A 72089-nucleotide genomic window follows, 5' to 3' on the forward strand; every position below is an offset into this window, starting at 1 on the left:
TTACTCAGCTTTTGCAGAATTCTCACAATTGCCAGGATTTACTAAATTTCCGGTCTATATTGAACCGGACTATTATTTAGATTCTACTCGCACTGTGTATACTTCTACAATGTAAGGCTTATCCAGCCATCACTGAAAGTCGACCGTATGCAAACGGTCGCGTTAATTATGATCCAGCGGCCAAAACGTAATACACTGCATAATATGGAAAATGCAGTTTTATCCGGAACGGGGTCGGCAGGTGGCCATGTCGTAGACTGCCGAAGCACACGTGGGACAATCCCTCAGGCACACACAGGTGGCGGGACTCAGTAAGGTGTTGTCGGGGCAGCCCTGTATTTGCGGGTTGATAGCCGCCAGTCTCGACACCGAGATTCCGTTCGCCCGCGCGATATCGCTGCACTGGTCGCCTTTTCCGGTTCGAGTGACTTTCACACAAGATTCCGTTCCAGCCGCGACTGTTGAGTGCGATTTAAATTATTGGGATTCATCTAGTCGATTATTTGCGTGAGCACTTTACTCGTTATTTTAGCCAGAAAAGCCAAAAATAGTGACTTTTTCATGCCAAAGCCAAAAATATTTACTTATGATACAGGCCGAAAATATTGACTTACGATATTTGTACAAACCACAGAGCACATAATAATAATATTATATATATGTTAAGAACGCGCAAAAGACACTCCGGCATAGATATTGAATATTATTCAATATCTGTGCCGGTGTGCCTTTTGTGCGTTCTTGACATAAGACCCGACTTACAGCTAGCCGCGACGATGAGCGTACTTAGTATGACCGATTCGTCAGTAGAGCAGTCCCTGCCTTGAAGCCGAAACATGGATGCTATCCAAGACTTGGTATATACGGTAAGGCGGAATAACTGGTACACAGCATCAAACTGTCGTAAACTAAGACAACAGCTGCGCGACCGATCGTCGCAGGACATTCAGATCGTCGCCATTGATAACTTGCAGTGGGAGCTATACGTTCTCAGGCAGTAGGCGGCAGGACATTAGGCTTTGCGGAGATTTCGTTGAACAACGATCCGGTTTTGTGGCGCAGGGTCGTATGTGACGATAGTTCGCCTCCTTTAATGTTCGCCATCATCCACATTAGTTCGCCGCCATTAATCCATTAATGGTTAATCGTCCTCAATTTTCCGACTACTGGTACCAAAAGTCGTGCGAGCAAATGCCATGTGACGAAACGGTTGCGCATTTGTTTGTCCCAGAACGAAGTGTCACCGATCGGGAATAACGTGCAACGAAATATCTGCCACTGAATGTCTCGCAGCCCTTCCCGGTCTCAGATAAAAGTTAGTGAAAATTAAAAAAAAAACAAGGACAAGAAAATTCAGAATACGTTCACAACAACGGCGAAAATTTTAAACGTCGGTAAAAGTAAAGTTGGCCACGGCTGCTTTCAAATAAATACTCTACGTACAGAGCAAGCAGAAAAACAGCTGACCAAAAAGATAGGATTATATTCCGAATAACCATTGGTTTTTTGGACGATTAGCGCTCTTCTGCAAATATCCATCGAAGAATGTTTTAAGTTACATTTGTTAGCGCGTAAAATGTCGTTTCACGAAGATGAACATACTTCCACAAGTAATAGTTCGAAAAAATGCTCGTCGGAATGGCGCACTCATAATGGTATACAGGATCGGATTTATCGCTGAGTTGAGATAAATGAGGGTCTTGGCAAAGAACGAGTACCATTCGTTGAGCCATGGCGTGGCCGCAAAAGTGTTGTACATTAGCAAACCACGGAATGGCAACCAGGCAATGGCAAATATCAATACGGTCACAAAAAGCATCCGCACTACCTAAATAATCCCATGCAATGTCACAGTTTCGGGAGCCATGTGCCATAAACCAACAGGGTGCTTACTCCGGCCGTTGCTGAAATGTTTCATCATTCATTGCCACATGCTTACCTGTCTACGTGCCCTGATTTGTCTGCGCTCAAATTTTGATTCGGTTCCAGTGGATGCAGAGCTGTAACATCTGCCGCTGGTTATACTGCTGGCGGTGTTAGGGAAAACAGACCTCAGTTGCTCTTCCTCATCGTTCTGCCGTATTGTTGGCTTCCTTGCGAATTTCAAGTCTTCCGCTAAACTTAAGGATCCCCTAATCACCGCTTCACGCTTCCGCAAAGCTTCGCCGATCTTGACAAAGATTACCGCTGCCGCTAACAGCGGAATGAAATAAAATAATAACAAATCCGCCCCGAAGATCGTCATGTAGTACGCTTGCGTTAAGCGAAAATCGCAGATCTCCCGGTCTGTGCCTTCGATGGCTTTCACGACGGTCAAACCCAGCCACGGTGAGCAGTAAACGGCTGCGATGATCCATAAGTAGATGATGATCCTACGCGTTCTTTCCACGGTACACACTTTTCGGGCTAACAGTGGGCGACAAATGGCAAGGAAGCGCTCGAAAGTCATCATGGACATACTACAAAATAATTTATATGTATGTTTATAATGTTAGTCATTATATATGTACTTCTTACGGAGGCTTAAGGCTGTCGGTATACCATCGTTATTGGCTATGTAACTACTATGTAACTCATTACAGTTAACATGTAAACAAAATTCAATATCCGGAATTCAGGACATCCTTATTCGATCAAAATTATGAGAGCAAGCCGGAAAACCATTTTCGTACTCTTGGAATAACAAAAAACACATATTTAAGATTAACAATTTGATCATCATTTTTACATAGATTAATTATTATTAACATTTACGTACTGTATCCTGTACAGCATTATCTACCTACAATAAAATCCGAAAACAAAACGCTGTCCCCAGTACAGCTCAGCGATTGTCCTGAAATCGCAAGACTGCTAATCCACATCGCCTGGCTCCGACAGTAAACTGCGACTTAAAACAAGGCGCCGTCACGAAATATTGTGGCAAACTCTTTTCATTATCCGCTGCTGTCGCAAACAACTGTCCGTTTACCCACTGGTAGGATCAAATCCTTTATGCCGTATACCGGTACACGCGACTTGCATGATACCGATACCGATACTTGCATGCGGCAGTGACGGATGTGGTTTTCCGTTGGATCTTGTGTACCTCTTTTGTAGTCTTTACCTTTCGTACAACTAGGAGTTAGAGAACCGGTGGAACATCCACCAGCAGCTGGCGACATCCAGCGGCATTAGCACTAGAAGGCAGTTTAGTAATTTTTGCACGCTTTCGGTTCCGCAGTGTATTACAACAGTATGTCTTTCTATCTGCGTAATTACTGTATAATTTGCATAGACGTAGCACTCGCCATGTATCTCACTGTTCTCACGCTACACGGCTGGGGTGCTTACAAATTTTTTTATGCGCCCTGTAACTGATATAGGCCGGGCGGAACTTTTACCATGCGTTGGAAATGTCATGCCGTCGATTAGAAACGACTAATAAAAAGACTAGAATTCTGATTTTGGTCTAAGGATGCACAGTGCAGAAGCTGCACAGATAAACCCACAAACGGTAAAGTGTTTGATGGTATTGTGCCTGCAAAAACTAACGGCAAAAATAATAAGGACAAGCCGAAAAGGCCATTGAAAAGGTATTTTTGATCGGGTAATTAGAACGGCAAATGTTTCGTGGTGGTAAAGGCAATGGCGTAGGAGAATTTGAAAAAGGCAAGCTGTAAAGGCAAAGGCAAACGGGCGGCAAAGGCAAACTTGGCCAGCCCGGCTTGACTACTGCTTTTTGAGCAGCAGTTTATTTAAGAAAAGTTCAACGTCCGTTACAGTTCACTTGGCATACAGAGTATACGCACAAAAACACAAACGCGTAAACGCAGAAAGCTTGAACGCTCGCCTGAAAGCTTTAAGCAATAAAATCAGTTTGCATAGATGTATTGTACCGAGTTTAAATACCGTGGAAAAGGTTATGAACTGAAAAATGGATAACCGTTAGGAAAAACGTTGGTTGCTGTTAATATAACTGTACCACGCACGATTGGGCAGCGATGAACACCCGGCAAGAATTTATCTGCTTTTACTATATGGCGAAAAACGGATAACTGAATGTTATTCAACCCAGTCGTGCATGACATGTTTGCTGCACCTACTTAGAGAGTAAGGATGATTACACATGTAGCAAAAAGAAAGAATGTTGATAAAAGCCGAGACACGCTTTAAACATAGCCCAGGCCATTAATTATTTCCTGCTCGCAACTGCAAAATAAACCTATCGAGCTCGGAATTGCTGCGCTTTTTGCAAGCATTACAAACGTTCATCTGTCGCTTTATATTTCTATGCACGGGCTATTAAGTGCATTAAGCATCGGATACTATGAATTACCGGTGTTTGTAATTACTTCTGATATCTGTGAAAGGAACGGCGTAGGATAATTACCTGCCGACCCCGGAATTGATCCCGAAAAAATTGAGGAAGACGAATACGGAACAGCCCACTTGACCAAGAAACCACTGATTTTCAAAATGGTACCCAACAATGGCTTCCGGAATGGCCGTTAAACACACCAGTAGATCGGAATAGGCCATGGACACCTACGGAGACCATACCGCGTCATCCAATGATTCCAACCCAACAATGTCGTTATATAATGCTAGGGATATAATCTTGAATATATGTTGCGCATTGTTAAATTCCGTACATTTCCCCGGCAGCCGGACTGATATTGTGAATAATATAGGATAGTTTAGTGCGAATCCTGAATCCGGCGCAGTCTTAATGACTGAACCTTTAAAATATCAGAGTATTACGGCAGATAAATACGCACTAAGTGCGCATGTTTTTAAAAATTATTATCCGCTGGGTGTGCATAAGCAGATTTTTTGTGTTGAGATAGGTTACGAATTTCCATTTTAAAAAACTGGCACTAATGTTTATAGAATCGCTTATACGTAACACCTTTTCGGCATCTACCGTAAAAGCGTGCTTTGCAGCAAACGCCGTTAGAAAAAGCTGAGCAACCCGTAAACTTGGCGCAAACTGTGTTATGTTTAATAATTAAACACTACGAATTGCAATACGTACGCAGCAGTGCTAACGGGCAACGGGTACCAGCACATACAAATTTTATTATTGTAACAGAATTTGACAGTATATTTTCCTAAGAAAATCTAGTACGCTCAGCCGTTTAAATATTGTACCTTCCAGTAATTTCTTCATGCAGTCGAATCAAGTCCAACCGCTGCGCCAACCTTTTCTCTCAGGTGAACTTTATTTCGTAAAATACAGGGTCATCACAGATCAAAGATAGTTGGTCACAATTCACAGCAACAAAACCTCATTTATTGCTGCTGCTCCTTCCGTTGTTCCGGACGCAAGCGGCGTTACCTCCCTAAATTTCCAGCGATAACCGTTGGCGCAGGAATCCATGAGAACGAGGTCTTCTCTTGCCTTATCGGCTCTTTGTTTCTCGGGGCAACGCGCGGCTGCCATTTTATCGCGGAAGTTACAGTTGATTTACACAAAGAATGCCGTATACTGATTTCCATCAGCACTTGCTGAGCTAGAGTGCAGCATCAAATTCAATCCGTCGTGCAACCGGCTACAGTCACGACACACCGGCAGTGGTGTCAAATCAATGACTGTCACGTGCGCGATAAACTGCTGCGGCGCGACGGTCAGAGGAACCAAATGCCGGTAAGACGAACTAGAAAAAGCGCTCAAGGAGCGCAAAAGGAGCTGCCGCCCCTGTTCCTGCAGACGCCGACAGTCCTGCGGCTGCTGCCTGTAGAATGCGTATAGTAGGGGAGTAACAATCTGTTCAAACTGTTTCCCTATACGGCTGCCGTCCCACGCCTGGAGTGGAACGTTACGGCAATTTGGCAAATTTGACGCGGCACTTAAGCACCTTGTTCGATGATAACGCCACGCTGCAGCCGGGTACTGTATATAGTCCCACTGACTCCCACTCCCACATACATAATTATACGGAAACGGTTAAGATTGAATAGTTTTCTCGCTTATATACGGTCAGGCTACACAAATAGTATTAAAGACGAAAAATATTAATATTTAATGAAAGGATTATTAATAAAACAAAAAAATTTTGAACAAGAAGGAATTAATACTGCTTAAAAATCTGTACATTTTGGGGTGTTTAAGCTAACCATAAGTGACGAAGCAAAAAAACATACATAATAATAATATAACCATCTTATTGCAGGGTCAAAGGTCACTGCGAATCGTAGTGGATGAGAGAGTTTTGCGCGAGCCGTGCCGACAGACCGATGGACAAGCATGACGTCATATACAGCCGCTAGCTTAAAAAGAACGAACATGTAATGGGAAATTAGCGAGCTGGGCGTAAGAAATCGGTGTTGTGACGGCAAACGAGCGAGGCGAGCGACAAATTTTCAGCTGATACAGTAACTCACTGGAGGACAATTTGAGTCTATGTAGTCTGAAGTAAAACAGTTAACGCCTTCGGCCTGGCCTGGAACACGCCTTCCGCTTGGCCAAAAACTGCGATACAGGGAGCCACCGACCAGTGCATTATGCATTCAGAGTGGTGGCTTTTACACAATTATCAGCATCAGTTTTCCAACTACGTACTTCGTTACCCAACAACAGGCAAAATATGTATCAACAGGGCACAGCAAGCTGAAGCAGACAATATTTACTCATTCCAAAAGGTATTAATTAGTTTGGTTTAGCTTGTGAAGCCCTTTGCTGTTTATTATGACAAAAATTTGCAGCAGCTGAAACTACTGTATAAAACTTACCAAATAGGTGTACATCGGATGTTTGAAGAGTTTTGACTTGTGTGTCACCACGATAAGCATAGCATTACCACACACTCCCAACATGAAAATAGCTACGTGTGTCACGGTGGCAGTAATGCGGAACGACAAGGACAACCCCTTGGCCGGCTCCATTAATGGAAGCACGTCAGCAGAAAAGTTGGAAAATATGTCCATATTATCTGCCAGAAAACGCAATAACTGAGATTCGTTGGCGTACGAAATGTTAGACAGCTGGCGGTAAATTCGTAAGAGCGCGTCAAGCTCATCTTCAGTTAACACTGAAGTCAAAGCCAGCGTGTGGTTAGCCAGGTGAGCCGGGTACACAGGTGAAAAACCGAGGATAATTAACGATAATAAACAATGACGTCCGCTACAGTGCCTTATTGCCGTTAAAACCCTCATTGTAGCAAAGAATGGTCAACTTCACAGGCGTTCCACGAGGTGCTGACAGACTGCTCAACTACAGCCGCGCTGGATGTACGGAAAAACTGAGATATGTGAAGAAGTTATTTGTTCTAGCAGCAAGCATACATGCACGTAAGGTAACTGTCGCATTGTTTGAGACGCGCAACTGAGCAGACGAGCCCCCAAGGCGGCAGATAGATCAAGCCAATCCGTAACGTAAGACAAAAGAAAGGCAGTTTACTTCTCCGAAGTACAAAGCAGTGCATCCAGTTGACTTATTGATTTTATGTGAAGTACTTGCTCATCTGAAACGTGCTTCTCGGTCTACTGCGAAATTATATTGCGCAAGTGTAAGTATATTTAATTTGCGCTCTCTTTCTGCGATACAGGGCTGCATCTCGCACTTATGACGGAAACTAATGTCACCGCGTGACCACTGTACACTTCCTTTGATGTAATGAAAGCACAGGGGATTTGAGATTCATGTTATGAGCGCGGATTTTTCCGTCACGATGCCATGGATGTGTGGTTTTCCTGCCTCGTATAAACACACCGGCCTTCCGGCCTTAAATTAATATGGGCCTCGGAAGTCCTCGTTGCTGCTATTTTTGTGAGCTTTCATTAAAATATATAAGTTCATCGAGCACCCTTTTCAGCATCATGTGAAGCACATACGTCTGCGTAATTAATAGCTTCACACACGCTTCCATTTTCAACCGGAATTGTAATATCCATGTAAATATGCCTGCTTAGTCGTCAATCTGTCAAAATGCCTCTAGGCCGAAACCTGCCACGCCTACGGGTGTGGCACTGTCGGTAGTTGCATGTTTCAAAGATATACTTGGGAAAACTGAAAATACGCGCTACAGTGCGACTGCAAAAGCTGTTGGTGTTTTCAAAAACCTTTATGGGTGTTTTCAGTGTTTTTCTTTAGCCGTTGCTTTGCGCATACGAAAGGTGGACATTTCATGTTTCCTTAAAGGTGACGAGCAGACCGGATGTGCGCTGGACGCGAATTAAAATATTTGGCAAAATATGGCCGTGTGTTGCGCTAAAATACACCGTGGTACGAACTGATGATAAAAATGTAATAACGTTGCTTTATAACATACGAGAAGTGCACATGCTGCAGTTTTAGCGTGCCTCCGCAAGCAGTTAGCCACTTCAGGGAACGAATATAAAAATCTTTGACAATATTCTGATTTCGCATGCTGTGTGTTTTATGGTCTATCTGCGAGGAATGTCCGAAAACGAAAGGGATTTTAACGGCAAGCAGAAGAAAAGTCAGGGTTGGGAGTTCACCAGCCATCAGCGGAAGGCCACAGACAAAGACATTGAGATATACCCTGTTATATCGGGTTGAAATGCGGTACGGTGATCTTGCACCCATAAGAAAGAAGCCAAAATAAAAATACAGACTGTAGAAATATTCGACATCTTGGGGCAGTCTCAAAAGCTTCGCTTCGTTTGATGGATTACTGAAATGCAGTTAAGTGTGGCTGAATGTCCGGAGTGGCATGAACGGCTCGGAAAAGCGGGTATCTGTGTGCAACGGTTAACTGCCGTTTTCCAACCGAATGGCCTATTTCTTTAAACAGCGTATAGGTATCATGTTGATTTTCTATTTTGCGGAAGCAACCGTAGGTACGTTCAATTGTCAACCTTGAATAATAATTTTCTTTAAATAAGCAGCAATAACCATTAAGAGCGGAATAGGGCTCACTTAACGCCCCCTCCCACCCCCATCCCTGCACCTCAGAGCCAAAGACCCTTCACAATGCCAGACAGTCCGTAGAAATGTATTCTCCGCTATGGAGCGCATCCTGTCTCGAAAAACGTGAGAATTTCCTACTACAGTCGTTCAGAAAGCAGCTACATTGCGGCACACATCAGACTGATATACAGCGCTGAAGAAAATAGTCATTATTGAACTTTTCCCACGTGTGTTCGGCATTTATGGGACATTAAGGACAAGTGACTTTTGGACACGAGGACGACGGTCTTGGGCGCGGGGAAGCCGTTGAAGCCGCTGGCCAGCTCGTTGGTGTAGGCGCCCATATTGCGGAATTCCAGCCAGTCACCGGTGTGCGCTTCCGGCATGGAATAGTCGCTGACCAGCTTATCCAGACTGTCGCATGTCGGTCCGCACAGTGTCACCTTTACCTTTTCAGGCTCACTGACGAGCTGGTGCGACGGATGAACGCAGATGTTCGGCTGCAAGTGGAAGGTGGCGATGTCGCGGCAGGCGCCGTACAGACCGTCGCTAAGGATGTACGTATCTTGTGCCTGGCCGTCGGCTTCCTGCAATAAAACTTTTTAATAATTTTTGATATCTTCTTTCATCATTTTTGTAATCCTGAAACACAGTTTTGCTTATTCATGTTCAAAATTTTCGTAAACTTTTTTGCGGTTATTTTATACTTTATTTCATTACTTTTACTTTTTTAAATCTTTTTCATTGTACATTTTAATACGTTTTTGAGTGTCTGCTTGTGCATTTTTAACTTTTTAAATAGAAGCATGCTTAATGCTTTTCTACTGATTTGTTCTCCCTTTCATGAAGCGTTTAAGCATTTTTTTTCAGACTTATGTATTTGGTTAATATCTGTGCGGGCTCAAGAAATATCAACGTACGGATTTGTGGCCAATGACGGAAGTGAATAAGGACTGGGCGGTGGTTACCAAGAACTGTCCCGGCTCCGCTATAATTTCCACTCCGCTTTCCGGTGGAAAATGTTCATCCAACGCTCTATTGATGGGCGCACAAAACTATAAAAATATTTTTAACATTATAAATCTAACAGGTAACAATATAACAACTAAATAAAAATCGCTTGCATTTCAAAATGTTAATTTTAGAATTAAGAACAACACTAAGATTAAAAAATATTAACTAGTAATAAAATTAATGTAAAATATTACTTTAAATAGTTTGTTTTACTTCTCTATCTAAATCATTTTCTTGACGTGCCATACTTCCGGGAACGACATGGCAACCTTGGTGAGAACCCCCGGAAACCCTCCGCCCATATCCAAAACCCGCAGCGGCTTCCCGGCCTGCTGCGCGAAATCAAATACCTTCCGGCTCTCGGCGATGGCCTGGACGTAGGCGCCGGGATCACTGCTGCCACAGCCCACATGAAACGCGACGCCCACCACTTCCAGCTCCAATTGCCAGGCGGAGGCGATCAACCGCAGTGCGGTGGCGGTGTCTACCCCAAAGCGGCCACCCATGGGGATGGCCGCGTGCGGGTCCCCGTAGCGCAAGCGTACCATCAGCTGGATACCGGGGAACAGTCGGTGTAGTTTGTGCAACTCGTCGTCGCTGTCGAAGACGGTGAGATGGAGGGCGTGGTGGTGGGCGTGGAGCAGGTGGGAGGCGGCTTTGCAGGTGTTGGAGTAGACCAGGCGGTCGGCCGGGACACCGGTGGATAAGGCTTTGTGCATCTCCGCTTTGCTGGCCACGTCGAAGCCACAGCCGGCCGCCGCGACGACGCGGAGGATCGCCGCGCTCGAGTTGCATTTTACCGCTGTTGAAACCAAAAAAACAACAATGGATATAGTAGTGATCCGAATTTTTCTGAAGTTTACTAACTACCGTACTGGAGATTACTAATTTTGATGAATATAATGCAGGATAGATATGGTGATCATGTTTAAATAAAAAAATCAAAGGCCCTAGAGACAATCAAAAATTTTTAATTTAATAAGTAAGCAAACTGGCAACTTTTAATGGCAACTTGGCGTGAAAGACCTGTATAAATTTTTGTCATCCTAGCTTTGTAACGTAAAAATGTTCTGCGACTATGAAAACGAGCTAAAAACATCCATAATGGACTTGAATTTTGAGTAAAAAAGAAGAAGAATTATTTTTACTTCTATAGCTAAGCAGGAAATTACCGTAGAATAATCCGACGCGCGGCATGCAGCGCTTCCACTGGTCGATCTTCTCCAGCACTTCATCCAGATCCAGCACGTAAAACGAATCATCTAGCCGGTGCTGAACGCGCTCACGCAGAACGTGCTCGATAATATCCTGTTTCTTCACGCCTTCTTCCACCACGACCACCTCCATACTACACAGGCACATGTCACGTTTTCTGCACCGTTCTGTCACTTAGCTGCACCGTTAGGTATACTCATTAACTAGGCGAGTATGCAACAACAGTTGTACAGTACACTATAATGCAAGTCACTGCAAGTATAATGCCGCTTGACGCGGTCGGCCGGGGCCCCGGCCTGTCAGCATCATCATTGTCGCCGGTGGAACGATGCTGACAGTAACGGCGTAATTACCAGGCGCAGCTGTTTGCCCATTTAAGCAGCCATTATTTAAGGACATCAACGGCAGGTGGCTACCAGCTCGGTTCCTTTGCGGAAAGGCGAACCGCAAAGGAAGTTATATATTAATTGTAGGTTCCGCAGTGATTATTAATTTTACTGCAGATTAGTGCACTAGACAGAAAAAATTGCCTACAAGATGAGCTATGCTTGTTTTCAGGGATTGTTGTTAGAAAACGGCTAGCCACTTCGTGTTTATTGGGCTTCTGTTAACTTATTTACCAACACCCACGTGTGATAATTAAGCGGCAGCAGCCGCTCACTTGGCCTTTTTCGTGGACGGTGCATGACGGGCATGTATGAGTCACACATTAGCCGATACCTCCGCTTAATGGAGAGTTTATTTTCCATTTTACAATAACGCAGGGATAAATGATAATCAACACGCGGCGTACTTCACGGTGCCGGGCTAATCAACCGTGTCATCCATGGAATGCTATCGCTGCTGCGCTGTGAAGTTCACTTCACGTTGGTAAACGTGTCAACTGTCAAGAATGCGATGTTTGCGTTAATTATAACAACAAGAAATCTAAGTCTGAGAAGCTTAGAGGGAAAACGTTCGATTTTCTGTCTATACGCATGATACTGTTGCGCTTGCATCGAGCGCATTTGTACCCGTTTTTATCCGACCGGTACTGTTAACTGCCTGCAAGCATTTCAGTTGCCGAATCAGCTTCACACCGCGTCGCTGCTCGGTAAGTACTAGTTTCCAGTGAGTATGGTGATTTCCTGAAATGAGTGAATCATAATGCTCGAAATTTTATTTGTTTGTTCGTCCTTCGGCATTTGTTATCAACACACCGCAGAGTGAGAACGGTAAACGCGCTAGATGTTTCGCCGGGCTACGGTGGGCGCCTGCTGACCTTGAATAATCATATGCAGGATTTACAGCATTATCAGCCAATGGAAAGCAGAAGGAAAGCATGCCTCAGTAACCTTGCCACAAGATACAGATTTGAACTGAATCGATAAGATGCCGATTTTATTACACAACCTACAGCATTATCCTGCAATGGAGAGCAAAAAGAAAGTGGGGCACAACTGTCTGAATTATAACAGTAAAGTATGCATAAAATGCCTCAGTCAGGGCACATGTGTGGAAAGACGCTGTTTGTTGGTTATTCGTGCTAGCGCGTTACTATCGTCATCTAATTTATTTTCTGGTGTGATCTTAGTAATCTGAACGAAGTGAAGCCTAACTGGTTTTGACTATGTACCATCATATAATTATGTCTGTATAACATGACTATAATTACTTATTACATTACTTATCTAATATTTACCTGCTACAATACCTATAACTCGTACATTACGCATGCTAGTACTGTACATAGTAAGGGCTTCCCCGCACCCGGCGATCTGGAACAGCAAATATTCCGGGTCTTTGCCGGAATGTCGGCGCACCATCGCCTCTTGGCATCGGTTTGTTGGTTTGCCTAGAACATGGAATGGTGTAAAAACGGGATAGTTTTGCGGTTTACGGCAACCAAAATGACGGGGCGCCCACTTACATGATGCACAGACATGTCGATGGTATTTTAATTTATATATATTTAAATACAAGAAACAGCTTCGGCTTCGCGTTTCTTTTGGTCACCGGCCACTTTATTTGATTTCGGATGGATATGTATATATATTTTGTTAGTACGAGTATAACATCTACTCTACGTATATTTTGTCGAAACATAAGTGCTTCGAAACAGCGAAATAACACAGATTTCATATAAAATTGATTCCTGATTCTGTCAACCTGGACAGCATTCCTTTTGGTTGTAATTTCTGTTTTATCGCTCTACCCGACAACAAACTCGAGGTCTGAACTCACAGTGCGAGTGCACCGGACACTGTCACTAGCTGGGCTTGGTGACTCCATTATTCCACAGGCTATCTTCAATGGAGAGTGGTGCGTGTTCGGTGTTGTTTGTCCGGTAAAAAATACAACCTTTATTGCGATTTCGTCCCTACATACATACTCATACCTTATAACATCAGACTACGGTGGGCTCCTATACTTGCAGCTGCGGACAGGCCGAGATGTGTCTTTTTCTTTATGTTTAGCCTTACAAATTATGTATCCAATTTATATGACTATATAGGTATGTATTGCTTTGTAGTTACAATACAAATTAACGAGAATAAGAAATCTCCCCGGCTAACCAAAAACCCGCTACCTATCTACGACTACTTACAGGTTAATTATTTGAGAAAATTTTCTTTGAGAATAAAAATACATTTCGGGAAAAAAGGAAATTTAAGTGTCAAAAGACAATCGGCCTGCCTTAACCGGTGCTGCGCAGCCATTTCAGATACGAAGGAAAAGAAACATAATCGCAATAAGGTAAATTGTAACAGATCATCGAAGTCACAGCAACAATCATCATACACCATGAGAATCAAACAGCATCATTATCGGCCGTGCTGAGGACGACCGGCAAAGAAGAGAGGAGTAACGGCTAACGTACGGATGACGTGAACAGGCTACTCGGACCTGGGACAATCCAGTCCTTATTGGACTTATTTAAAAAAATAATGTAACTGCAACTGAGCGCAATAATTGCCAGGTTTTTAAACAGGGGTTTAGTCTGACAGATTTTCGAACGGAGTCGGATGGTGTTGGCAGTTCGCTCAATGCTGGACATAGCAGTGCGGGCGACCGTTCCCCTTAATCCAACAACGAGGTGGTGGTAATCGGTCTGCCAGCCGGCACTAGTTAGTTCAGTGACCAAGGAAGCATACCGGGCGTGCTTCCTGGATTCGGCATTAGCAAATCCGTTCACGGTTTCAAAGGGAATGGTCAGTTTTGCTAACACAATGCGCTTTTCGGCGCGGTTGATGCAACACAAATCAGGACAAAGAGAGGTAGGAAGAACATCAATTGGAATAGTATTAACATGGTTCTTATACTTATCAGAGCCTAAATCACTTATAATTTCCCATTTACTATTATCAGCCACACCGGTTAGGAAATCGAAAATAGCTGACAAGACACTGTTATGGCGACAAGTATAGCGATGGCTGTTTAAAGAGACTGGGCAGTAGTTAACAATGTGACTGAGAGTTCCCTTGTCAGCCCCGCATAACTCGCATTTCCCTCAGACAGTTTTGCCCCGCTTAAATAAATTAGTAAAGGAAGGGGAGATATTAAGCGCCGCTTCGACAATAAAAGTAACAACTTTTTCAGGTAGATCATACAAGGCCGATTTCCAGAAAGTATCAGCTATCTGTGCTTTTGTTACTTCGTGCCAAGCTCCCTGTTGGACTAGCGACTCTAGCCTGTTTTCTTTTGCTGTCGAAATGTGCTGCTTGACTTTCTTGCTAACAAACTTTCTGATGGCTGCCTTGTTTGCTCTTCGCTCCCTCCCGGTGACTACCGAAGTCTGAACGATGTCCACAATTCCACAATCATTTCCACAAGCCGAATTCAGGTTGTCCTTTTCCACCTGCGCTACAACAACGTCGTTCGAGGAAAGTGCATCCGCGATGAATGTGGCACGCCCTTGTACATAAACTGATTTTATCGATTTAAAATCGAACCCATCCGGAATGTAGAGAATATCGCAATTAGCAGACCCATTTAAATTTAGCCACTTTTTGAAATATTTATTAGCAATAGCTTCGAGTTCATTCACAGTCGAAAGAGAAAGGTCATGCATTGTCAAGGCAAAGCGCATGCATGCCACAACATAGTCATTAAAATACGGACCTTATAAGTGGCACGGAGATTAAGCCGATCTACTTTTTCAGTTAAAGAATTAAACGCAGATTTGATTAAAATGCCACTCGACGACGACTGGTTTTTTTCAAAAATATGGACACCGAGAAACTTCATAGGATCTTCCGATATATTAGTCACATTTTGTCCAATAATTTCAAACGCAGTTTCACAAGAAATTCCTCTGATAAGTGAAAAGCAGCGGCATTTTTCAACGTTTAAATTAAGGCCAATCGAACTCATACAGATGTTGATTTCGCGAAGCAGCCGGCTCATACTCGATTTATTATTGGTAACAATGGTTAAATCGTCTGCAAATGCAGGATCAATAATTTTCTCTTCTGTTATGCATCGAACGCAATCCCGCATTTTTTATTTTCCTTTAAAAATTCAAGAATACAATTAAAAGCAATAAGGAACAATGCACAGCTCATAGTGTCCCCCTGAAACAAACCTACATTAAACGGAATATTTTTCGAAAATTTATCATTCTAGTTAATTTTAATTGACAGGCCGGTATAGTAATTATCAATATATTTAACAATGTATTCAGGAATATTATATCGACGTAAAACTGCCAAGAGGACCTCCTTTCGAACAGAAGGATATGCATTTGCGACGTTTAGCCAGGCCACATGCATTGCTTGTCTTTTCGCTCTCTGCTGCTCAATTAACTTCTAACAGTTGCATAGAATGTTCCCCGCATCCGTTAGTAGCTTCAATGAAACCCTTCTGCACATCCGTGTTAATCAGTTTATTTTTAAAACAGTACGACATTAATCGATTAGAAATGACAGAGTGAATAACCTTTGCAATACAGCTAGTCAAAGTAATAGGTCGATAGTTTCCCGGCATATTATATTCGCCTATCAGCAGGGCGCAATCCGAGGGAAACCGAGAAACGGCTGAAAAAGGCGCCGATGGGGGAATCGAACCCCGGCTACGTCGTTAGATCCGCGTAGGCAGTACCACTGCACCACGGCGCAATTTTTTGAAATCATTTGAAAGATTTTGTCGCTGTATGTGAGCCGGCAAGATATCTGTATTATCGAAGCCGGTGTTGCAGGTCTTATTCTTTAATTTATTTATTCATGAAAAATTAAGAGGAGAAAGATTCTGGGGGTTGCAGATATTCTTAAAATAGTTTTCAATATCGATCATTTTCATAGCATTAGAAGAAGCCGAAGAAGATTTTATCTATACATCAATAAAATTCCACATACGCTTTGTGAACCAGCTATCATTTTCTTTCCGCTCGGCATTGTAACGTAGCTGTGAAATTTTAGAGGAAAGAGTTTTTCTAATTAATTTTAAGCTATGCAACCGTTCCGCATAAGAGAGGGAAAAATCACGATCGACGACTTTCATTCTTCGCTTCTTTCGTTTCAGTTTATTAATTTCGGTAGAAACAGCTAGCCTTTCCCTGATTAATTCTGCCGGAACTGCTTACTTAGAATTTTTACTGAAAAATTTACCGGTAGATTGTTCGCAATGTAGCACAGTTAGAGCATATACAGCTAGCCCCCAAGAAAATATTTCCATGATTTCATGAGATGCCCATAAGCCGAGATTACAAGCAGAAATCAGTTGATTACAAAAATCTCCCAAAAAGAGTGAAAACGAACCGGTGCGGACTGATGTAACTTATGCCATTTAGGAGGTAAAATTTTCATACGGGAAGTATTAGCAGATATAATATTATTTAAATCGATTCGTACGGTACCGAATACCACGTCATGCAGATGTTGCGTTAGCCGATCTTCTTGCCGGATTGGACGGGAGTGACTTTGGGTGGAAGTAGTCATGGTAAAGATCAATCCGATGATGTTGTTAGTGACTAAGATAAAGGTTCCGTATTTTGGTAGATGGAGTACGGCAGTTCTCAAAAAGAAAACGCCAGATTTAAAAGGTTACCGCTGTATAAGGTGGATTTTTATACAGCAACTCGGTCAGCCAGCTCAGAGCAGCATTCGCGAATGAGCAGCATTCGCGAGTGAGCAGCATTCGCGAGTGAGTGTGTAGGTTAGCTCAACTACTGCTCACCTAGCGGTCTCTGTGCAATGGACAGCAGTGATGACTTTTTTTGAGACCGTCAAGGTGAAGAACGTGTCCTTTAAGAAAGATGTTAACCTAACCGACTCTGTACACTGGACAGTAATGGTAGCTCGGAAATTATTCACCTTACGGGCTTTGTGCACTGAACAGTGATTGTAGCTTGGTGACGTGTGCACTGTTCACCAAACGAGCTCTGTGCATTGGACAGTAATGGCAGCTCGGTCACTCGTTCGCCTAAAGGGCTCTGTGGACTGGACGGTAGTGAGAGCTTGGTCACTTCCACTCAACAATCGCTGCACAAATGCACTTTTATGGAAATCTTTTAATTGCGAACGATTTTCAACCGAAGCGTAGCGAAGGTCCTCTCTACTCTATATTGATAGCTGCTGCTGTAAGGCATTCCCGACGGTTTTCCCTTGTCAAGAAAATAACTTATTTATTGACCCCGCGGTTCACATTAAACATTATGATGATTTTGGGAATAGTTGGGATCTGCAAACGCTCAACGGAATCCGTACCCACTTCGCTTACCTACCGCAATCGGGGATGAATTCTCCCGTTGTCGCTAAGCCGAACAACAACAACACCCAGTCGATCCTCAGTGTCTGGAACAGCCCGCGTGTCGAGCGTTTGCACCGGCTGAATTCACTGGAGGACGGTTTTACATCTGAGGATTCAGACGATAATTGGGTACCCCCCATAACGCTTATCCTTAGGGATCCTACGCGACGGGGTCTTGGGCGGAAGAGCGACACCGCCACCAGCACGTCCACCGGCAGAAGCTATGAAAAAAGGAACAAAGCGAGGAAGACGGTCCGCTTCGCAGATGATGTGGGGCTGGATCTTACCAGTACTTTGGAATTCGCTGAAGTGGAGGATTACGGCTACTGGGGACCGGAAGCGAAACCGCACGCTGACATGTTCGGCCTGTCTGCCAAACCACAGAATGCGAATAATCTGGTGGTGGAACTATCTGAATGGCAGGTTAATTTCAGCCATCCGGCAGCTGATTACATGGGCTTTTGGGAAAAACTGGATAACAATGTTGTAGCCCTGGAGAATGTGATAATAAAGCAGAAGTCAGAGATTTTTTTGGGACCGTCAAGGTGAAGAACGTGTCCTTTAAGAAAGATGTTATTGTACGCTGCACCTTTAACGTCTGGCAGACGTACTCGGATTTTCCCTGCCAACTACTGTAGCAGTAACACGGACCTCTACGATACGTTTAGTTTTGAGATTGCAATTCCAGAAGATGCCGAGCAGAGTCATGTGATTGAATTCTGTGTGGCACTGCGGGCAGATGGTAAGGAGTATTGGGATAACAACAAGGGAAAAAATTATCAACTGACTGCAGGACATATGAACCACGAAGACACACTGGAAAAGCGCACGGATGCGTGCAGAATACATTTGCCCTGCAAATCTTGGGACGAATTTGCGCAATAAATTTTGGTTTTTTAGTGAACAAAACATTTTCTGCCGTATTTGGGTCTCTGTCGCGTACAGTTTAAGTGGTACCTAACTAATCTAAGTGATTTTATTAGTTGTATTGACTTCTAATTACAGACTCGTACTTGCATAGCGAGCAGGCATGGGCTGATGTAAAGTTGTTAACGACCAGCTGTCATTAATTGTCACCGCTGAACGGGTAAAATTGAGAAAATCGTAGTGAAATTTTTCGCTGGTACGACTTTTTGGGAAAACTGCATTAACTTTAATAACTATGAGTGGAAAATTTCACCGTTGGAAATCGGTGAAATCGGCAGAATACCGGTGTCCGAACTAATAGTATAGTTGACATAAATTTTGGTGGTAACGCTCACTTCTGGGTCGGTGGTTAAGTTCTCTGGGGGGCAGTCAGCCAACGACTGGAAATTTTGAATTTTCACCTGGTTCGAATTTCGGTTAGCGTCTGAACCGCATAGCGCGCAGCCAAGAAACCATTACTTAAAAATTTCGCGAGAATGGAATAATTTTGATACGGAAATGGAAAGTACGTATATGCCCGCTACTAGTGTCTATGGGAAATCGTGTAGTACCTGCACTGGCTGCACAGGGTAAAATTTAGGCCTTGTCCCGAATTCGAAACGAATCTCGCTATGGTACGATTGCCCAACTGCACGAGGTGGCTGTATCAGCCTGTATGTAGTGGCCACGCCTGCAGATACGGTACGCGAAGCCACCTCGCAAGGTGGAGTTGCTGTATCGCAACGAGATTCGCTTCGAATTCGGGACGAGCCCTTAAATACATATATCAGAACACGGAAATGTTACTTCTGTGGTAAGTGCTTTGCCTTTTTAAACGCGGGTGGACAAAGATTTTGACTGCTTTTTAATGTTAAATTTCAACTATGAAGTAGTGCATCCGCGCTTGCATTTTCTGTTATTTTAATGGCTGTTGCAACTTTATAGTGCTCGTAACAATGATGTTTCATCTGTCTAATGCCCATAGTATTAAGTTCGGTGTTAGAATGCATTTCCCGGGCGTGCATGCTCCAGATTATTGGGACGAAGAAAAACATTTTCACTTTTCTAATACGTAAAATACCGTGCATAAGAAACAAATGAAAGTGAAACGCACGAAAACAGCAGAAAAGCATAAAACACAAGAGTACAGAGTACATCAGAAAGTTAAGCGAAACGTTGTTGTTTCGTTGTTTTTTTTTAACATGACTGCGCGATATGATTTCTAATATAACATACATAATCATTCAGTCTGGGCGGAAGAAAGGAACTAGCTGGTTAAATTAAGATACATACAATAATATGAAATCAGGAATTCCATCCCTTCAACCTAGATCCAATCGACTAACGTTTCAAACATTGAAAAACTTTGTCTACTGCAGTTTAAAGAATGTTGATTTCTGCCCGGCGCCATTTGACGTGGCGTTATTTCAACAGGAAGCAAGTGATCACTCTTATAATTCGCTGTATCTGTAGAAGTACGCTCTACTGCTTTGAACAGCTCGGTACTATTTGTACCCATCTACCGTATCTACTAACATCTTTCGACAACATGACCTTTACTTGTTTTTATGACGATGCCATGCGGCATTACGATTCGCAGTAGTTTTCTTCCTTCATAAATAATAAAAAGACGCAGGAATGACCTTTGCAGTTTCAGTGAGGTTGGTTTGCAACTTTGATGTAACCGGTCAGTACTTTGACGCTCCAAGATTTGTACTGAAATATAGGCCAATACTGCGTGTGGGTTTCCCTGGGGCATTGGCCAACCGATTCCATATCCCGGAAACAGCCATTACGCACCATATACAGACTGTACAGATCAGATGCTTACTGGCGGAAATTTGCGATTCCCCGATGACTAATTCAGAGACTGGCATTTATCGCACCACTAGAATAGGGTGCAGGTGGTCTTAAGCGCTTACACGGTTTACCGATCATGCTGTCGACGAAAAGTCCATCAGGGCGCAAGTAATTTAGTAAATCCAAATTATCTGCAATTACCCAGGCCTTACCGCTCTGATACTACAATTATTTCGCAACGCCAGCTGGCATCCATATGCTGCAGTTGAACCCCTAAGATTTTACTCCATTAGGCATTTCCTTTAACCATGGCAGCATATTTCGTCGGCAAATGCGTCACTTTCAGCGTAGTTGCAACCTGCATCTACGGTATCAGTATGAGTTTTCGAAAGCTGCACCATCCGTCGTCAGACACCTCGGCCATCGTGTACCCTCATCTGGCCATTATTCCGTGCAATTTCGTGCGATGGATGAGGATGTTTGGCTTATTCCCTTATCCGACATCCTTTCTCACCCATAACCAACGAGTGAAATCATCACGATTCCGTGTCGAGCGGTTGTGTTGGCCGGTGTGGACGGCGGTATTCTGGTTTACGCTCATGCTGTTTTTCTTAATGCAGGAATACGATTACTTCAAGCGTGTCTCCTCATTATTGGTGGATCTAGAGTTCTTCACACTGATCGCGTTTGACTTCAAATCGGTGATGGTTTTACAGGGTCCATACATGGTAACGTGCATGCTGTTTATCAGCAGCCGCATTCCGGAGATTACGAACGACGCGCAGATGACGCTAAGGCGCTTATTAAAGAAACGCGATATCATTCACTCCCGCCGGTATTCAATCTTGATAATCACGCTAACCGCCGTCTCCATAGGTGTCTGTGTGATCAGGAAATTATTGGGCATAATCGCGCTTACCCGCGCCAAGTACTACGAGCCCGGCGTCACGTCGCCCTATTTTTTCAGCAGCAAAACCGTTCATCCAGAAGTCCACTATGCGACTCATCTTATAGGCATATTTTTAACCGTAACTTGCGAACTTCTTCCGTCAGCCCTCATAATAATTTTTATGGTTCACTTCCATTCCGGTTTTGAACGACTCAACCGTCGACTGATGGATTGGTGCCGTGGCGAGTTGGAAGTGGATGCGCTCCGGCTGCGCCAGCTCTTCCATTTGCACAACAAACTGACCGTGATGGTCACCCAGTTGGGGCGGGCGTTTGGGCCGGTGGTGTTGGTGGGATGTTTGAAGGACATTTTCACGTGGGCGGCGTTGAGTGGCACATTGCTGCAAGTCCCTAAAAGAGAGTAGAAGGACACGGAACGGTTTGCCCAGGCCCTTACGTACATAAATAACATGGAGGTGTGCACGATAACCTATACGGCTGTGGGATTGTGTAATATGGTCGTGCGGATGGTGGTCTTTTTGGCCGTGTATGATCAGGTCTGTATCTTTTCTCTTATTTTCAGGCTACAAAAAAGCAGCTATTAAAAACCTATTAGATGTTCTTAATGCCAAGAGCGTATATCAAAATGTTTCCCACAAAAACAAACCACATGACTGACTTTTCTTTTTACTCAGTTTACAAATAGGTACTACTTATATTACTGAGTACGGACATAACGATCGCTGCTTTACAGTACATAATGCAAAACCACGGACGTTAACAGCAAAAACTCTTTCTTTGTAAATAACTTGCGCAAATACCATGAAAAACTTACGCCTGACAGTCTTAGTCACAAGAAATTTTGTAGCGTTTGCAAAGCGCGGCTAACTAATTAATTATTTTGTAGGCTTAGGCCTCACGGACGCTCTTGACACGGATCGCAGCGGAGAGTAACGACACGGCTGTCCTAATGGAAAGCCATCGCCTAACGGCGCATATTAGTACTCGTGACGGTGCGCTGTCAATCTGCGGCTTGCTTCACCTCACCAAGGAGTATATTGTTGCAGTAAGACAAGCTAGTGGTACCAAGCATTTGAAAGAACAAGTATGAGAAAAACTGTAATTTTCAATACTATTAAATAATATGTAATGAGAAATAATACATATGGAGTTCATTTGGAGATTAGTTCTGTAGCCTGTTTTTGTAAAATGGAACTGAATCATACAGTAGCCTGATTTATGTTTAACTCGAAAAACCTACATAAAATCTTAAATGCGTTATCATTTATCAACAATACGTTTTGGTATTAACACAGGTTGTGGGTTTGCAGTTTGGTTGTTTGGCCGTGACTTATCTATTGGTGATCTATCAGACACGAAATTCCCGCTATGATAATGAAAGCATGAAGGAAATCCTCAAGCGGCAGGAAATTTTGTTGAATGCTCTGTGGAACGCGACCTCGCGGCGCTGTTAGCAAATACATTAAAGTGATTAAACCACCACAAAATAAAAGGAAATAATGGTAAGTACTAGTACTGTCGTATTGCAATCAAAACCTTTAGTGGATTGTATCTGTCAGCGGATTACGCCGGGTCACGGAGAAAGCAGAAGTGAATTCTAGAAGCAAACCGACTAACAAATAAACTGACAATTTAAAGCCACTTATATACCATCGTACGCAAATCATTTACATTAGAAGCGAGAAGCCACACGAAAAAAGCTGGGCGCTGCAGTGCGATGAGAGCGCAAAGCATCCCAGCAAGTGGAAACAAGCGGCATGACAACTTTGTCCTAACAATGAGCAGTCCCCATTCACTTTTCCTTTTTTAGAAATATACGTACTGCTGGTCAGCTCAGATGGCTTTTGCAAACTACAGTCTCGGACAGACGGTAGACGCAAGCGCATCGATGAAATTTGTGATCGGTAAATGCTAGTAAATCGCTTCTTTTTGTGCAATGTATATTTGTTTTATGTAACTGAATTTGCGCTCAGCGCACCGGAAGCCAAATTTTATACCTGACATTTGAACAGCTCTGTTATCTGGCTATCCAAAGGAAACTCAGTATTTGTTATCAACTAGTACAAGCCAATGCCATTTACATTTAAGCTTTTAAAAAACCCCATGATTAGAATACTTATCCCATCCTCGTATCGCAAATATCGTACATTAAGTACGACAGGTACATGAGGGACACTGGAAAGTAGATACATGGCTTACATCGCGATTGCTGCTCACTCGCGATTGCTGCTCTGAGCTGGCTGACCGAGTTGCTGTGTAAATGACCATCGCGTTATACAGCGGTTTTCCCATAAAACTGGCGTTTTCCTCGTGAAAACTGCCGTATTCCAGTCCATATAATTACGGAACCCTTATTTTTGTCACCAACAACAACACCCTGAATAATATTTGCCACCATGGGCGATTCCTTTCGGACCGCACCTTTTCCCACCCGGCAAGAAGAACGGCTTAAGCAGTATGTACAGGACGTGATCTACGGTTCCGCTAAAATTGATATTAATTTAATTATTTCTACTAATACTTCTCGCTCGAAAATTCTTCCACCTAATATGTCTAAACTCCATCAGTCCGCACCGGTTCGCTACCAATCTTTCCTTAACGATTTCTATAATCAACTTCAGTCTGCATGTGATCTTGGAATATGGGCTCCGCATGAAATTTTGGAAATTTTCCCATGGGGTATATCTCAGTATGCGTTAACAATTCTACAGTGCCAGCAGTCTAAAGGAAAATATTTTAGTAAGAATACCAGAAATGCGATTCCGGCAGCTTTAATTAGGGAAAGGGAAATGGTATCGTCGGAGATCAAGAAGCTTAAAAGGAATCAGCGTAGGAAGAGGGCTAGTCATAGGGAAGTTTTAGTTGATTATGCCGAACGTCTGCGTAGCTTAAAAGCTATTAGAAAAACCCTGTCGGCAAAAATTTCTCAGCTTCATTTAACAGCCGAACGTAAAGAAAACGATAGTTGGTTTAACAAAAAAATGTGGAATTTTATCGATGCCAAATTAAAGGCCGGATGCAACGCTCCTGCGGACGCTCTTAAAATGTGTGATATTGAAAATTACTTTGAAAGTGTTTGTAATCCTAAAAATCTTGACCCGCTTAATCTTGCCTAGATAAACAAGCTTAAACAAAAAGAAATTAATTCCGATTTTGATAAATCTGAAATTTTGCCGTGTGACATTAAAACGATTCTGTCACAGAAATATTCCACTGCTGGATCCGGGTTAGACGGCATTAATTATTCGTTTTTGAAACAATACCCGGTTGTGCATGCCTTTTTAGCTAATATGTTTAACAGGATTTTGAAATCCGGTATTGCGTGCAGCTCTTGGAAGACAGGTAAGACAGTTCTTTTGTTCAAAAAGGTGATTTTTCCTCTCCAGCTAATTATCGACCAATCACTCTTACCAGTTGTATTGGCAAGCTTTTTCACTCTGTAATATCTAAGCGGATAATGTTGTATTGTATTAAAAATGGCATTATTGATACCAGTGTACAGAAGGGACTTATCGAAGCAACGAACGGATGCGGCGAACATTCTCTTAAATTATGGGTGGTCAAAATCTTCTGTGTAATCGATGCGTGTCGGGTAAAGGCCAGAACAAGTAAACCCAACCCGATGAATCAGCCAAAAAACTGTCAACAAATGATAAGACGAGTATGTTTGCGTGCCAGGAAGGAAACTGACCACCGAAGTGGAAACAACACAGTTACGTTTAATTCCAAATGCGGCGCCACACGAGCTAGCCTGCATCATGCGACGGCATAAGCAAGACATCGCTGCGCCAGCCATAATGCAGGTGTTCTTTATCTGCGAGGAGTTCAAAAATTAATTACACGTGTATAAACTTGTAACTGTTGTGATTTCTGCAATGGCCCCACCATCTAAACGGCAAAAATTTCTTAATTTATGCGGCAAAAGGATTATCAGTTTAAAGATCGAAGAGTTAATCAGTGATGAATCGGAGTAAGCCTTATTAGAAAGCGATTCCTACAGCATCAGCGATAGTGATTCTGATATTCCGCTTGAGTCAGAAGACGAGGATGTTGAGCTCATGTTGAAATTTAAAGTGTGTCTTCAAAGCCGTCGGTATTTAAGCCGGCAAAAAATTCCTAAAAGCAGGTTTTTTTGGAACATGTTTTACCGGCTTTAGACGATGACAGTTTGCGCCAGGAACTGTGAATGTCCAGAGATGCTTTTTTTAAAATTGCATCTTTAATCGAAAATCACTCCATATTTAATACCGTATCTGACAATCCACAAGCAAGAGCAACTCGTTGTCGCTTTGCACCGTTTCAGCACTAATGCTGCCTCCAAAGGTATGGCACGGTGTGGGTATGGTGTCAAGGAAATTTGGAATTAGCGCCGGGACACGGTATATGTGCTCTATTATAATATACTGGTAATTCCGTAATTAATTAAACAAGCGACATATCAGTCCATAATATATAATACTTATGGGACACAAATATAAATATAAACCAAGAAAAGCACTTTGTCCATCTTCGTTGCGTAATTCCACTTTCTTTGTGATCCTTTTCAAAACTGCATTTTACTTTACTGTAGCTTGTAAGCATATTACTGCGGTCTGTAACAAAATCTTCCCAACGCATTTAATGTAGCTCCTTCAAGCACGGTATTAATAAATTAAAATGTTAATAAAATGTGTGAAAACTACAGCTCTTTTAGTTTTTTCGTTTGTCAAAATCTCAAATTCGAGCAATTATGCGGGCCACGGCAGTGGGTTTCTCTCCGTCGCTTTTAGAACCAATCCCTGCCTCGTGATGTTTACCAAATTTAAATGACTTCCATCTACCAAAATCAGCTGCTCTGCCGCCATTTAACTAAAACTTGGTCTTCATGTTTCGACCAGTTTATGTATTTTCTTCAGACCGAACTGTGATCACCGTAGGAACAGGGTAGGAACAGGCACAGGTTCAGGTACTGATGGCTCGGAGACGAAGAGCAGATCATGATTAGTTCAGAAACAAGACGGAGTTACAGACTACCGTACTTATGGTTAGGTGCTAAACAAAACTATTTCAAACATAACAGCACTAGTATGCGAAAGAAACATCACGGAAAACGTGAGGAACCTGCTGATAAGCCTCCTGATCTTAACACATTTCTGTACGATGTACGTTCAAATAAGCTGCTTATTTGAGTTGCCATCTCAAAAAAACTACTCTGGAGTAGTTTCTTTATTTTGCTTATTCTGGGCGGGATATGCAAGTTCTGCATATTTGCGTCACGCAAAATGGACCAACTGCCGTAAAGGGGAGGTCGTTGTGACGTGAACAAAAGTGCTTATCTGGGTTTGCATATTTATATTTGTGTCCCATAATTATACAAATCCGGTGTACACAGTTGTTGGCAAGACGTTTAAAGCAGAGTTCTGCTGGCTGACATATGTGTGTAAGTCTGGGTAAGTAATGGTTGCGCTTCGATATCGAAGCGCAACGCTTACATGGAAGAGTAAGCTGATAACCCATCCCAAAATTCTTGTTTACGAATGAGCACGTTTGCTTGTTTACGCGCCGTTGACTCACGCTTTTTACCCAACTGCCGCGCAAACTGCCGCGTAAAGAATACACAGAGATTTTGACCACCCATATTGTTGAAACTGATTGAACAGCAGCGCACAAAAGGATGCACTATGCACGTTGCATGGTTGGATGTCGCTAATGCGTACGGGTCGGTCAGAAAAGAGGTTTTGCTAGCTGCGTTGCGCCGGTACAATATTCCAGATTATATAATTAATTATATTGACAATTATTATACTCGGTTAACGATTAAAATTTTCCATAATGAGTCATTTTCTAAAAATATACCGTTCAACATTGGTGTTTTTCAAGGCGATACAATGAGTTGCGCTTTGTTCTTGGTTGTTTTTAACGCGGTTTTGGAATTTTTGAAAGAAAACAAAAATTGTGGCGTTGCTTTTGATTCGTTGCCAAATGAGAAAATCGTGGATTTAGCTTTTGCGGATGACCTTACTTTAATTACGAATAATAAAACGAGTATGAGCCGACTACTGCGTGATGTGAACAACCGTATGAACTGGATTGGGTTTAAGCTGCAGCCGGCTAAATGTCGGTGTTTTTCACTTTCCAGAGGCGTTTCTGTTGCAACCGACTTTGCGATTAACGGGGAAAAAATCGAGAATATTAGTTCTGACCCTATGAAATTTCTAGGTGTTCATGTTTTTAATAAAAACCAGCGGGCTAACAGTGGTAATTTAGTTATTAAATCGCTTGATTCTTTATTAACGCGTGTGGATAATCTTAACTTACGGAGTGCGTTTAAAGTGAAAATTTATAAATGTTATGTTGTTTCGTGTATGCGGTTTGTACTCGCCATGCACGATTTGTCACCGCCTACAGTTAATGCCTTAGAATCGACGGTCAATAAATATTTGAAAAAATGGATAAAGGTAAATCCGTCTGCTAATTGCGATTTTTTCTAAGTTTCTGATGGATGTGATCTTAAGTCTCTAAAGTCTGTGTATGCCCAAGCGCACGCTGGTTTTATTGCCGATGCTCTTTGCTCTTCTGACGATGTTGTTGTGCAGCTGGCCAGTGAGAATATACAGGCGGCATGTGCTAATGAGACTGCAATTGTGGACATTGTCCAGTCCTCTGTCGCTGCCGGCAGACAATGTGGAGCTAGCAAAGCGGCAATTCGTAAGGTCGTTAATAAGAAAGTGAGTCAGCACGCGTCAGCGCTAAAAGAAGACCGGCTACAATCACTGGTACAGCAGGGAGCGTGGAGGGAAGTTGTAAAGGCACAAATTGCCGATACTTTTTGGAAAAGTTGTTTGTTTGATCTCCCTGAGAAGGTGATTCGCTTTATGATAGAGGCTGCGCTTAACATTTCTCCTCCGTTCACTAATCTATTAAAGTGGGGCAAGACCGTATCTGCTGCATGTGATTTGTGTGGAGCGACTAAAGGCACTCTTTGTCATATTCTTAATTGCTGTCCGATTTCACTTAATAGCCATCGTTACACCTGGCGTCATAATAGCATTCTGAAAGCTGTTTACGATTTCATGACCGGTGTGGCTGATCATAGAAAATGGGAAATTCTTTCTGATCTAAATCAGTCTAGCTACGATAACCACACTAGCACAATTCCTGTTAATGTTCTCTCTACCTCTCTGTGTCCGGACTTGTGTTGCATTATCCGCGCGGAGAAGCGCATTATTTTGGCAGAGGTGACTGTACCGTTCGATACGATCAACGGGTTTAACAATGCGGAAGCCAGAAAGCGAACTCGTTACGCGTCCCTCGTAAACGAACTTACGGGTGAAGGCTGGCACACCGACTACTACCACCTAGCCGTTGGATCATGAGGGATGATAGCCCGCCAAGCCATACACAATATCCTTAGTATGGCGACACTGATGCGAGCTCCTTCGAAAGTGATCGAGACTAAATCTCTGTTTTCTAACCTGGCTAAAATTTCGATTAACTGCAGCTATGTTATCTTTTTAAATAAGTCTAACAAAGATTGGACCGTTCCTTCTCCTGATCAACTGTTCACTGTCAGTACTCGCTGAGCCGTTCTGTTTTGCCGGTCGACCTCGGCACGGTCGCAAACGATGCCGTTTTTGCCTCAGATTGGTGTGTTGGTGAATGACTGTTCCGTTACATTTTACCTTTATTGCGATGAATGTAATTAATCTATGTAATATCACATTGTACAGTTGCATACTGAAGAGGCCAGTTTAACGTTGCTATGAATAAGTTTCCCTGACTTTCCTTTTTTCCCGAGTTTCTATTCAGTATTATAAAATGAAAATTTTTGAAAATTACATCTAATCGTTAAATGTACTGTATGTTAGATAGGTAGCGGGTTTTGGACAGCCAGGGAAACTTAAACTTAAGCTTTAATTGAATTTATTTCGAATGACATAAGTGACATAAGCATATGATCGTATATTGGCCTCTCCCCACTTGCAACTATAAGACCATTTGAATGATGTAAAAAGATGCAGACTTGCGCGCCTGCTGAAGTTAGAAGTATGGTTTCAATCGCAATAAAGGCTGTATTTTTTTTCATTGAAGTTAGCGTTTAGTCGCTAACTTCTTTTAACGACGTGAGAGAAACGCCGGCACGGCTGTTCTCTCATTCTGCGGCTCACGAACAATAGCCTTTGTTCGTATCACCTATCGCCTTCCGTTGATGGCTTGGAATGTGAAGTTACTTACCTGTTGCATTTACCTGCGTCAGCCAGCCTGGCTAATTCTTCGAAAGCTGCCTGCCTGTTCTCTATCGCTCAGCGGAGGATGGCCTAGTTATGTTGACTGCATTCGAGAAGATGGTTACTGGTTGTGTGCCACGATCTGTGTCTGGCATTTTGTTTTTGCACGCGGACTGGAATTTAGAAGTTGTTCAGTGATTGTTGAGTGTGCTTTTTGCCGTGCTATCACAGTTTACCCGCCATCCCACCCTGACGCTTGCTTCTGATGTCTTCCAAGATTTATTTTCGTTATGTAGCAAACTTTCTCCGCAGCGCTGTACAAAATTCTGATTAAAGGTCTGACTTCACTCGCGCAGCTCTCTCGCTATGGTACGCGCAGAACCGCACCGGAAGGCAGTCTCAACCCCTGGCCACGAATCAGGTGGTGGTCCCAACTCCCTAGATGGGAGTCACCTGGCCACGTATCAGGTGTCGCCAACCTCCCTGGCCACGAATCAGGGAGGACACCTGGCCACGCATCAGGTGTCTGCGATGGCATACACGCGCATCCGCATACGCATACACTCCTTCCCGGTGGCGGTGCATGTTCTGACGATACCACGAGAATCCGCGGCCGAGCTGAGGCTGGCCATTTGCCCCAAACCATTTGTCGGCGTTTCTCGAACATAGGCGTTAATATGTAATGTATTGTGAGCAGTGTAATGTGGTTCAGTGGTAGCATTAGGACATTGTAGTGGATTTGTACAATATTCACTTAACTACAGTCTGTACTTGTAGTGTCTTTAGCATTGTACAGTTTTTCACAAAACCAGTCAAAATATTTTGCCGCAGTGGCTATTTTGCCGCAGTGTTTGCGGCTAAATAGCCAGTTGGCTATTTTGCCGCACTAGGGTGGGCGAAATAGCTTGTTGGCTATTTTACCGCACACTGCGTTAAAATAGCTGCTCAGCTATTTTGCCGCACTATGGTCGGCAAAATAGTAAGTTGGCTATTTTGCCACACCGTTATTGCAGCCTGTCTCGCCGCGCACTTCCAGTGCACTCTGTACGCTTAAGTGCCGGAATTTCTGTAAAACAGCGTCAAGAGGACCAGATGTTCTCCCAGGGTTTTCCGGTTGTTCTCCGGTAAAGCCGCCTTACTCTCCGGTGACGTGGATATCCGAACTGGTGAATTTGGGTTACTCACCGTTAACTTGCGTTGCATAGTCGTCCCCTGGGACCGTGTAGTCGTTTTGGCTGATATCCGGCTTAAGTTGGGTTCCATGTCACCCTGCCACCAACTGCCGGCTGGTGGGGGTGACACCAAGCCGTCCCAGTTTCGCGAAGCCGCGGCACTAGTTGGCGCCTAGTGCATTATTCCGTCTCTCAAGAAATCAGTTATTTGTGGCACCAGATAGGCACCTATTGGGCGTTCAAGACCGGATTAAGGTTTCACTGGGTTCACCGTATTCTCGCCCAAAAAGCAAGCTGATCCCGGGCTGAGCTTCAACTGGCTCGGAGGAAGCTCTGTTCTGGGCGTCCTTATAATTGTCAGTTGGGCTAATCGGGTAGGTTAGTTCCTGGTCCTCAGGTTTCGTCCGTCGGGTCTGAACTGGTTTGCTATTCCACTCGGTGAATGGTGCGACCGTTTTCCCCAGTTTAACCGTATGTACCGACTGTTGGCTGCCTCTGGTATCGGGACAGAGGCTACCATCGGATTGGGCGCATCTAGAGTCCGGTCAGCGGATTGTTCCATCAGGACTTTGCATGGTGGCCTACGTTTCTCTGCAACAAATCCGTAATGCTGGTGACCGATGGGACCGCTTGGGTGATGGCGTGCTCAGTGAAATGGGTAACTGCTCCGTTGCCGTTGCGCTTGGGCGTAAGCCTCTTTGCATTCAGCGATTGCCACTGCCGTTGACGGGTCACCTTTCCTAGGCCCGTGGGAGGCAACAATGCCCGCGGTTTATGCAGACGATTCATTAACGGCTTTACCGAGAGAACCTTCCGCGGTTTCGACTAGCATTATATCCGCAGTACACATGGTGAACGGCCTACAAGGCATTACTGCGTCCTGGGAACTCGTAGCGCATTGTTTATCTGAACCACGAGATCCGGTTGCCCGGTTTTTGGAGCTTTTCGGTATAGTCGGCCCGGCGTCGCCATTGGCACCGGCCGATTAGACGACGTTGTAGACGGTAGTCGACCCGCGAGTCACGGTGACGTTGTTGGCGCCGATCGATCTGGTGGCGTTATTGACGGCAGACGCTCCGGAAGCTTTACTGCATTCGGGTAAAAACGATCTCATTTTCGCTGCAGTTGAGATATTCTTATCACGCTGAGACCCACTGAAGCCTGTTTGGACTACCCTAGTGGAACTAATGCCGGTGTGGTTGCTTCGTCCGGTAAAAGAAACTTGTCATGGGTGGCCACTGACCATATCCGGAGCGAGGCGACGGCGTTGTCGTCGTCGTCTGTCGGTTTAACGGTATCCTGCGTTCAGGTTGCCCGGCTGCGTTATTGTATCCGGATGACTCGGTTTTTTGCAGACCGTCCTAGGTTCTCTTGTCGGGTCGCATTTTGCCGGCGCAACTATTGTCCTTATAAGCCGATCTTGCTATGGTTAGTTTCCGACTTCTACGTTTAGCACGGTCCCGTTCTGGGCTTTTAGTGTGACAAGAGTTTTGTTGCCGGGCGGAAAGTCATTGGCGTAATGTTGGGCACATGTATCAGGTCCCGTGACTGTTTTCAAAGATTTCTTCCGCTCCCTCTTTTGACGGTTTTCTGATGCACCGGGTTATCTTTCCGGTGCTTTGGTTGGTTGCAGGAGGTCAGTTGAGCCACCAGTGCTCACTGACCATATAGGTTTCCTGTCGAGTAAACCGGTGGCAATCCACCACCGTTGGTGGGGGGAGAGGAAACCGGTCCAGTGTCTGAGGGCTGCTGAGCTATTAGCTGTTGCATTTGGCCGGAGATGGTTTGGTATCGCCCCTGGCCATGGTAATATTACTACCTACCACCGTCCCGTAGTCTCCCTCCGTTGGCTCCATTTTCGGTTCCTTGTGGGAAGATGGGGGCAAATCGTGATATATCGCACCTCGTGGACGCGGTGGTCCAACCAAGGCTACGCGGTTCGGGTTTGCTGCATCGGTTGGGCCACCGACATCATGACTCTGATGCCAGTTCCTGTACCATCCCCCGGTTCGAGTTACAAGCCAGGTCGACGGTGGCGTACGCGCATGTATTGCTGAGGTGGTTCCCCACATGAAGTACCCGTAGGGTATCCCATTTTGGATTACCCAGTGCCTGAACAGGTTTCTTTTGCCTGCTTCTGGGTTTCGTTGGTTAAATCCTGGTTTAACCCCGGCGGGTTCTGACCATTCTGGCCAGGGTTTTTTCCCTGACCCCGGTTATTACTGCCGCCATTTCCGCTGCTGCATCCTTCGTTGTGGAATCCGTTATCTAGAGTACCGACTGAGGCCTCCATTACCGCCGTAGTATGCAGTGGGTTTCGGGTCTGCACGGGCGGAATCCCTATTGCGGACAGAGTGCATAGCCTGCCCCATCATTGGGCAGCTGGCGCATTCGGCCGATGGCTTTCCCAGTCGGCACGTCGCACTTCGCCTTTCAGGCGCTTAACTGCCGGGTGTGCTTCAGGAAGCCTGCCGTTGTTTCCGGCATCCCAATGTCCAAGTCCCATTGTAATGCCTGTTCGGTTACGTTACTCTAAGTGATCCTAAGCCAGCTGTTCTCAGAGACCGCCACGTAGTTATATGTTCACCATGACACCGAAATATTGCTCCGGCGTTTCTTGCCCGAAGCGGTAGATGTGCTTCGCATCCGATCACTTCGACCGCGTTACATATCGGCACAGCCGGGAACGGCACAGCCGGGAACGGCACAGCCGGGAACGGCACAGCCGGGAACGGCACAGCCGGGAACGGCACAGCCGGGAACGGCACAGCCGGGAACGGCACAGCCGGGAACGGCACAGCCGGGAACGGCACAGCCGGGAACGGCACAGCCGGGAACGGCACAGCCGGGAACGGCACAGCCGGGAACAACACAGGAACAACACAGTAAGAACAGCAACAGCACAACCGGGAACAACAGCAGGAACAACACGGAACAACACAACCGGAACAACACAAGCCGGGAACAACTGCCGGGAACAACACAACCGGAACAACACAGCCGGAACAACACAATGGAACAACACAATGGAACAACACAACCAGAACGGCACTGCCGGAACAACACCGAACAACACCCGGAACAACACAGCCGGGAACAACACAGCCGGGAACAACACAGAACAACACAAGAACAACACAATAGGAACAACACAGCCGGAACAACACAGCCGAACAACACAGCCGGAACAACACAGCCGGAACAACAGCCAGGAACAACACAGCCACAACACAGCCGGAACAACACAGCCGGGAAACGCACAGGGGAACGGCACAGCCGGGAACGGCTCAGCCGGGAACGGCACAGCCGGGAACGGCACAGCCGGGAACGGCACAGCCGGGAACGGCACAGCCGGGAACGGCACAGCCGGGAACGGCACAGCCGGGAACGGCGCGACCGGTCGTTTTGGGCGGTTACAGGTGGTTTGCTGGACGTTCAACTATTTACAGCCACCAGCACTTGCTGGACGTTCAAGTATTTTGTGACCTTGCCCCGGCTGCCGGACGTCTGTTTTGCAATCTGGACTGACGCCATCTGGCCGCTCCTGTCACTGCTGCACCCTGCTGCGCTCATCGCGGCTATTCCAGTTGCCGCCCAGGGAGGCTTCCGTCGTTGTACCCGTCCGTCATCTCCGTTCCCCAGTGTCGTGCCAGGCCAGGCTGATTCGTGCCCACTAGATTTCTGAAGTTCTGTCCGGCTACATTCCATCCTCTTGATCGGATAAATTTTGGCTAAGCTAACCTCCGCGAAACTGCTGCGGCCCCTACTTTGCGGTTGGCTGAAGTTTCCTCCATAGCCGTAGTTCCCGTCGTATCCTCCAGTGTACCTACTTGCCCCGGCGGGGTCGGTTGGGGCTCTCCGTACTGTTCCGGGGATGCAGACGCAGGGGCAAAAGGTGTCCAGTTTACGGCAAATGCATGCCCGGGCGACGCGAATCCTTATGTCGCCTGCATTGTCCAGCACAAACATCACCTTCTGGTCGGCAAATCGAGTCGTCAATTTGGCCGTCCAGACACATCGAATGGCCAACCGTCTATCAGTTTATTTGCCGTTGGTTCCTAGTATTAGTCCGCCACATGCCCGGTTGGAGCCTGTTAACGTGCGACCATGAATTCATCGATTACTGTGCTACCGACTAATTCGTGTCTTTTGTGTTGGCGGCAAAGCTGGTATACCCATCTGTCCTGTTTTCGCATATCGCAGTCGAACTTAACGGGAGGTCTGTCATCCGGCTGGCCGATATTAGCGCTCGCCCAAGATTATTTGATTCCGATCAACATCAGCCCGGCCGCTCGGTTTCTCTTTTCGGTCGTGTCGTTGGTCTCGGTCGGCATCGGCCTGGCCTCCCGTCAATCAGGGCACTTCGCGGCCCGGCAATTCTCGCCGGGACAGCTGATTGGCATGATGCGATACTGGAGCATGAAATTCGGACAGCCGGTCGGCCGGATGTATCAGCAGGGCCGTGTTGCACGGGCTTAGTACAGCATGGACAGTTACCCGTATTAGTTGGAGCGCAGCCTCGCCCGACACATTCGCCAGCTGTCGGTGAACAATGGCCAGCCGCGGTCACACGACAACCGGAGGATGAACCCTGCCGACCAGAACGGACCGTGCGGGAGCCCACGCTGGCGCGAACACGACATTGGTCCCACGACCAAAGTCAGCGAAACCCGTCGAAAAGTGACAGCCGGACAACGGCGGCCGCGATTACGATGACCGGCATCGAGGAAGATCCTTGCCACCGACATAAATTGGTCCGGCCTCGGCGAGACGCCAACATAACGGCGCCGGAGTAATTGACGGAAGAAGAGTCGCGAGAGCGACCGGGTTTGACAGCAAACCACCAGAAAATCCGAGAGGCGCCTTGCCGGGCTGATATCGAAAGTTCATCCTGTCGGATGTGTCCCAATCGTCCACCACGTCCATCAGGTTCCTCGTGTCAGCCTGTTTCTTCGGCCGTTTAGATCCATCGCTCAGGATGGGTTCATGCGGCTGCGGCGTTCGTTCTTGAAGCCTTCTATATGTTCCGCTCTGTTTCGACTATCCGTCCGGCTTCGGTGGTTTTGTCCGTCTCACCGCATCGGTAGTCCGGGGTGACGTGTCGTTCAAACCAACCTAGGGGACGCAGAGTAGCATTCCGCGGCGGCGGGCTGCCGTCAGATTCGTCGCCAAGCCGGCTACTCGTTTCTCAAGTTGTTCCGTCGGTGCATCGTTGTTTCCAGTTCCTATTCTAGGTTGACGTATTTCAAAAACAGTTTCGCCGGCTCCTTTGGAACTTTGACGGTTTATGCGATGATCTCGGTTGACTAGACCAGTGACTTTTTTAGCTTTCCTTTTAAGCGTCCCTTCTTTTGTTGCCGTCCATAGCTGTCGTTGTAGCATCTCTATCGCTTGGGTTTTTTTCCTTGCACTCCTGCCTAAGGTAGACGCTCTAGGTTGCGAAAGTGTCCACACGTTTTTGAAGTCGGTCGGTGGCTTCTGCAATGTCCGCATTCTCCGTGTTCAAGGTAGCAATAGTCGCATCCCTTTTCGCCAAAGCTGCCTTCTTCCAGTCGATCTTGTTCCGGGCGGCTGCTAACTGGACTACCAGATGGTCCGATTGTTCGTTCATCCTGCCATCGGGGATCTGGTCCGGCGGCCCGCTAAGTTTCTGGAATCGCTGCCCTTCTGGCGCCTGAAATACCGGTTCGTTCGGGTCGGGTCGAGTTCTGTCCGTCTTCTGTGTCGATTCCGGGCTGCCGCCTACTAGAGACACCGGAACAATTCCGGCTTGAACAGTGTCGACCGGCGACGGAACGGTCGACTCGCCCGTCAAGCGGTCGACTGAGCTCTCGGTCGAACTCTGTCGAGTGACCGTTTATATAAGCTAGTCCGCTCCATCCGGGCCGGGTGATCTGGCTGCCGTGCCGGGTTACGATCCACCCCTGCGGTTTCCGCTGCCGTTCTTCGGATTTTGCGTTCACCGGCTCGGTTTGATCCGCTGTGTCCACCGGGATGTCGGGTTGCCGAGCGGGCGTGTGTGATGCTCGCCCTTCTTCAGCGGGCTGTCCGTGCGTGTCCGAAGGATGTTCCGTCCGTTTTGTTAAGTGCGGTTCGAATAAAGTGCTAGCTGGCTACAGACGTGTGCAACCGACCAAAACTGCCGGCGGTCGTCTGAGACCGCCGGTTGTTTTGGACGGTTACATGTTATTACGTCAAAAAATTCGGAAAACATAAAACAGAATCAAACCAGCCAATACGTAAAAAAACACAAAAATTAATTAAAATGCCGTGCATAACAGTCAACGCCCGTGCACGCAGCTAACACACGTGTTCCCCGTGCACGCAGCATCGACCAGGATTCGACCTTATAATTATCCTGTTCCCGTCCATAGTGCGGCAAAATAGCTAACGAGCTGTTTTAACGCCGTGTGCGGTAAAATAGCCAACAAGCTATTTCGCCCACCAGAGTGCGGCAAAATAGCCAACTGGCTATTCCGGCGCAGTGTGCGGCAAAATAGTCTAAGGGCTATTTAGGCCCTTATTGTTATACTGCGGCAAAATAGCCATAGCCATTCTCTTTTGTAGTGCCACTGCCATTAGCCAAATTATGATGCGGACTGTAGTGACAATTGTGTTTTGTTGTGAACTGTAGTGGCAGTAGCATTCGCCTAATGTTTATACTGTTATGGACATCAAAGCAGTCAGCTGGGTGCCAGCAAAATTTGCCACGAGATGAACATTGGTCACAATCAACAACGTCTGGTAAATTTGTTGCAGGAATTGCTGCATGAACGTACGAGTCAATAAAATTATTAATAAACCACCGTGGGAATTTTCAGAAAGTACTGTACAATGTCTGTACTTGGTTAGTCTGCCTTATAAGATTGGCTCATCCGATAAAAGTTCGCTGAAAGGAAATTAAATTTTAAATGGCGTTATCTCGTGTGATCAAAGAGCGAATCCAGCGCTCCAGCCGGAATGCAAGGGGAAGAAGAGAAGAGTTTGTTTTGCACTTTTCTTGCTACTTACAATTTATGTATGTTACAAGCACAGGCTGCATAGCTATATTCTACATTATTATATGCTAACAAACCCCAGATTTTAAAGGCAAACGTGTTTATCATCCGGCAAAGCCTACCATCAGTGCAATCTGGGGTCAGCAGCACGCGTGTATTCCGGGACATATTTAGGACTCACGGCCGGAGCATAGTCGTAGTGGTCCTGTGTTTGTGCTAAAATATTGCGATCTGAAACGACATTTATAAAATGTCAGACCTTTTACGCTGGTTACCTGAGGACATCACTATATGCTTGTTTATCGAATGAAATTGTTATCAAAAAATTTTTAAAAGAAGGCCTGTTTGATTTGTCACTAACGGAAATGTGATAACAATATCGCAAAGCATTTTACCCTATGGATTTATCATCCAAGATATTAACATACGTAAATTTCAATATATGAAATTTTCCTCAGAAGACTGAACAAAAAATTTTTGAACATCGTTTTTCGATTCACAGAATTAATATTGTTTTCACGGGCTGACGGCTGACATAATTAGAACTAGGTATCCATATAAAAGGGGGGTGCCGACAGTTTAAGTGGATATGTTGATGCGAAAGAGGGTGTGTAATTTGCAACGGTGGCTATAGGAAACGAGGGTGAAAAGGGCTGCCTATAGGCATTTCCGCTTATAATACATCCTGACCAGCGCGCCCTGGCGTAATATGGAAGGCCGTGCTCGACGGAGGGTGCGATCCACGATTAAAATCCTTTGTACCAATCAATGAAGCACCCCCATGCTGTATTATATGCATCTAACTTGCAACAAAAATAAATTTTACCGTGATTCGGTCTAGTCAGCTCTGTTATCATTCTTTCCGACCCATTCTTTTTGGAAGTAAAATCAACAACCGTGCCGGACTCTGACGGCATATCCGAAGTGTTTTTGCTGCAATATTAATGTTATTCGTTGTTTTTATTGTATAATTATTTATTGATTATATATTTTTATTCTTTTATGTACATTGTTTTTATTGTATATATTGTTTTTATTGTAGAAAAAAATCGCTAATATTGTACTGTATAAATATTTTTATTGTATATTATATATGTTATTGTATAATATTATATTGTATTCGTTGTACATTATTCAAGTATATTATTGTATATATTGTATTTTATTTTACGTTTATTGTACATGTTGCTATCGTATTAGAATAGCACTATAGTTAAATGAAAATCAGAACAACGGAAAATGATGTCCTGCGAGGCCCCTGCTGCATGGACTATGTCCAACGTACCAGATATGCACAGAAACCTGCACCGCACCAACCGTTAAATTTACCTAAGTTCGATAAAATTGTCTTTAATAGTTTGTACCGTTGTCGAGAACGGCGAACGGCCTCAGACATGTTATCATTTATTAATATCGTTGTTCTGAATCTTTATCAGAATGTGGTGTTATAATGCGTATATTTTTAGGCTTTGAACTGACTGTTCAGGTCAGTGATTCTTGTTTTCTTAATTGCTTGCACTACTTGTATACCATCATTACGCTTTGTAAACATAATTTGGCACTGAGTTGTGATTGCAGTCTTTCAAGCAGCATTCCATTTGTTGAAGTCTTCTCGGCGCATGCAATGTCAGAGTATTATCATCCCGTCAGCAGTGGAAAACGAAAGTCTTTTTCTAAGGTTTGACGTGATTTGCTTTGGTGCTCACAGCAGCAGCGAACTGCGAAACGCATTGCCGGAACCGGCAAAACCGTCCGGACGGATGAACCTTCTTTTCCCCAGACGCTTTTGCCTGAAAGCTGGCAGAAGAGCCGCGCGCCTCCGAATATGCAGTCCTGGTCGTTCTCAAGATCGAACAAAACCGTAAAACAGGGGGGGGGGAATATACGGCGCTAGTTTTTTTGGACCACCGGACGGTTCTGCCGGCTTACAGGCAAAGCATTCGGCAGACGGTTCAATTCCGGACAGTTTTTCCGATTACACGCCGCACAGGTTGAAACTTTACAATTATACTGCAGCGACAACACTGAGCGTTGCTGTTTGTTGTGAAGTATTTCTTATCCAGATTCTTCCGAAACCGGCGAACAGTCTGGTGAGGCTGCAATCCGAAACCTAATCGACTCTCAGAACAAATTGATTACACCTAAGGTAAGTAATGGATATTTTGCATTTGATTGTCTATTCGTCGAAGTTACTTCACGTTCACCACGATACAAAATACGAAGACATATAGTTAAAATCGCACACAGCCGACAGCAAAAAAATGCAAAAACCTTGCGTTGCAGGCGCGGATTTTCAGTTTTCTTATTGGAACTGACAGTAATGCACGAAAGTTGTCGTATTCCAGCGGAGGTGGTCGGTTTAACGACCACGGACGATTTGATCGACCTCATGCAACCGTATTTTGTCTGCTTGGCACTACGAACCGTGGAATGGACAGGGCAGTGGACTCCGCCTGAGCGGAGATATGGAAACAAGTTGTGGTCAAACAATGTAACATAATATACTGTGGCCGCTGTCAGCAAGATGACGATGAGGTACAGTATTTAGGACTGTGTAAAAAACGCATGAACCCGAACTTACATCTGATTATTACAGTTCCTGCCAATCAAAATATTTTTATGTAGTGAGTCATCATACAAATATGCGGACATCATTCATACGGTATGAATGTCAGTTCTAATTGTACTGTCGGGTATTAATCATACCCGACAGTACAATTAGAATTGACTGGAAGAAGAATGATTTTGGGGAATCTTTTGCATATTACGAAGAACTGCCTATGTTTATGCAGCATTTCAATACATCTTGCAAAAATTTCGGCTTTTGATCATAACTTCGTTCTTATTTTCTGTTTGAAAGAAATGCGTACATATAGGTTTGTACATCGCAAAAATCTTCGCATCAAAGTTAAACCACGCTGCAACGCCAGAAGGCAGCTGTGGGTTTACCAACCGACAGCGGCTGTGATAATAGGCTTACTAACCGAAAGGTTTACTAACCGAAAGCGGCTGTGTGGCTTTGATTTCATTTGTTTGTGCTAAACGTTTAAGACAAGTTGTAGGAAAACTTTAACAAAGTTTCTGAGGATTTTCAGGCTAGGTGGCAAGCAATCCAGTGCGGGCGTGAGGTTGCTTGAGCTTCTGAATGGAATATATCAGCGTTTCGTGCATCTAGACGAGCGTTAACTACGTAGCTTATTGTATGGTTTTGCAAGATTTTGTAAAAGACTGCGCATTTTGTAAAAGATTATAAGGGAATGAGCCGAATGACACAGTTTGTCTTCTTAGAACTTTGGGCTTCGCTGCTGTGGATCTGACGTTAGCTTAAATCGAAGAGGTTCTTACCGACACAAATGGGCTCCAGGTTATATTTTCGTTATCGACCGCAAGGGCAGGACAACCATACATCCACAACTCAGACAAAACATGCAGGTAATTACAGCGTAACCTGTATTGTTAGCTGCACAGCCTGCACTCATAAAAAAGAAGTTCTTCGTTTGAAGACCACAGTTAAAAACATCAACCAGCGTTGCACAGCTATCAGACAGCTTTGTAAAAAACATGCAGCATATAACGACTCGTAGGCTTCGCAAGATCCTCCATCAATTAACACCAAAGCGTTGGAGCAAAACGGGACGGGTGAGCCCGAGTTCTTCACTGCCCTTGAACAGGCTATGCGGAGGGGAGAGAAAGGTTACAAAACACTCCTTACGGTAATCTTACACTAGCCATAAGTCTATACAATATTATCTTCTGTGAAAAAGGTGCTAAATTATCACTAAATGTGAATGCGTTATGTATGTTAACAAAATGTCATGATTCCAGAAAAATATGATCTATTACTACGCGCCTGCCAGTAAGGAATACAGTTTCGCTTTCGTCGTAACCCATTCGCATACCCTTGATCCAATCACTGATAGTGCGAATAAGGTCATGCGCAAGCAACTAGGTGAGATTTCCAACGTTGGTGAAGAACCCTGTAATATGATCCTCACGACGAAGAAGAAGACCAGTGCCCTGCTATGCGAGACGATGCGCTAATCCGAATCCCATGCGGAGGTTCATTCTTTCTTCACGGATTACCATCGTACAGTGTTCATTCTTTAGCAGATTAGAAACAAAATCGTGAGATCGCTTTATCTTGATCGTGTAATCGTGTTGTCTTTTACTTTGGAAAAAATGTTACGGGAATGATATTACAAATTTGACCCTAGAATTCACATTTAGCCAGAGTATATTAGCAGTAATATCAAATCACGTTTTACAATACGCCGGCACCGGATCTTTCCAGCTCTATGGCAGTCTCCTCCGACTCTCCTGTACCTGTAACGTTTTTAAGTGATAAACGTAGACGTACAATGCACAGATGCGATTCTCGCACACAGTTCCAGCTCTAGAATGCATGCTGTCCGGATATTCTTTACCATCTATTTCCAAGATGATGATCGCATAAGTGACAGTCGCACCTGTAAGCTACAGTACAACAGTTCTGTATTAATGCTGCTTTCTGTCAGCTGAGCCTTCTTTCTGGCTTTTATTACCGTTTTAATGAGCAACACTACGTAACCGGATGCGTCTGAATTCGAACTTTTATAAAACAGCAAGCTTATGAGGCATCACGATTGCCAAGAAGAAACGACATATTTTTGAATAACGACTGCTGCTAGTTAGCGAAGAAGAGCTCCATGACTCGGCGCTGACAGAAATCTTTGGTGTCTGTCAATGAATGCAGATGCTGATTTAATGTTCGTTATGTCGCCGATGGTCAAAACCGAAGATGCTTTCTTTCAACGGTTCCAGGAGCTTATTTGCTCCAGCGCGACACAAGCGCGTCGCCAAATGCTGTTTGCGCCTTGACAAATTCTTTTAATGCTAACACGGGCCCTAATAAGCTAGTTTTCACTGACATAAATAAAATAACGCATATTATGTTACAATCACAGGCTGCAGCAAGCGTTTTCCTCTAGTGAGGGTCAGGGATTATAATAGTAGAAATTCAATAATACACACTTTCCTCGCACACCCAGGGGGCTTCCCCACGCACCCCGGGGGAAGGGGTAGTGGCCCAGCATTCTTGTGCAGTAAGTACGTATACAAATGTGACATGACAGACATCTTATATCAGTAACCTTATGATACATATCGGTTGAATTATTATTTTCTTGCGGTTTTGGAGTTTCGCTCCAAACCCAATAACGATACAAAAGCAATGAGTACACTGGACCGCTTATATAATAATTAAATAAATGACCAGATCCATGCCGGTCAACGTAAAATGAACCGGTTATTGCTGTTAGAATGTTAGTGCAGGTTTTTGGAAGTTCGATTTTTGCCAAAGATACAGAGAAACGTAAAGCATGTTCGAATTTCAAGAAGGGTAACAATCAATTTTTCTTGAATGAAAGGTTTTTTGGGGTGTCTTCAATGTACGATGACCACCGTGACAAAGTGTTGCATAGAATTATACCAGTTTCGCGCGAAGCGCGAAGCCTACGGCAGATTTTGGCTTAAAAGATTAAGAAATTCCATTAAAAGTACAAATTTAAATGGGATTTTGGTAAAGGTAAAGAACCGTACCAGCACAGTGCAGATGACAATACTAATAGCGACAAGTCAATTGCTTGCACCAGCTGGGATTGCAATGTGATGCTGTATCTAGTATTGCATGCTAGATACTATACTATCCAGCCGGCTGGACATCACATTGCATACCAGATACTGAACTTGCTGTCAATAATATACAGTAAGACACCACGATACAATCGTGTGTGTACCGGTACAGTATCAATCTGCGGCTTATATATACAAGTGTAATGACTTGTCGTCGTCGCTGCACTATAATGCACCACGATGAAAACGTGCCTGTGTTATTTTCCAACTGTTGCTACTGTATCACACGCCCACCACCTGTATTGCGTAGATTTGTTATTTAAATGCAATACGGTTAATAATTCTTTGCACCACAGTGCAGATTATGTTTTCATTAGTACTGCAATCTTCAGTATCTCCAGTGGTATACAGCACTGTGCATTATAATGCACCGTACTTTACTTTGACGCAACTTTACAATGACGTTTTTGTATCAGTACGGTGCAGATATGCAAAGCAGACAAGCATTAAAAGGCTGCCGTCGTTGCCCGTTCACCATAATGCAATGCATATTAAAAATGTAAAAATGAGAAATCTCCACTAATTAGTAAGTTCTAAGATCTGATGCTAAGATCAGTCCACTAACACCGATTACCTAACCGGTGCCGCGTCAGGGGTTGGGGTTCGGAGAGGGGTTATAGTACTTCAAAGTACTGCTTCATCTACAAATTAATGCAATACTTTGCAGGAGAAAATGTGAATGAAAAAATGTAAAACGTGAAAATACAAAATTTGAAAATGTGAAAATATGAAAATGTGAAAGTTCGAAAATGTAAAAATGTGAAAAACGAAATGCAAGAATGTGAAAAACTGGTTGGTGTCGCTTCAGAGGGTTGGGGTGTTAGCCCAGGGGGGGGGAGGTGCGAGAACATGAAAAAATGATCGCCTAATCGAAGATTAAAGGCGCATAATCGTCCGTATCGGCCTTTCCGGAAATCAAACGCGTCTACCACAGTACTTTCAAAGTATTGCTTTACTTCGCAGTACTGCTATACTTTAAAATGCCCCAGAACTTAATCGTCAGTTTCGGCCTGTTCAGGGATGTTCGGGAAGGTCACCTTGGTACTGAAAGTAATACAATACTTTCAAAGTATTGCATTACTTTCGAAGAACTGCCATACTTTCAATTGCCTCAGCACTTAATCGTCAGTTTCGGCCTGTTCGGGGATGTTCGGGAAAGTCACCTTGGTACTGAAAGTATACAATACTTTCAAAGTATTGCATTACTTCCAAAGTAATGCAATACTTTAAAAATGCCACAGCACTAGATCGTCTGTTTCGGCCTGTTCGGGGATGTTCGGGAAGGTCACCTTGGTACTGAAAGTTATGCAGTACTTTAAAAGTATTGCATTACTTTCGAAGTACTGCCATACTTTCAAATGCCTCAGCACTTAATCGTCTGTTTCGGCCTGTTCGGGGATGTTCGGGAAGGTCACCTTGGTACTGAAAGTAATACAATACTTTCAAAGTATTGCATTACTTCAGAAGTACTGCAGTAGTTTAAAATGCCTATGCGCTTGATCGTCTGTTTCGGCTTGTTCGGCGATGTTCGGGAAAGTCACTTTGGCACAACAATACTTTGAAAGTACTGTTGTACTTTCATAATACTGCAATACTTTAAAAGTACAGGAATACTTTAAAAGTATTCCTGTACTTTAAATACTTTAAAAGTACTTTAAATACTTTAATACTTTAAATACTTTAATACTTTAAAAACTTTAATACTTTAAATACTTTAATACTTTAATAGTATTCCTGTACTTTTAAAGTATTGCATCACTTTTAAGGACAGCAATACTTTTCAAGTATTGCTTTTAAAGTTTTGCAGTACTTAAAAACGCCTCAGCGCTTGATCGTCTGTTTCGGCTTGTTCGGAGTTGTTCGGGAAGGTCACTTTCGCCCAGCAATACTTTGAAAGTACTGTTGTACTTCAGAAGTATTGCTGTACTTTTCAAGTACTGCAATACTTTAAAATGCCTCAAGGCTTTATCCTTTGTTTCGGCTTGTCAAAGTGCAAAATGTAACTCTAAAGTGCTGCTGTACCAATGTGACCTTCCCGAACAGCGCCGAACAAGCCGAAACTGACGATCAAGCGCTGTACTGCAATACTTTAAAAGTAATACTTTAAAAGTATTAGTACTAGAACTACAACCATAGTACTACAACTCGGCGACGACAATACTTTAAGTATTGCAATACTTTAAAAGTGCATTAATACTTTAAAGGTATTGCTGTACTTTAAAAGTAATGCAATACTTTAAAATGCCTCAGCGCTATATCGTCTGTTTCGGCTTGTTCGGCGTTGTTCGGGAAGGTCACTTTGGCATAGCAGTACTTTGAAAGTACGGGTGCACTTTAGAAGTATTGCTGGACAGAAAGCCAGCAGTACGTACTGTCTCCAGGCAATACAGTATGCAAAGCAATATGCAAAGCACTTCGATTAACAAGCTGTACCTTATTAACAACAACAACTAAATATTATTGAAGTACCTAATATTACAGTAACTACTATACTGCAGTGCCTACGTTAGCGCTCTGCAAAGGTTAATCTATTGCAAAATTACTAATGGGAGTGTATTTAATTAGATAGTATTTGCACGACAAAATTGACGTACAAAATTTGGTTTGTAATTGCCAGTGTAGTACTTAGCGTTCAGACTGACGACCTCCACACAATAAGTGCAAGTGTTGCAACATTAAATTTTGCTATCAATGACGTGTCAATCGCTGTCAATGGTACCTGCATTCCTGATCACTGTCCACTGCTGTTACCCAGGGGCTTAGGTATTACACGCTTGTGCAATCAATACTCAGTATCGACCGCACGATGAGAAAGTATTAGTGAACTGCACCAGGGCGCACGGCGAGATGTGGAATTACAAACAATAAGGTAACAATTACAGCACTGCCATAAATAATTAATATTGCAACAATACGAGTACGGACGGTGCGACGGCAGTGATCAGTCAACAGTGCATTACACGGTACGTCGATAAACAAAGCAATTGGTACTTGACCATAGTACCACAACTCGGCGACGACATAATTGTATGATTTATTAGCGCCTAAGTAAGTACTCAAAACAATGGTATAAGCAGCAAAAGTGCACATGCATGCACCAATGGTGCAATTGAATGCACCATGTGACCATTGGTACGGATCTTTACTGGTGCCGGGATTTTTTATCCAACAGACCCCTCTAACGTTTTCTCAACTGATTTCAACTTTTTTCAACTGCACATCGAGACTTTAAAAATACACAAAACACATTTAATAATACACAACTGTGTAATAACACACACTTTTTTAACCTATGGTCAGGGTTATTCACCAGTGCTTAAGTTTTGCTGGCGAACTTGCCGAAAAAACGACATTGTTCTCATAATTGCTGACTGGAAGCAGTTTTTGCTTGACGAGAATTCAGGGCCTTAGTGACAAAATTTATATCTTTGCAGAACCAAGAATACGCACTTTCTTGGCAGCCCCACAGTAGTCGCAGTAATAGCACAAAAATTAATGGTACTTTACTACTGTAATCGACCGGAGCGCAGCGAAGGTCATCTAATTCAGGCGAAATGAAAAAGTGTCTGTCTGTCTGTTTGTTACGGAAGTAAACGATGACGTCATAAGCGGAAGTAAAAAATGACGTCATAGTTCTGCTCCAAACGTCCCTGGCGAATACGGGATTATGATTAAATTTTATGAGTGGATGTGCGCTGTTTATATAGGTACACTGCTGTATTGAAAAGCATTGTAACTACGCCATAGGTCATGAATACGACGACATGCATCGGCATCCCAAATACCTCAAATTAAAGCTTTTTTAAACCTAAAAGCGGACATGTCTGCTGTGATGATCGAGTGGCTACTGGCAATTCATCACAGCATATTTCAGCTACTGCCAATGACTAAACGAGACTCCCATCGACCTCTGGACTTTTCTTAGAGCAAATCTGACCTCGGGATCATTTTCAGCGCATTTTTCTGATATAGAAACCATTTTTCAAAATTGTTTCTGAAAGAAAAAATTTCTGACTGTCGGGGCCCCATACGCACCTCAATAACCTTGGGTGGCTGCAATGGCGCCACTAACAAAACTCTTATTTTTGCATTTCAAACACTTTTGACAAGTCGGTGGCTTATAGGACCCCGGCAGTCAGAAATTTTCCTTTAAAAACAGTTTAAAAATGGTTTTCTATATCAGAAAATTCGCTGAAAATTATCCCGAGGTCAGATTTGCTTTAAGAAAAGTCCCGAGGTCGATGGGAATTTCGTTTAGTCACTGGCTACTGCAACCACACGTCTCATCCCCACTGTTTTCTTAAACCACCAAAGACTGCCGCCAGCTTGCCAAGACGTTGGTGACACCAGTACCTGATTTTTGCATACAGTCGAAATTCTGCAATTTTTTTCCCAAAATGCAGCCGGGTGAAAAAGTGAACAACCATAAAATGGCCTCCGCGCTTCGCTGCAAGCATTCGCCTCGCGGCATGCCCCTTTGTATGTATGTGACCGGCAAAAATCCCACTCCCATTCCCCGTCTCGGAAAAATGTTTTGCTGCCGTACACCCCATGCCAACAACCCGGAGTGGCACTGGCAACCCGTGGCCCTAATGGTGATATTCGGACATGCTACCACACTGCATCTGCCATGTTATTTTCTGCTCTGCCCGTTGAAAAACAAACTTTTACAAATTAGCCGTTACAGACACTTTCAGTCTTCAACCTTAATAAGAGCTGCGCTCCGGTCAACCAATGCACAGTTCGGTGCATTTTCCTAGTAATACCAGAAAATGTGCGTATCCACACAAAAATTGCCGAAAATGACAAGAAAACAGCGGACAAGCAGACACACAGGAAGCTGTATGACAGTTCAGTAGCACAATAATATGACCCCAAATAACCGAGCAAAGGTGATTGGTCATTAGCGGCAATGCAGCAAGCGGTGGATATTTAAAGACACGGTATTAAATCGTGAGACCGTCTTTATCCGAGATACCAGTTTGTTCGCGGCACCACATAACTCGTGCGAAATCTCTGAATAAAGCGGTCTGGCAGTGCCGGATTCCGCTGCTGCTTCAAGCCTCCTAAGTTTTCCAAGAAGGCAGCCAAAAGCTTTGGGTTGGATGGCCTCGGCGCCGTTGATGGCCTGGCCTGGTCTTCTCCTGAGTATTTTGCGCGGACAAGGTGGGCCGGGTCAGGTATGTGAGAATACTCCGGCTGGTAGCGGAAGGCAAAGGCGGTTGACGGTTTATCTCGCTGCATATTGAAGTAATGCCTTCGGCGCCACGGTTGGACCTGAACGGTGGAATTCTCGGAGTGCTTCAAAGCGGCGATTATCCACTCTGATACATTAACAGCCAGTATGGTTAAAGTGCTGAGCACAACAACGGTGACCAAGACACGATGTATAACAGCCGATTTGCAGTTAAACATTTTACCAAAATATTAAAACGCAGACTGATTTAATAATTCTGTTCAAGCATTTGATGCAAATTGTCATCACAAATAAAACGTGGGGCTCCTTACACATTCTTATTTGCAAGTTTATATACTCGTTTTAAAAGTCCGCACAATTAAGCAATTCCGTGACTTATTTTAACAACCCCAATTCTTGTTGGGTGTTGTACAGTTTGTGCGTCATGATGGGAATTTATTCAGTTACTGCTGTAAATCATTAGGCCGATCGCATCCTGAATGTCAATTTCATTGAGGTAAAAATGTGCTTTCCATACTTGATTGGTGGTTTTATGACCTTTATCTTGCGTGACTTCCCTCATCTTCTGCTCCCGTTTAGAAAATTTCAGGATGTGTGCTAAGAAACATTAATATAAACAGAGGCGGATTCGACACCCAAGTGGCTTGTTTCCGGACTTGTTTTCAAACAACTTAATGGCCACCCACGAGCTCAACAGCGGAAATTCAAAGCACTCATTCCAATTTGACATCCGGATTTGCCGGCTACAAGTCACGTCTATTCATTTCTCTGATAGGATGTTGTAACTATTCAAAGCTTCAATGGCAGAGAACAGTGCGAATGCACTTCGGATGCTCAAAGAAGATATTTATTAAAGGTCATGATATCAAATGGCTCTTTAGACCATTTAAGAAATTTCATTCACGGATGGCTATACACCAACCTTTACGCAGCTTAAAACGAAATTAATGCCCTATCAGGTGTTTTTGTAAGTAATTATTTAATACCTCATATTAGCAACAACGTTGGCAGTGGCACTACAGATACACATGGAAAAGTGTATGTAGCCCCAGTGAACAGTCTAGTCGGAGTTCCGGAACTGACTGGGTCATTTTCAATAAACACACTTTATTAGCTATCGGTATCCTTCAATATTTCGGTCGTCATGAAAACGCGGAAATAATTGGTGCTGATGTCGCAATACCCAATAATTGGTTCCAGTACCCAATTATTTCTTCCTGGTTGAACAACCCAGGTGCAAGAGCACGCAGCAGCGAGCGGAGTAATTGGTTAAAACAAGGGCCAGTATCCGGCTTATTATTGCAAATCGTTATGTAATGTGCCACATTCTCTATGTGTGTACATATGCATTATACGAGTATGTTCAGATTATTAAGGTATATGGCTGATAGCTTCCGCCTTCCATTACTGCTGCCTGAGCCTTAGCAATTTATGCTTCCATTAAGGAAAAATAATCGGTAAAAAACGAACCCTCTCAGGCAGGGTTTTCGGCTACGACCTTTCAGAACGTAGTGTTGGTCTTCTTTGGTTGGGTGGCTCTGGCGTATCTCAAACGGGGCAATATACAAAATAGATCGTAGATCTTAATCTAGATGTTATTTCTCCAGCCGCGGAGCACCGTCCTGTGCTCAGCTGCTCATTATGGAAACATCGCATTATGGGAAATAGGGGCTGACGTTCCCGCTGGCCTACAGAGTACTATAAGGATCGTCTCCATCGAAAAGGGAACGGATGATCTGCATAACAAGGGTAACGTCTGTAATTATGTTGTACTGTAATCGTTAGCTACTTTAGCCTAAACTGCTTTCTTCCTTAATCTAACTGATCTTTAGTGACTCGGTATGGGTATGAGCAAACTGCTGACTTCCGCCAGTTGACATTTTCCAGATAACTGCGCGCTGGAGAAGCTGATAATTCAGCGGTAGCATCAACTATAAAACCATGCCGCCAAAGCAGTTCGAACGCCAAAAACGTTCAAGCATTAAAAGGGATCATCGGAGGTAATGAATTTTGATTCTGGCGAGCGGCATGCTTTTTGTCTCGCCTTGACGTTAATGTTCTGTCGCGGTTGAGATTTATTAGTGGCCATCTGGGTGGTCAGATGCTGTTTTCGTGGGATCGTCAAGATTTTCATGCTGCCTTCTGCAGCTGCAAATGTTCATCGTCATTTATAAGAATTCACTGATGCAGTTCGCGTCGAACGCGTTTTTCCCACCCACCCGTTTCCTATTTTCAAAGAGGAAATTGGGGCGTTTGTTGTTTGTTTATTGTGTTTTCCTTGTTCACTCATTGTATACATCATTGTTTTACCATTAAAATACCCGGCAAACCGCGTTGTCGTTCGGTTATCGTACACGCGAGCAGCAGAATTAAATATTTTTATTGATTAGCAAAAGTCGAACGAAAAGATTCCCACAGACCAGTAGGATTCACACAGACAGGATTCACACAGACGAAAGGATTCACACAAACCATTGAAAATATCGGCAAACTGTTCCAGCGGTTTTTAAAAAATTAGAAAAAGAAAAAATGTTCAATGTAACTGAATCAAAGTATGACCCACATTCCACTAACGATGCCAACGATATCCAGGTTTAACGAAAGGTTTGTGGAAGAGCCCGTATATCCATCAGGCAACCCAGAAATTCGTTTGAACTGATCGGTTTACTGATAATCGTTTGGATTGATCCGTCTACATAACGCTTCCTAATCTGCAATACATTTTGGATTTGGCAAATTTAAGAGGTCGCGTAAACGGTGCATTTGAACTGTAAAACTTTCAGAAACAGACATTAATGATGATGTTAAGTATGTCCACTGTAATAGGCTGTTTTTATTTTTCGGTTTGACAATATTTATGTACATTCGGTACGGAATCGGAACTGGTATATTCGGAACTGATGTGCATTCGACAGATCGGAATTCAAAATGCAGACTGATCCTGTGCCGCACCGCAAGTAACACATGATGTAATTGTAAACCACATAAGCTGGCCAGTGCACCTATCTTTCTCGCCGAGATATCTGTAAAACACGTATCTAAACGTGCCGGTAAACCAGGTTTGTCGACCGGAGCGCAGCGAAGGTCATCTAATTCAGGCGAAATGAAAAAGTGTCTGTCTGTCTGTTTGTTACGGAAGTAAACGATGACGTCATAAGCGGAAGTAAAAAATGACGTCATAGTTCTGCTCCAAACGTCCCTGGCGAATACGGGATTATGATTAAATTTTATGAGTGGATGTGCGCTGTTTATATAGGTACACTGCTGTATTGAAAAGCATTGTAACTACGCCATAGGTCATGAATACGACGACATGCATCGGCATCCCAAATACCTCAAATTAAAGCTTTTTTAAACCTAAAGCGGACATGTCTGCTGTGATGATCGAGTGGCTACTGGCAATTCATCACAGCATATTTCAGCTACTGCCAATGACTAAACGAGACTCCCATCGACCTCTGGACTTTTCTTAGAGCAAATCTGACCTCGGGATCATTTTCAGCGCATTTTTCTGATATAGAAACCATTTTTCAAAATTGTTTCTGAAAGAAAAAATTTCTGACTGTCGGGGCCCCATACGCACCTCAATAACCTTGGGTGGCTGCAATGGCGCCACTAACAAAACTCTTATTTTTGCATTTCAAACACTTTTGACAAGTCGGTGGCTTATAGGACCCCGGCAGTCAGAAATTTTTCCTTTAAAAAACAGTTTAAAAAATGGTTTTCTATATCAGAAAAATTCGCTGAAAATTATCCCGAGGTCAGATTTGCTTTAAGAAAAGTCCCGAGGTCGATGGGAATTTCGTTTAGTCACTGGCTACTGCAACCACACGTCTCATCCCCACTGTTTTCTTAAACCACCAAAGACTGCCGCCAGCTTGCCAAGACGTTGGTGACACCAGTACCTGATTTTTGCATACAGTCGAAATTCATTTATATATCATTTATATATCGAATTTTATTTATATATTTTATTTACTAGGAAAATGCACCGAACTGTGCATTGGTTGACCGGAGCGCAGCTCTTATTAAGGTTGAAGACTGAAAGTGTCTGTAACGGCTAATTTGTAAAAGTTTGTTTTTCAACGGGCAGAGCAGAAAATAACATGGCAGATGCAGTGTGGTAGCATGTCCGAATATCACCATTAGGGCCACGGGTTGCCAGTGCCACTCCGGGTTGTTGGCATGGGGTGTACGGCAGCAAAACATTTTTCCGAGACGGGGAATGGGAGTGGGATTTTTGCCGGTCACATACATACAAAGGGGCATGCCGCGAGGCGAATGCTTGCAGCGAAGCGCGGAGGCCATTTTATGGTTGTTCACTTTTTCACCCGGCTGCATTTTGGGAAAAAAATTGCAGAATTTCGACTGTATGCAAAAATCAGGTACTGGTGTCACCAACGTCTTGGCAAGCTGGCGGCAGTCTTTGGTGGTTTAAGAAAACAGTGGGGATGAGACGTGTGGTTGCAGTAGCCAGTGACTAAACGAAATTCCCATCGACCTCGGGACTTTTCTTAAAGCAAATCTGACCTCGGGATAATTTTCAGCGAATTTTTCTGATATAGAAAACCATTTTTAAACTGTTTTTTAAAGGAAAAATTTCTGACTGCCGGGGTCCTATAAGCCACCGACTTGTCAAAAGTGTTTGAAATGCAAAAATAAGAGTTTTGTTAGTGGCGCCATTGCAGCCACCCAAGGTTATTGAGGTGCGTATGGGGCCCCGACAGTCAGAAATTTTTTCTTTCAGAAACAATTTTGAAAAATGGTTTCTATATCAGAAAAATGCGCTGAAAATGATCCCGAGGTCAGATTTGCTCTAAGAAAAGTCCAGAGGTCGATGGGAGTCTCGTTTAGTCATTGGCAGTAGCTGAAATATGCTGTGATGAATTGCCAGTAGCCACTCGATCATCACAGCAGACATGTCCGCTTTTAGGTTTAAAAAAGCTTTAATTTGAGGTATTTGGGATGCCGATGCATGTCGTCGTATTCATGACCTATGGCGTAGTTACAATGCTTTTCAATACAGCAGTGTACCTATATAAACAGCGCACATCCACTCATAAAATTTAATCATAATCCCGTATTCGCCAGGGACGTTTGGAGCAGAACTATGACGTCATTTTTTACTTCCGCTTATGACGTCATCGTTTACTTCCGTAACAAACAGACAGACAGACACTTTTTCATTTCGCCTGAATTAGATGACCTTCGCTGCGCTCCGGTCGATAAATGTTTTCCAATAATTTTAACCGGATTTGCCAATAAACAAACTGAAAAATGCCGAAATTTTATATCAGATTATTTTTTTTATTATTAGATAAGTATTTTAAATAAATCAAAATTTTCAGTCAGTCATAACACTGATAACAGCTGCGAAAGCGTGAGTAATAACGTAACCGCCCATGGAGAAGTTTGCTCATATCGCCCGGGAGCCCAGATAAGGGAGAGTAATATAAGGGGAGCCCATATAAGGCAGTAATCGAAGTATAGTTAAAGCGAGCAACATGTGAGAAAAACCGGAGTACCGTTTCTTATGTTAATGTCCACGACATAAGCGTTTTCAGTTTCACCTTTCAATGTGCTACAGTCAGTACAGTAAATAAAAATCTAATCCTGCTTACTGGAATAATCAAATTGAATGAGCCAATGACATCCCCTTGTATGAGCTACATCGGGCACTGATCGGGAATGGACACAGTATTGTTTTCCTTGGCAGTTTTGCTGAAACTGTGCTAGCTGCATAATTATTAAAACGGGATAAGGTAGACATAGTACTGTACATACCCGGTACTTATTTGACAAGCTTCAAAAAACAAAAAGAAATGACAAAATCTGGTAATACAGTGTTGGTATCTTGCAGATATGATCTGTGCAATAAGTATCACATCGAAAATTTAAGCAACCTTCACCTGCTATAAATTCGGTAAAAAATTCTGTCTGTTTTATTTTATGATTTCTTTAGTTAATGGATCGCACGGCAATGGCAAAGCAGAATTCTGTTGTTTCGTTACATGATCATCAGCTCTGGACAAAATACACAAGATTTGAAAGTTGACTGAACAGAAAACATTCGTGTATACGCTATCCTGTATATCTTAACACTATTACTCGTATCTGTTCATAACGTATACGCTGAATTATTCAAAAACAAATCAAGAATAGTGTGTAAATTGAGTTTAGGTTTACATTGCAAATTCTGGAATACTACTATTATCCGGAATATTGCATCTTACAATTATCCGGGTTTTCTAAACGTCGAGCTAACTAAAATGCCTAGCGTTTTTGTTTTTTTGGCCTTATGAACACCTTCCGACAATTTTGCATAGGTCAGTACAGACTGGTATTCGTATGTTCCTACAAAAGGAACCGACCGCAGTTACTGCCGGGTTGGACTCTGCTATAGGACCAGCGTGACCCCACCTTCGTTTTCGTAACAAACCGATAGCAGGAACTGCCAGACTACTTTATAGGTCACCAGGTTGACGTCACCCCAAATTCCGTAACGAGCATCTGTTTGTGCGGCTTTACTGAATTACAGAACAAACTTCAGAATATGGACTAAGTCGGTCACGTATACATGGGTGCCGCATCATATTATCGGTAGTACCATGGGCTCTTACGACGGATAACTGAATTCATAAGAAATGTTCCTTTCCAGACAAAGTAATATCGGAATGGGTTTCTAACAAATACGAAACTTTTTAAAGCAAATATGCAGGGAGCATTTATCTAAAATACTATCAAGAACAAAATAATATGCGAGTTAAAAAGTACCCTGTACATATGTGTAACCGCATATATGCATCGTAATGGTTCAAGCGATAAAAACTTGTTCATGAAATCATGGAAGAATGAATTTGAGGGCGCTTCCGCATCAACTTCTTGATTCTTCGGCATCGCCGGCGTCCCCAGTCAAAAAGTTGACCAAACTCTTGCTTGGCTGAATTATGGCAGCCGTGCCGGGTTCATTGCTGCTCCTCGATGTGTCGAGGAGCCGTAAATCAGCCGGTAAGGACTTCGTTTTAACAAGCACGCTCTCTGCCTTTTGGGAAGCGTTCGCATCTATTACTTCAATCTTATCAAAAAGCGCGTCGTCTGCTAGAGATGGAAAATAATCCAGAGTCAGAAAATCTTTATGCGGCAGATTGTGCTCAAGCCCTTTACAGTGCTCTATGAACTTCTCCATCGCTCGCATTTTCAACGAAAACACGCGTTTCCTTCGCTCTACCGCTCTGCGACGGCGACTGGCTTGGTCACTCTCTTCCAGTTCTTCCTCCGAACAAATGCTCAGAATTACCAATATGATCTCGCGCACTTTCTTGACGATGTAGGGATACGACCACGTAAAGGCATCTGTAAAGTTCGGTAACCAGAATGGATGCTCAGCACTGTTAAACTGTCGAATATGGATTTTCCCATTGGCGTAATTCAGAACCGCGGCTTTATTGTTGTACACATCCAAATATTGCGGCGCGGAAAAGATCGAGATTAGGAGCGGATAACTGTCAGCTTGTTTGCTCTTGTAAACCTTAAACCCGGCATTCTGTACTTCGTGACCCCGAATGATTCCCAGTAATTTGTTTCTTCGTAGAAACTCCTCCACTGCGTAATAACTATAGTTGTACGAACAGCCGCGCGCTCTGTTATGCGAATAAAAGTATGGGGCTAATTCATGCCCGAACTCTGGAACAGGATCGGACCATAAGATATCGCACATCAGACCGTCGCTGCTGATCTCCTTAAAACGTTGCAAATTATTCAGATCGTCAACAAGGCGCAGTTCCGGCGAGAGCCCTGCATGGATGCACAGAAACTGTTCATTAATGACCGCGGCCAATGGCAGTGTGTCAAAGGCATTCATACAGGCATCATACACACTTTCAGAGTATTTGACCACACATTCACGCTTGAACGAGAAGTATTCGGTGAGATGACGGCTTTCGTGGTTGCCTCGTAAAAGAAAATGTAAAGTGGGAGAAGAAATCTTGAGTGCAAAGAGATACAGGATGCATTCGATACCAAAACTACCACGATCCACGTAATCACCTAGGAACAAGAAATGCGGTCCGCCGGTTCGGAGAATAGTGAGGAGATCGTAGAACTGTCCATGAATATCGCCCGCGACAGTAATGTCGGAAGGCAGAGTGAGAACGTTGGGCTCAGCACGAAGGATTTCGGACGCATCGTGAATTAGCCGAAGAGCCAATGCTTCGTCCAGTCTGTCTTCCGTAAAGAAGTGGGTTTTGATAAGGTCCGGGTTGGGAACCGCCGCATCACCATAGACTTCTGGAATGGTTAGTTTCTTTCCCGTTGGATGGATACTTTCTGCCAACAACGTTGTTAATCGCGTAAAAGATAGGGTTGCGTCACTTTTTGAAAAAGTTTTCGACTGTTGAATTACTTAGGGAATTTCAAGATCAGGAAATATTTAGCATTACGTTGCGCACAACGGTTTTTAATAGAGATCCACTACAACAGCAGCGCAAGACCAGCTTTGTGTGCTGTAAAAGATGTTAGCGGTAATGACTAATATTTCGTGTTATTTTACCTGGGCATATTCTATTCAGCAGCAGCTATCTTTTGGCGAAAAACGCTGTTGAATACAAATGTATTTTTTGATTACTTTTTTAGAGCCGTCAGACGCACATCCTCCCAACAATGTTTATTAAAGACACTCGTTTTAATAATATGCTGGTACATGCATATGGCAGAGACAGATCATACAGTATTCGTGAGATACAGTATTTGGGTACGTACACTTTAATGTATTCGGTTGGGTTTTTGTTTGGGTGGTGCTCCCTATTTGCAAACTGTGCAATGAAAATTCTCTTTTCTTTTTTAAAAGCAGTCTTCTCAAACCGACGAAACGGAATTATACAAGCGAAAGGCTACTTAAACAAAAACTATAGCCATTACCAAAAAACGATTCCTTATGAGAAGTAATAGTGCTTGTAGGACAAAATCTTGTTGGAAGTGACAACTATTTTATAACTTCTTTCTAGATCTGGCTTCATTTCTGTCTTTAAGCGCGAGCCTGCAGCGATGCACTTTTTTAAATAATGTTTTATTAACTATCAAACTGCACACCTAGCGACTTTCGGAAATGCGGCGGCACATGGTTCCGAACTCGGTATCATGTGCCGGAGGTTTTTGTACTCGTACATGCACAAAAACTGTCGCTTTGCCCGTTTCCTCACAGTTTTATTTGCGTTATTCTGCAGCTGTATAGCCCAGTCTTTTGTGTGATTGGCGTGAAAACAGGTTATACGCGCAACTTCCGGTTGAAAAGCTATCGGTGCAGCATGGTTCCTAAAGAATTAAGGGAGGTGAACCGGATACATAGCACCAAATGCGTACAGCATGCGAACTTTCCGCTTTTTGGCATTTCCGAAGATCTGCTTCCTTTTTTTGTGATAATCGGTAGCCAAAAGACTTGCATACACTGGCATGAAAACCGTTTGGGAAATAAAATTCAAAAAGTTTAATTACATTAAGGCGAACCAAAAGTCCCACTACAGACCGCCCTGCTTTAAAGTGGGCAAATAATCTGATATTTGTGTCACTTGTATCGAAGATCGCTTTTACACCCAACTAACCAGGGCAGCGTCACCGGCCCCCCTCTCAGAAAAATTTCATTTTTTGCAGGGTTGCAGAGTAACACTAGGGTATGCTTAAAAAAATAGTTTCATCTGCCATGGTCAGTAGGGCGCGGCCAAACAGAATTTAGAAGTTTAAAATTTGCTATGTTATAGCCTATGGCCAATGCATTGCTTCGTACTTTAAGCACATTTACGATTTAATACAAACCACTTCACGTGGTATCGTACGAGGCTTATGTGCGCTAAATGTTCTCGGCTTCCCGTTTCTGAAACGGGCTAGTAGATGACAGTTAATTATTTTTAAGTTTAGAGATAATCTGTAGGTCCTCATTACCTCGGTTTTCGTGCTAGCGGTATGTGATAAAAACTGATAGCGCGAATGGAAATGGAAGTATTTACACAATTACACCTGCTAATCTAGCTCTTACAAAATATTGTTAAGTACCACGTACAGGCCGTTTCAGAAACAAAAACGGTTAACGGGGAATATTGGACTCACATAGGCCTCGTACGATAGCGCATTCAAGTGGTTCGTATTAATTCGTAAATGTGCTTAAAGTACGAAGCAATGCATTGGCCATAGGCTATAACATAGCAAGTTTGTAACTTCTAAATTCTGTTTGGCCACGCCCTGCTGACCATGGCAGATGAAATTATTTTTTTAAGCATACCCTAGTGTTACTCTGCAATCCTGCAAAAAATGAAGTTTTTCTGAGAGGGGGGCCTGTGACGCTAGCCTGGTAAGGATCCAGCATTTTTTGATACTTCAAAAAACTTTTTGAAAGCTGTAAAATTCGTTTTAAAATTTCGAAAAAGAAAGGTGGGATATGTGGTTCGGTGTAGAGGCGATCTTTATACTGAAGCGCCTTTACGTGCGGAACTGGAAGCACACCGGGTTATGATGAGATTTTAGGTGCACTTGAATGCTTTGAATTTGGAATTTTATTTCACCCATGGCTTCCCAACCGGATGTTGCACGCCCAGCCCTGGTTCACGCCAACGTAGACAACTCACCTGATTACAGAGGGTTTAAAAAAACAGAAAAAAATATCTGGGATTGCGCTGAAGTGAAAGTTCTCGTCTTTGCACCCGAATTTGGAATTTGGTACTGTGCTAGGTAACGGGGTATCTTCCGTTTTCTCACAAAGGTGTACCACAAGTCACTCAAAGTGTACACAAGTCTACTCACCAAACCTACTTAAATTTTGCAGGAAAACGCAAAGAACATGAAAACTGGATTTACACCAAAGGTTTTTCACTATTTTTTAGACTTTTAATTATTATTTCCTTAAAAATATTTTATAAATTTTTACAGAAAAAGCAAATAATGAGAACGCGCCACATTATTACTTGTAACGTCATTGAGGAAAATATTCTTATGCTTACCGGTATTTACGTTGAAATCTTAAAAACGGCACTTATCTAGAATTTCTCAATTGTTCTACACTAGCTAACTTAAAATAAACCTAAAGCTCAAACACAATACTAAAATCAGGCTTACTGTTTCCTAGCAAAGGAGGAGTGTCGAAGTGGGTGATTCTGACCAATCGGTGTTTTGTAATGCCTGCATTATCGCTCATGGTAGGCACTTGTTTAGTGTTATGTAAGGTTTATGAAAATTATATTAGAGCCTGAGCCAATAATGTCTGTGAAAACAAAAACAGTTACACAGGACCGTATCGTACATAGACCAGACGGGCAAAATAATGTTATTTACCGTTGTACGAGGACATATTATTTTATCTGCGCTTGCACAAAATAAATGCACGTATGCAGCCGTTTCATAAAGCTTTGCATGCTCTTGCTGGTGCTCCGGGCAAAACAAATGTCGGTGAAATCAATGGCAATAAATGTTTTACTACCATTTAATGATGGTTACCGGCCCGTGCTTTGAAAATCAGTAAGCCTGAAAGTACAGTTCAAGTAATCGAGTATTAAAATCGTACAAGCGCGTTCAGTGTCGTTCACAGGCTTTTTGGACAGCCTAAAACGGTCTTTGAAATATGTTGCATACTTATTTGATCTCTAAATGTCCAATACCGTCAACGCACACCCTTACTGACAGTTATGTCAGTTGATGCCTGCAGCATATAGCTGATTTTATCTCCAGAAATCACGATCGCGAACTCATAATACTATAGCAGTTGTACTACTGTATGGTTTTTGTCGTAAAAATACTATCAAAGCCATAAAGAAACCATTAAACAAAAGCGTATTCACGATAAAAAGCTCGACCAGAAGTTTTATTGGCCAAAGCACAACCTGAAAGACACAGCTGTTGGAGCAACCATGCACACATGCTAAACCACGTACAATTTAGGAGTAAACGGTCGCATACCTATGGGTAGCATTCTGCACGCAGTGTCTGTGATTTTTTGAGCTGCGCTGGCGACAGCACTTGCACGAACCGGATATTTTGACTTCGTCGTACCGTGTAACACTTTAATGCGCCCATGCGTATGGGAATATGCGACCATAAAATATATTAGTCCTACATTGTACTACTAAAATGTAATTCAGGTGGATGTCGGCGACAACCGTGTCTGTATTGGTCGAAACCATTAACATGGTTGAAACAAAAACTGCTAACAATTTAAAAGATGGTAAACAACTTAGATTACCAAAACTGACTTTAGATTCAGGTCTAGTCTAATAGTTTAACGTCCGCACACATTCATGGAAAGAGCGCAGTTCGAGGCCGCAGACACTCACAACAACAACAATTCTCCAGGATACGCAGTATTTCAGATCAAGTTTTTCACGAGAATACAGCAGTGTATTTTAACACCACAACTCAATAGACCCCTCCTTTACAATGCATTTGTTGGCAAAATCTCAGGTTCCTGAATTTTGTTCGCCATGTCTTTAAACGTACCATTGCGGGTAATCTCCATGAGCGGACAGTTGACCTATTATGTGAATCTGAAAATCACAGTGCGAGTGCACTGGACACTATCTCTAGTTCGGTGACTCAGTCACAAAGGTTGGATGGAGGGGGGGGGGGGATCCGGTAGTGTGTATCCGGTCAGTAGTGGCAGCTTGGTCACTCGTTCGCCTAACGGGCTATGTGCACTGTAAAGTAGTGGTGGTTTGGTCACTCGTTCATTTTGAGAGGCTTGTGCGCATGTGCACAGGACGTGTTATGCTTGTCACTACCGCTCGCCGGTCGCCGCAGTGCACCTTTACGAGTGCTTTTAACCGCGAACAAATTTTAAACATTTACTGCGAGCAGTCCTTTCTATAGTGTCGAAGTTTTACCTGTTCTAAGAAATAATATGAGTTCATTGTACGTATGGACATGTGGCGTCTGTCTTCCGAATGGACATTTGCCGTATGTTCCTTGCCCTGTGATGGTTGCTGCGATTTACATAAAATTTGTTGATCCCTTAATAACAATTTTACATGACAGTTCATGTTCACATTCAAATTCTGCATTTGCCAACGACCTTAAAAGGATTGTAATGAAAGGTCAGCCGCCTGAACGATAGTTATGACCAAATGAAGATTTTAATTTTTTTTTTTAAAGTTAATAGTTTCTAGTTAGATCATGCTAAATTATTGAGTTCCCGTTCTACGCAACCGCACTTTGAAAATTTTCAAGGTCACCTTAAGATTAATCGTTCTACCGGAACCGGAACCGGTGAGAGGGGCTGGGAGCTTTGTTTTTAAATCAAAATGCTTGTGAACGGTTTCTAGCAGTACAGAATCGACTGGCGTTTTCAGTTTTTTTTTTATTTCTCTATAGTTTTTCTGCTACTGTAGCAGTTACTGGGTTGTCGTAATATAGATCTTGTTCCTTGATATTTGTTTCTTACCTGTTCCTTACCTGTGTATCAACAGCCACCTGCTCAAATACCAACTAGTTGAATTTCGTGAAGTTATTACCCGAAGGCTGAAACAACCGCGCCCGGATTTATTTAGCAGTCGCTGTCATTGGCCGGTGCCAATGGCTTGGAAGTCGGAAGTATCAAGTGAAATCGTAAATACTCGAATTCACATCGGCACCGATGAAGATGACAACAAATAACAAGTGAACAGATGACAACAGCAATAACAGATGACAACAACAAGTGAATGACGCGTGATGGAACCCCAACAAGGCCAAAGTTTCGAAATAACAGCTTCTTTATCATTGGCAAGGGCAGCAAAATATTGCGACAGGTTTCCTGTTTTTCGCCACGTAGTGCTGTTACTGCCTTTTGTACGGCCATCTCATATCCTGCATTGGCAAGCTCACATGTTCACCATTACATATTTGTAACTGTTCTGGTATGTGACTTAAAATGAGCACACTTTATGGTTGTCGCAAATTATTATAACATTAAATCAAATTTTTAATTTATGTCTTGGTGGACCGAATACAGTTCAAGTGCTTCTTGGCAGGCGCTCCATAGGATTTAGTCAGAGATGCTTGGTATAACACAACCAGAAAACCTAATTATCTCACACAACATTGCGATTTACCATGAATTACCGTGTACATGAAGGCAGCGGTCAAGCAGGTGTACAAATGGCTCTGCAACTTCAGAGAAAAAAATATATTTGCAACAACAAGGAGGCGGATGAAATGATGGAAATCATTTGACTAATCCTAAATGTCATCACAAGCAGTACTGTAAACGATGTTACCATAAAGAACGGTTAATGGCTGTGCTGTTATGGACTTTTTCCTAGAAACCAGTTGTCTCTTGACTGCATTACGTATCGTGGACGAGATCTTTGGGCCAAGCGATGTGCTAATGCTGAAATATGGTGCTGTTTGAAGCGCCCTAAAGTTTCCAAGATGGTGGCGCGATGCTTCGGATTCGATCGCAGCATCGCTGTGGATGCGCTAGGTTGGATTTTTGCGGAATATTTTGCGCGGGCAAAGTGCACCGGATCTTTCGGCATACCAAAATCTTCCGTCTGGTAGCGGGAAAGGAATGCCGTCGGCGGTACTGTCCGCTGCTGCTGAAGATAGTGTACCCGCGGCCACGGCGTCACCTGATTATTAGACTGGTCGGAGTATGTCGACGTAGCCAGAATCCAGAGAGACACATTAACGGCCAACATAGTCGCAGCGCTAACCGCAACGACCGCGATTAGAACGCGATTTACAACCGACAGTTTGCAGTTCATCATTTCTGTGTGATTAGTCATAACAAAAAATGGAAAAATTTACCAATTACGAAGGGATTCTGGGATGGATTCGGCCGACAAGCAAAACATAGCTGCCTGAGGTAAATATTCCTTTCTGCATGCTTAAAAACTCTGAAAATGGTTGGCGACCATTTTATCCGTTCCTTTTTAACTAACCGAATTCGTATCCGGTTTCTGTATCTGGTAAGCTTGTGCGTCATAATTAAGTTATCGTGATAAATCTTTTGCCCGATCGCAGATATAATGTCCGTACCTCTGAGATTCCATAAAACTGCTATTTTGTGACAGAGTTAGACCTTGGTGGACTGATGCCGATGTTGCACGAAGATGTTAAGCTATTTTCCCGTCCTGAAAACTACTAAACAGGATGCGCCTCTGAAGCGGAAATAGACAAGGAGGGACTGACCCCAAGTGGCCTGCTCCCGGCTTTAGTTCCGGACGTATCAGACGACTTTCAGTGGCCACCCGCTGGCTCGGTAGTGCAAAGCGGTCTCAACATGCACTGTAGCGACAGAATTTGAATAAGAATAAAACGTGCACGAGGAAACATGTGTATGGCTGTGCATACTTTGCTCGTGCACGCGCTCTCGCATTCGCGAGGGCGCACATAGTGCAGATGCTGTTTTCAGTTACAGATATCCGCGGTGCAAACCGACGTAGCCGCAACAGTAGCAGGGCAAGTCGGTTTCGACTGTGGAATTTGTCGATTGCTTCTGTAGTCAAAGCTTCAAGAATGGCGAAACCCTGGCACATTCTAAGCAAAATTTAGCATTGGATTAAATAATGACCATGACAACATAAGTTAGGCCACTTAGGACAATCCGGGTACGGACATCAATGCATCACAACCATGCAGCAGTTATAAAAGAATGTGACGCGCTGCCAGAGATTTACGTGAATCAAAATTTACGCGTACATGGAATTGGTGAAAGGCGATTTGCTGTATCACTGAATGCGGTATCTTCACTAAATAGCCCAATATGGGAGTTTCGGAATGACTGGTTCGGCCCGGATCATGTTCAATAAACAAGTTTATTAGGTACGGGTATAAGCACCCCAGATGCCTTTTAAATTTCCATCCGCATGCGCATGCGGAAGTTGTCGGCGCAAAGATCCCGGTACCAATTATTTCTTCGTGCTTGTACAACTAGGCGCAAGAGTGTTTCCTTATACTGTGCACGTAATCAACCTGAATTACGGCCAATATCCCGTGCGTTATTGCAGGGCGTGACTTAGTACGGCTTGTTTGATCGAATTTAGAGCAAATTAGGCAAACTGGTCAACGAAACAAGTGGCATCTTAGTAACCGGTATGCGTAAATCCACAAAATTTAAGATAACTCCCGCAGGTTACTGTCACTGCAATGGAAGCGTAAATGAAACGCAGCAGAACTGCCTTAGTGAAAAACTTGATTATATTATATGGTATAAAAATTAGAACGTGCGAGACAAATACGACGAAAATTTTTTAGTGTTTTCGTCTTCAGGTCGGTGGACGGTTTTGCTGGTTAACAGAGTTTCCTCTACTTCAAAACGCCCTTTCCGCCAGTTTATGGTTCTTACGTCGAAAATAAATTAATAGGTAACTAAAACTGTGTTCGTAAAAAATTCACGTTTGTTTACAAAACATAACCCGGCCGCGCCAAGTATCAAAGAAAACCGCACTATGCTTTTCGAGAGCGATAATTTAAAAGACATGATTTCGAAACTGTATTATTTTAATGATTTTTCTCTGCACAAAGAACTACCCAAGATTTATGCGTGCAACACGCGATGTTCATCAGGATTATCGGCTTTTCGGCTCTTATTGTTAGATAAACGCATTGTGCTATCCGTGTTACGCGGTCATTAATTCTCGTAAGGAAAGGGAAAGGTCATCGACACAGTTTTGGTGGCGATCGTTGTACTCTTTATACATTACTTGTGTCGTAGACTTGTAGTCCCACTCGAGCTCCGCTAATCGTTGGTTACACGTTTTAAAGGTGTTGTCCACACAGTGGCTACGCACCCTTTCACTTTTTTTTACTTCGTACACAACCTTCTGCGCTACCTTTCTTTCGTTAGACTACCTTTGACACTATCTTGCACTCGGTGCATTACCACGTTTATTTTAATTAAAATATTTATTCATACTTATTCATACATAAAATACTATTCATACAATCTTACAGTTCAAAACGTAATTTTTCAGGGTTTTTATGGATAAATCAACCCGTGGTTAGTTTAAATCACGCTTAGTCGTAAAAAAATTTTATTTTTCCATGGGTGTGCCTTCAGAATTTTGATTTTTTACAGCTTTGGTCAGAAGACATTTCCACAGGTTGTTAAGTACAGAAAATGGGGTAAGTACCGTAATATAATGAGGTTCTTTAGATACCGGTAGGCTGGTACAGTGGTTCTGTGGTACAACCTACAGTACATTCCTACGAGTAAACAAATGGTTGCCACTTTCCGTCCAAGAGGGTATTGCCAAGGGCGAAGCGCGAGCTATATCTTGTAAACATGTTACTTATGTATTACTACAGAAAAGCGAAAACTGATTCCCGTCCCATGGATTCCAACTGCATATGTATATTGGAATAGAATTATTCAGATGTGTAGTGTATGTAAGTACTCGTACAAAGGTTGTACGAGTATCTCGTGAAATGGATAATGGCTTATGGCTAATGTTCCGTAGTAACGGTATTGTTGTTGTCCGTTATTGTTGCCATGATTGTCTGGTGTTTAGTTGGTTGTTTGCTGCTGTCCCGAGCGGACATAATAAAGGATTATGCCGTTCTTTCAATACATGACAACATGTAATCTCACGATTAGTAAAAGTCTTATTAACGTTTACTGCAGTAAGTCCTTTTAACGAGGGAGATACCCGAACACGTCCGCGTCAGATCAGCGTACACTTAGTAACATTAGAATCCCTAGAAATTCAGCTATTTTCTTCGATAATCAAAACACCCCCAGATAAAAAACTCGAGTTTAGGGATCTCTGAGAAGCTAACACAGATATGATGGCTGACTTCCATCGAAACGTCAGCAGACGCCACACAGAGCTATACGGCGCCTCTGTACGGATGCGAGATTGCGCAACCGTCTTTCAGCGAGAAGTTAAATAGCGCTTTATCGATAGCCATCGCAGTTTTTTAACTCATTAAGCGCAACAGCATCGAATGACTGCATAGAGATCAATGCAACCGCGGATGCTGATGCGCGCGATAGGGCAAAATAGGTGAAACAGCCGTCAACAAAATTAGTACAGAATCAACGGATTGCAGCCAGACTATGCGTGAAGCATGGCGTATCTAGGCTGGACACTGCGTATGGCGCCTGCTGACGTTTCGATGGAAGTCAGCCATCATATCTGTGTTAGCTTCTCAGAGATCCCTAAACTCGAGTTCTTTATCTGGGGGTGTTTTGATTATCGAAGAAAATAACTGAATTTCTAAGGATTCTAATGTTACCAAGTGTATGCTGATCTGACGCGGACGTGTTCGGGAATCTCCCTCGTAAGCTCTTTGATAACTGCGACGTATACTTAAGGTGGCGGAGCGGATAGGTTTCCGAGACAACGAGCAAGTTTTACCGCGTACCCGGCGCAGGGGGCCGCGGCGAATGCCATTACGGTCACTCCAACCGTGTCCAAAAAAAACGGAAACACACATCGGCGACATGATTGAATGAAGTGAATTAATGCAGAATACCATGCAAAAGCCCTGTTTTTAATGAAATCAGGTTTTATTGGCAGTTGTAACTTGTCACTGACTGCCCCACTTTTACCAATAAAAACAAACTCAACAGAAACCGACGATGAATGCATCCGCGGCATTCCGTGTCTCTCAGTGCTGGCATTGCCTCCCAATAAATCATGACAGATGTTGCATAAACCATCCACGACCTTAACAATGCAGTCCCTAAAATATTTTCCCTGCCCCAGATCCACATTCACAGCTGCTACCAGGATTACTCAATTAAATTAATTTATTTTGAATTTCTGACTGCTTGAATCACAAAACGCCAGTCATCGGTATTGCTAGCATAAACGAGCTGGTGTGCACAGTGCAGCACGCATATCGGCTTTAGGCCATACTGCCTACCGGTGTCGCACAACCGGAAATAGTTTTTTACTAGTACTCTGTTGACTGCGATTTTGGCAGTCAAATCAGTTCAATTTTCTGTTTAAATATGGATTTTATTTTGTTCTTTTCCCGAGATGGTTGTGGTTCTCCGTGGTTTATAGCTGAGTATTGTCGCGCACGGACAATCTGTATGAGCACCATAACCGGGCATAACATGCAGGCTGACGCAACGAGGGCTCCGCGATTTCCTCCTTTGTATCCAGCTTTGTTCAATCATTTCAAAACTTGTAAGTTGAAAATCAAAAATTCTGCAGTCAAGCGCGCATACCGCTTCCTTTCAGTTCATCCAGATTGTGTGACTGAAGCAGAACCAGAAGCTGCTGTTGCTTACCATTACTTCCGAGCTAATAATTATTAGGAAGGCCGAAGGCCTAAAAACCACTCTGCTGCAAAAACACAAACGGAAGCGCTACCTCAGAAAAAGCAAGCTCCGTAACGTGTACTAAGTTGTACAGACCAGGGACTGAAATAGTGAAAAATCAATGATGGACGCCCCCCTGGGGGGGACGCTTTGCGCCCCCCCCCCCGCCCCCGGGGGGGGCGAAGCCTGAAAACGTTTGACCTTTTGTACGAATTAAATATTTAAATTTTGATGAATTAATGGCTGTTTCGAGATGACGTTTGTAGAAGTTGTTTGGGGAAACGACATCTTTATACACGACTGTTTAATCCGACCGGGTAATCAATTCGCGCGGAGCGCGAAGCCAACGGACAGTTTCACGGGGTAAACTGCTACAAATTCGATAAAAAATACTATAGATATGTTTTTTGCAAGCGTGGTATAGGGAAGCTGGGAGCTGGAGAGAAGAAAAGAAGCCGGTAATCAGAAGTAGGAGTAGCTACAAAATCACGCTGTAATGAGTGTAATCCCCTGCTAGCTCAACTTTCAGCCCATCTCACCTTTGCGGTCTCATTCTCACCCTACTTTTGAAATTAGCTGCTAATTTGTGCAAGTTAACAGTATGTTGAGTTTAATGATGGACGCAAATGTCTTGGACTGCATGAGGACAGCAGTCGGCCAACCTGTACGCGTTAAAGATAGCGCATTGGGCAAACCCAGTTTCCGGCTTTCATTGAAACTGACATAATGCTGTTTTAAAATCGCGCGGAGCGCGAAAAAAAATTATTTTTCGGTGCTTAAGCGGTGCGGTTTCGCGTGTCCCTAGTCAGAAAAAGATAAAATTATCACCCGCCTTATTTGTGACTCATTCCCATACCATCTTTCTTAGAAAGATGGTATGGGAATGAGTCTCAAATAAGGCGAGTAGCCGCAATTTCCACCGCTTTTTTTGTTTTACCTTCACTCCCCGCAAACTTTGGCCACTAAACTGTTGCGATTTTCCGTGAAGAAATACTGTACGTATGTACTCTGTACGTGTTTAGTATTTGAGAAGACAGGCCGGCAGACTGCTAGCTGGCTGCCGAAATACACCTTGACCGCTTGACGGGCAAGGTAGCGAACAGCGACAAGGTGATCTGACATTATCTGTGTAACGAGGAGTACTTATAGAGAGTATAAGCTTAGATATGCCTGAAACAAAATATTTCAACTGCTCAAACAGCTAGAACAAAGAAATCCCAATTACCGAGAAATTTAATTTTTTAATTATTTAAAGACCCCCATTTAAATTTTATAATTTATTTGAATTTTACAAAAATGGACACCTTTGGCAGCAATGATGGACAAAATATTTTCAATGATGGACACTGTGTCCATTAATGGACACTATTTCAGTCTTTGGTACAGACTGTATAACACTGTATAATTACAGGGTTTTGCGTAAAAATTCTTCCGGTTGTTCTATGTTACTAACTGTGTCTTTCGTCGGTAATTTTTGGTGTGCTTTGTTGCAAAGCACTACCAAAAAGTGTGGGAGTGTGGGAGCGTCACCCCTGGTACATCGAAAATCACTACAGTTCTCAACTGATGGAGATGGTACCCCATTTGCCGCCCGGCACTGCTTACTGTTGCCGGAAGTGGTTGGTGGTACCCCTTCTGCCGCAAAAAGTGAAATGGTGACCGGTAGTGGTCGGTGGAACCCCTTCTGCCGCCGGCACTGACGTAGTGGCCGGAAGTCCCCGGCGTGGCCGGAAGTTCCCCGCTGTGCCGTTCCCGTTCCTGACCTAGATTGATGGGTATACCTATCCGATGGTTTTACGTGCAGAACGGCTAACTGGATAAAGCCGACATGGCTAAACCGGAAGCAGCCTTTTCCGGCTACGCCTTCGTGTGGTACGAGAACCACTCGACCCTCGAGCGTGAAGAAAGCTTGCCCGTCAGTGAATGTGACTGGACAGATTTAGCGAGCGATTTGCAAAATGCAAGCGGGATAACGCTACACCGGAAATGAGCAACCACATCTCCCGCTTGGGGCAAGAAACGCCGGAGCAATACTCCGATGTCAAGATGAACATAAAATCAAATCATTACGCTTTTGTTTGTCCATGATGACCGATGGATAATTCTTTTACGGTATTTCACTCACAGACTGACGAAAAATTTAACTTGACCTTTTATATGCTTGACGTTGCCGACTTTTGCCACTTACAATCACTGAAAGCGGATCCTTTGTTATAGTTTTGATTGTGTTGGTCAGATTGTATGTAGGCAGCAGGTTCCTATGAACCTGCTGGCTACAGGTGAACCTACGGGTTTTGCTCGGATGAAACCATAAAATACAGCGCTACAACCATCAGGCTCGGTGCAGATTGCTCCGGTGGGCATCTTCGTGCTGCTTGTTTGCTCCAGTTTATTAGTTCCTCAATAAAGCTGTTTACAATCGTTAACCTCTATGTTGTGCTGCCGATAACAGTACTGAAAGCCGGACTAAAACCGTCGACGCATGGTTGCTTGAAAATAAGTTTTAATTCGACTAGCGGCCAGGTAAACACCGCTCAAAAGGCATAGGCGGAGGTGAAGGCGGAAGGCGAAGCCACTCATACATACATTTTTCGGAGGAGAAGGAGAGATAATGGATTTTTAAAGGATTCTGATCACTGATTCGCATCAGAAAAAACCACCACTACCTCGCTGACGACGAAAGCATGCACAAAAAACTTTTAAACATACCGTAATTATCGAATTAGAGCCCCAGGGTCACAAATATATCAAACGCCTCATGGGGTGGGCTCCAATTACGGGCATGGGCTTGTATTTCGGAGGGGGCTTTAATTTTTCAAACTCACTTTTTTGGCGTTCGCTAACATGGGCTATATAGCATTTAATTAAGCCCATGGGCTTATATTTCGGGGGGAGCTTATCATTTTCAAATGACCTTAAGGGTGGGCTCTAATTACGGGGGGAGCTTCTATTTCGGGGGGAGCTTATAATTCGATAATTACGGTATTTCTAGTAGGCAAAACTTGCGATACCTTCTTTCGGGTGGTAAATTTTTCGGCTGGAGATGCCATTGTGGTATCCAATCCAAAAAATAATGTTTGAGGAAGCCGTAGCGCAGTACCACTGGTTTGATATAATTTTCAGACTTCGTTGCTCCTTAAATAATTGCAACGTATTTCAAGCGGGATTATCCAGTTTTTTGCATGGTCTGCGTGCAAAACAATAAAAATTAAAACGTTAAGTTCTTCCTTCATTCTGATCAGCTGGCTCGGCAGCGAGACATTTTGCCGAGGAAGATTTGTCGCCAGACATTTGTTCGCAGACATCTCGCCGCAAGGGCATCTCGCCTCGCGACATTTCGCCAAGGAAGGGACAATTAGCCGAGAGAACATCCCAACGGCTCTTTTTTCGAATAACCATTCCACCCATCCGTAACAAAACACAGACTAAGGAATAAGGAAGACTTTATAAAGATATAAGAAAACATAATAAACCCAAGAAGACCTAGGAGGAACATAAAAAAAAACAGGAAAACGCAAGACAAACATGAGAAAGCATACGGAAGCATAGGAAAACAGTAAGTAAGGAAGCGTAAAAAACCTAAAAAAAGATAAAATCAGAAGAAAAACATAAGAAGATATAAGAAACCTAAGAAAATCTAAGAAAGAACTGGAAAACCCAAACAGAGTTGTGAACCTAAAAAAATTAGGCGTATAAATTTTGTCTGTGGCAAATTTTCGGCGACCAAAGGTAAAAATGTCGCAAAAGGCGAAATGTCCAATGCAGCAAGCCCCAAACCGAAATGTCCCAGCGTCCGTGTATCCCGCGGCGAAAGGTCGCGCATCGAATTAGAGTGCGGCAAAATGTCACATTCCCAATTCCCAAATGTCCGGGTGCGCGCTGTAACTATCCCGTGATAAGTCCATTTTAACAAAGCATTCATTCTGGTGGCCAGATTATGGCGCTGCTGGAATTTCAGCCTATCCAGAGCGGTAATTTAATCGATTACAAATTGAATACCTGGCTGGAACTGCTGCACAAGTCAGCAGATACAAATCGTGCCCGTTCCACAACTTTCTTTGTATTTTTTTATAATCGAGCGATACCTTTCCGAAGCACTGGACAGGTTTCACTTGCCAAAACGTTTTCTATTTACAAAACGTTATCACCATTTCACAATCTCCTGTTGCTGTATGATACGCCACAATCGGTAA

General features: G+C 43.5%; 3 protein-coding genes across 4 annotated transcripts; all 3 read right to left on the reverse strand.

Moving 5' to 3' along the window:
* Positions 1 to 1824: 1824 nt before the first annotated feature.
* Positions 1825 to 6830, reverse strand: LOC129599423 (thyrotropin-releasing hormone receptor-like). The gene is made up of 4 exons (XM_055497647.1): positions 6715 to 6830; positions 4373 to 4527; positions 2052 to 2459; positions 1825 to 1828 (listed from the first exon to the last, which is right to left on the reverse strand). Exons 1-4 carry the CDS (start codon positions 6796 to 6798, stop codon positions 1825 to 1827), a joined length of 651 nt encoding a protein of 216 aa, XP_055353622.1. The 5' UTR covers positions 6799 to 6830.
* A 2008-nt stretch (positions 6831 to 8838) lies between these two features.
* Positions 8839 to 12097, reverse strand: LOC129599414 (ornithine decarboxylase-like). 2 transcript variants are annotated; one of them, XM_055497639.1, is made up of 5 exons: positions 11804 to 12097; positions 11041 to 11216; positions 10117 to 10670; positions 9775 to 9909; positions 8839 to 9441 (listed from the first exon to the last, which is right to left on the reverse strand). In XM_055497639.1, the coding sequence occupies exons 1-5, from the start codon at positions 11830 to 11832 to the stop codon at positions 9064 to 9066; spliced, it is 1272 nt and encodes a 423-aa protein (XP_055353614.1). In that variant the 5' UTR covers positions 11833 to 12097; the 3' UTR covers positions 8839 to 9063. The 2 variants fall into 2 exon arrangements, with proteins under 2 accessions (XP_055353614.1, XP_055353613.1); XM_055497638.1 differs by having other exon boundaries at positions 8840 to 9441; positions 11714 to 12097.
* Positions 12098 to 55258: 43161 nt separating this feature from the next.
* Positions 55259 to 60009, reverse strand: LOC129599407 (protein phosphatase 3 catalytic subunit alpha-like). Its single transcript, XM_055497627.1, has 2 exons — positions 59769 to 60009; positions 55259 to 56993 (listed from the first exon to the last, which is right to left on the reverse strand). Exons 1-2 carry the CDS (start codon positions 59845 to 59847, stop codon positions 55543 to 55545), a joined length of 1530 nt encoding a protein of 509 aa, XP_055353602.1. The 5' UTR covers positions 59848 to 60009; the 3' UTR covers positions 55259 to 55542.
* Positions 60010 to 72089: the final 12080 nt, after the last annotated feature.

The sequence above is a fragment of the Paramacrobiotus metropolitanus genome, unplaced genomic scaffold, assembly GCF_019649055.1.
Source record: "Paramacrobiotus metropolitanus isolate TYO unplaced genomic scaffold, Prichtersi_v1.0 Parri_scaffold0000145, whole genome shotgun sequence".
Taxonomy (NCBI): domain Eukaryota; kingdom Metazoa; phylum Tardigrada; class Eutardigrada; order Parachela; family Macrobiotidae; genus Paramacrobiotus; species Paramacrobiotus metropolitanus.

Excerpts from the sequence above, each read along its gene's own strand:
- LOC129599414 (XM_055497638.1), bottom strand. The coding sequence starts at position 11,832 with ATGGAAAATAAACTCTCCATTAAGCGGAGGTATCGGCTAATGTGTGAC. Across the intron at positions 11,217-11,713 it reads CTGCCGCTTAATTATCACAC|TATGGAGGTGGTCGTGGTGG; the intron begins GTGGGTGTTGGT and ends GTGCCTGTGTAG. Across the intron at positions 10,671-11,040 it reads GCGCGTCGGATTATTCTACG|CGGTAAAATGCAACTCGAGC; the intron begins GTAATTTCCTGC and ends TGGTTTCAACAG.
- LOC129599423 (XM_055497647.1), bottom strand. The coding sequence starts at position 6,798 with ATGTTGGGAGTGTGTGGTAATGCTATGCTTATCGTGGTGACACACAAG. Across the intron at positions 4,528-6,714 it reads ATCCGATGTACACCTATTTG|GTGTCCATGGCCTATTCCGA; the intron begins GTAAGTTTTATA and ends TGGTCTCCGTAG. Across the intron at positions 2,460-4,372 it reads ATCAATTCCGGGGTCGGCAG|TATGTCCATGATGACTTTCG; the intron begins GTAATTATCCTA and ends ATTATTTTGTAG.
- LOC129599407 (XM_055497627.1), bottom strand. The coding sequence starts at position 59,847 with ATGAGCGATAATGCAGGCATTACAAAACACCGATTGGTCAGAATCACC. Across the intron at positions 56,994-59,768 it reads TCCTCCTTTGCTAGGAAACA|AAAGTATCCATCCAACGGGA; the intron begins GTAAGCCTGATT and ends CGTTGTTGGCAG.